The sequence below is a fragment of the Rattus norvegicus genome, chromosome 19 (genome assembly GCF_036323735.1).
Source record: "Rattus norvegicus strain BN/NHsdMcwi chromosome 19, GRCr8, whole genome shotgun sequence".
Taxonomy (NCBI): Eukaryota; Metazoa; Chordata; class Mammalia; order Rodentia; family Muridae; genus Rattus; species Rattus norvegicus.
In genome coordinates this window covers 27781445-27853533 of record NC_086037.1, presented here as the reverse complement: position 1 = coordinate 27853533, position 72089 = coordinate 27781445, and the positions used below count along the sequence as shown (strand labels likewise).

Here is a 72089-nt window from a genome sequence, read left to right as displayed (position 1 = left end):
TAAAGACTGGTTGTTCCCATTTCTCCTAACCTTAGCCCTGGACAATGGCTGTATAGATTTCATTTCTGCGTGGCTGCCTTTCAGATGGCCTTGGTGTGCACAATTATTCTATTATATCTGACTTTCCTGCTTCCTTCTCCTTCTGCTCTGGTGAATTCTGTGAAACTAGATGTTGCTTGATGTTATGATTCTTAAACAATTGGAAATTGAGACATAGGAGCACAGCACAGCACAGCCCCGATGGCCCAGGTGCATGCTATGTGTTCTTGTTTTGGAAACAATGTAATAACTGCACAATAGATTCCAGATTAATGCTTGACTTGCAAAGAAACTTTAAGGTAATTATCAGAAAATGAATTAGAGCCAGCATTAGGACCCTAAGAAAGGAACAAGTTATTGCATTAGGAATTAAGTTTTATATAACATTTGAGAGTGGTTCTTGGATAAGAAAGTATAGAATATATAAAATTATATACTAGTCAGAATACGGGGACTCATACAAGAGTCTTTGTGTGCAAGGAAGAGAAAGCTAGCGGAACCACTGAGTTAAGGGTTAACTTGATACTTTCTGGTCACCGCCTGGCATCTTTGCTTATGTCATTTGTCATTAGAGCTTCCCAGGAAAATGCAAGTAGCTGATCTCAGAGCTTTGAGCTCTGAAGTATAATAAGTTAAAAGTTAAAGTTTAAATAATAATAAGTTTACAATTATTATTATTTTGGCCACAGGCCTGGGAATAGGGGAAGCTTGAAACTTTGGGCAACAATTGTAATTCTTAGTTCTTTGTGGGATGTGGTTATTCTTTTGAATTTGATTTGGCAATGATTATACAATGTCTTTTTTCTACCTACTTTTGGATTATTAATAAAAGACTGAAGCAAGAGAAAGGCTGGAGAGCATGAGGAGAGAGAATGTGAAGAGTGAGTGAAGAGAGAATGTGAGGTGTGTATGAAGACTGTGTGTGTGAGTGAAAGGAGAGTGCGTGTGGTGTGTGTGAGATATGTGTCAGGTGTGTATGAAGACTGTGTGTGTGACTGAAAGGAGAGTGCATGTGGTGTGTGTGAGATATGTGTGAGGTGTGTATGAAGAGTGTGTGTGAGAATGAAAGGGTAATAAAACAAAGTATACATGAGTGTGGGAGTTCGAGAAAAGAAAACCACAATAGAAAAAGCAGAGTGCACAAGAGAATGCAGTCTGTGCAGCCCCAAGCTGAGAGAGAGAGAGAGAGAGAGAGAGAGAGAGAGAGAGAGAGAGAGAGTTCAAGCCTTGAAATTGCCTGTCAGTTTGTACCCAAAGAGTAGTCTGTATATTTATTAAGCACCTTCCAGATATCCCTGCCTTCAGTTGAGAACCCGGATCCTGTGTCAAGGCTAGACCCCGGCAGTAAGTTGCGCCCAACTCGTGGGACTCAGAATTGGAAGAATTGTGTAAGCCCCAAACCCCTTTCCTGATGTTTTCGATCTGGAAAGGACCATATGTGGGAGCCACGGTCCCCTCGGCCAAAGAGGAGTGTTGAGAAAGAATAGGTATGAAGTGATAGTGTGATAGTTTTATAGTTTTATTATGGGCAAACTGAATCCAGTGAGAGATCTATGTATGAAAAGATTCTTCATAAGGTATTGCTTAAAAAGAGAATTCACTTTGAAAAACAGTAGCTCTCTGATTGTCTCCTCTTCATTTGTTCTGTGAGCTTTTGGTTACCTGATAAAGGGACCTTGGATGAGGCAGCATGGGAAAGCATAGGAAAGGATATAAAAACCTGGATTCTGGAAGATAAGGATGAGGAAGACGAAGGACAGGTTCCAGAGAAAGCGCTTATGTTCTGATTTGTGGTGATACAGGCACTTTCCCAGACTGAGATAACAGACCTGCCCAGCTCATCAGCAGGGTCTGTTTGTAGTACAAACAGTGCTGTGAAGGAAGGAGTGCCTCTACTGTCCAAACAAACCGATAAGAAACAAACTGCTAAGTCATCAAAACCACCGCCTTCACAGTGTATTGTAGATTTAGTAGAGACTTCCTCAGACCCTGAGGAGGAAGAGGAGGGAGAGCCTTTAGATCCTGGAGATGAATCTGAGAGAGGATGAGGCAGCTAAATATCATAATCCTGACTGGGCCCTCTTATGCCTAAGAAAAGGAGTAAGAAAAGAAGCCCCCCTCAGTCCCGTATTCTGCAAGCAGTGTAAAAGGCCAGGGAACAAGGAGAACATTTGATGCTATTTCTAACAGTAAGCATGGAGATCCAGAAATGGGAACTCATCTCCTTCAAACTTGTTAAGGAATGAAAAGAAAATACTTCTAAATATGGCCCTACTTCACCTTATGTCCTCTCCCTTGTGGAAAATCTGGTAGGCATTTGGCTCACTCCTGCAGACTGATTTATCCTGGCCAGGTCCTGTCTCACAGAGGGACAATTTCTCTTATTTAAAGCTAATTATGAGGATGAGGTTAGACTTCTTTTAGGTGGAAAAGTATCTCTGGGGTAATTGACTTAACTGGGGATAAGACAGTCTGGGCCACTGATCAAAGTGTCTAGGTGGATCTGTAGTCCCTTTGTCAAGAAAAGATCCAGGCAGCTACTCAGCTTGTACAAGAATAATTGGATAACGGTCATATTTAACCCTCCACCAGGCCTTGGAATACACCTATCTTTGTGATTAAGAAAAAATCTGGCAAATGGAGATTGTTACAGGATGTAAGGAAGGGGAATGCAAACATGGAGGCTGAGGGGCTCTGCAACCAGGACTGCCCTCTCCCACAGAGATTCCCGAAGGATGCTCTGCGTGTGTTATAGATTGCAAGATGTTTCTTTACTATCCCTTTGCATCCAGATGACAGGAAGCCTTTGCCTTTAGTTTACCCTCAACAAATTTACAAAGGCCTTACCAGAGGTTTCAATGGAAAGTGCTCCCACAGGGAAGGAAAAATAGTCCCACTTTGTGTCAAACATTTGTGGATATGGCTTTGTCTCCCACTCGTCAACAGTTTCCTGAGTTGTTGATTTTTCATTCTATGCATGATATTTTGATTGCTCATTCTTCCCTGACTTTGCTGAATCAAGCTTTGGATAACCTTATACAAAGTGTGCGTAAGTATGGGTTAATAGTGGCTCCTGAAAAATTTCAAAAGGATCCCCCATACAATTATTTGGGGAGAATTCTTTATTCTGATCCTATTTCACATGCAGTCTTAAGATGTAGGATGGATAAGTTGAAAACCTTAAATGATTTCCAAAAGCTGCTAGGAGAAATCAACTGGATTAGACCTTACGTAAAAATTTCCATTGGCCAATTAAAGCCACTTTTTGATATTTTAAAGAGAGATCATTGTCCCAAATCTCTCTGAGTGTTAACTCAAGAGGGACAAAAGGCTCTGCAGGTGTTTGAGGAGGCCATCCAGGCACAACTCACTGTCAGAATTGATTTATATGAGGCCTGTGAATGTGTTATCCTGCATACTTCCCTAACACCCACCGGGGTTATCTGGCAAGAACAAGGACCTTTAGAATGGATCCATTTGCCTGCTCCCTCCCCACGTTTTGATTCCTTATTATGATTTAGTAGCTCAGCTCATTATGGAGGGTAGAGAAGGATTAGGGGATATTGGGTAAAGATTTTGAATTGATTAGAATACCCTGCACCAACACTCAGGTTGAGTGGTTGCTAAATTTTTCTGGTTCCTTTGCATTAGCTTTTGTCTCCTTTAAGGGGCAAGTGTCATATCATCTTCCAAAAAATCCTCTGTTACATTTTCTGAATTGACAACAAGTTATATTTCCTTCTGCCTTCTCTATGGAGCCTTTAGATCAAGGAAAAATATTCTTTACCAATGGTTCTTCAAATGGAAAAGCCATTCGTTATTGTTTCTGAAACTGACACCAGGACCTCCTTTACCTCAGCTCAAAAGTCAGAGTTATATGCAGTTATTGACGTTTTTTCTCATTATTCCTCGATTCATTTTAACCTCTATCCTGACTCTCAAAATGTGTATAGACTCTTCCCTGTTATTGAGATAGCTGTGATCAACACAGACAAAACAACAATTAATACCTTATTACAAAAATTATAACAATTGGTGCGTCAACGCTTGATTCCTTATTTTGTGGGACATACTCGGGCTCACAACAGTCTTCCTGGACCTTTAGTCACAGGAAACTCATATGCAAATTTATTGACTCAGGGTTCGCTTTTAGATGATGTTAGTAGAGCAATCGCCTCCCATGGTATTCACCACCAAAATGCTCAGGCACTGAGATATCAATTTTCTTTGACTAGAGAGGCAGCTCGTCAGATTGTAAAACATTGTTCTGCTTGTCCTACAACACTTCCAGCTTCTCTGCCTGGAGTTGACCCTCAAGGACTCAAGCCTGGAATCCTACGGCAGATGGATGTAATTCATGTTTCATGTTTTGGAAATTTTTCCTTTGTTCAAGTTACTGTTGATACCTTTCTGGAGTTATTTTGGCCACAGCCAGGACGGGAGAAGCATTCAAGGATGTACAGCAGCATTTGTTTGCTTCTTTTGCATTTCTTGCCATCCTGCTGCATCTGAAAACTGATAATGGTCCTGCTTATCAATCTAAAGCCTTTGCAAACTTTTGTAATAAATTTGTTATCAGACACACTACAGGCATTCCATATGATCCTCAAGGGCAGGCAATTATTGAGAGATCTAACCAAATTTTAAAGACACAAATGGCTAAGGTACAGGGAGGAGAATTCAAATATGTCTCCCCCACTCACTTATTATCATGTTCTTTTTGTAAGTAATTATTTGAATAACCAGATGTACATCTCTCCTGAGAGACACAGCCAGAATACAGCAAATACACAGGCGAATGCCAGCAGCAAACCACTGACCTGAGAATGGGACCCCGTTTGAAGGAATCAGTGAAAGGACCGAAAGAGCTGGAGGGGCTTGGGACCCCATATGAACAACAATGTCAACCAACCAGAGCTTCCAGGGACTAAGCCACTACCCAAAGACTATACATGGACTGACCCTGGGCTCCAACCGCATAGGTAGCAATGAATAGCCTAGTAAGAGCACCAGTGGGAGGGAAGCCCTTGGTCCTGTCAAGGTTGGAGCGCCAGTGAACTGGATTCCTCGGGGGAGGGCGGTAGTGGGAGGAGGATGGGGAGGGGAACACCCATATAGAAGGGTAGGGGCAGGGGTTAGGGGAATGTTGGCCTGGAAATGAGAATGGGAATAACCTTTGAAATGTAAATGAGAAATACCCAGTTTAATTTAGATGGAAGAAAAAGAAGAAAAGGGAAAAAAAGATTCTCAAGGTAGATCTGCAACAGCGCCATTGGGATCCTAGGGAACATCACCATCCGTTAGATTTGCAGAAAGCTGTTTCATCTACCTTTAAGGGACCAGATGTTCTTCTCTCCTCCGCAAGGGGGCATGCATGTGTCTTTCCACAGGATGCCGAGTCACCAGTCTGGATTCCGGACCGCCTCATCAGATCATACAATCCCAGGGCAGAAAAGCAGAAAGTCTCCCCTCAACAACCGACAGCGAAAGATGAGAGCGGAGCGTGCCTCATTCCTGATGACGCCAGACAGCTCTGAGCAGCGCCTCACTTCTGCTTTCACCAGGCTTCAGCTGCATGGTCGCTCATCTACCACGCTGTTGCCAACTTGGGATCAGCTTCAAGAACTGGTCTCTGCTGCAAGAGATAGTGTGCTTCCTCTCCGCCTCCCAGTTACTCCCTCCAATCTTCTCCTGCTATGCTTTCACTTCTCTTCACCCAGGTAATTATTTTTCTCTATGCTGCTGCCCAAGACTCCTACTGGGCTTATTTACCTGATCCTCCCTTGTTTCATGTGGCCCCTTGGGAATTTGGCCTTGTCAAGGTGAGGAGAAAGTAGTTCTTATTTCAAAGAACGAACTTTGACTTGCTACAACTATTCTGGAATCGCTGACTCCCTTCCCACATGCTTTACTGTTAAAAATGACATTAAAGGGTGTTTCTCTTTAGAGGAGAGAGAGTTAATTTCAGAGTCTCCAACTCCTCGAAAATATGCTTGTAGTGACGATTCCACCAGTCAGCGAGACATTCAGTTTCTAAAATTATTTTTACCTTTTAAAGGAGGCTTTCATTATTCTCCTCCATCTTCTTCAGGTCCTTTGCCTTCCCTTTTGTTTGCTTGTCAGAATGGCGAGGAGCTGATCTCTGTTTGGGAGAATATTGCTATTAATGGCTACCCTAAATGGTGGTCTTGCGGTTTTCTCTCCAAAGCTGCGTACTTTACTCCCTTTAGCCCTACAGCTCAAACTTTTAAACGTTTAGATTGGTCTGTTAGTAGTCCAGAACATGATTATCTATGCAATTGAAACAGTATAGGTTTACCAAAGGAGATGCTTCCTTACCGACCTCCCCTGCTAATGCCTGGTTTGCCCCTGGATGGGCTTCCCCTACCTTTCCCCCAATTTTTAATTCCCACTTGCTTCCTGTTCAGCCTGATCTATAGCGTCTTTGGCTGCTCCTCATAAAGTAACCCTTATTAGACCTCGTTCTGAGGTTAAGAGAGTTTCTGCTTCCGTTTTAGCCTGTGTGGCTGCTCCTTTCTCCTTTCTTTCCTCTGAAGAGCATGGCGATTTTTCCCTTGTCAGGATGGTCATGGTGTTTATCATGTTACTTGCATAAATTGTCAATTATCTAATTGTCTTAGTGTTACAAGGAAAAATGTTTTTGTCATAGTACGACAACCTCCTTATGTACTTTTGCCTGTCTATGTTAATGGGACATGGTTTTTTGATCCTGGCATAGAGGCCATTCATCATGCCTCCTCTGTACTTCGTAGAGGTAGGCGTTTTGTGGTTGCCTTAATTCTGGGTCTTACTGCTCTGATTGGTGTAATGTCTCCTTTTGCCTTATCTACTACTTCTTTGGTTAGAGAGGTCCACACTGCTCATCTAAGTTATCTAAGAATGTTAGTATTGCTTTATTGATTCAAGGAAAGATACATGGAGGGTTTGAAGACAGGGCGAATGCTCTAGAAGAGGCAGTTCTTTATATGGGACAAGAAATTCAAAATATTAAGGTTAGATTATTAGTACAGTCATTCTTTGTTTAGAAGGAAGGTGTTACTCCCCTGCCTTATAATGAGCCAGTCCCGCATGCCCATAGCTTATACACTGTCTGCTGGAGTGCGGAACACCCTGCCCTGCCCTGCCCTGCCCTGCCCTGCCCTGCCCTGCCCTGCCCGCCCCGCCCCACCTTGCCCCGCCCCACCTCGACCCGCCCTGCCCTGCCCAAAGAGCAAGGGTTAGCCCTGCTCCTGCCAGTCCCGGGAGCCCATAGCTTATACACTGTCTGCTGGAGTGCGGCTTTGCTCTGCCCTGCCCTGCCCCGCCCCGCTCCGCCCCGCCCCGCCCCGCCCTGCCCAAAGAGCAAGGGTTAGCCCTGCTCCTGCCAGTCCTGCGAGGCCATAGCTTATACACTGTCTGCTGGAGTGCGGCTTTGCTCTGCCCTGCCCTGCCGTGGTTTGCATTGCCCTGTGGGCTCTCACTTCTTTGGCCAAAGACTTTTGAGATCTGGGCTGACCAAGCCCTGCACTAGGCAACACCTAGAAGCCAGAGCCAAATGAACAGATGCCAGGCTTGGCCCTGGGGACTGGTGTCTCCCCCTCCCCTGAAGTGTTTTCCCCAGTTCACCACTCCAGGTTTACTTTGCAGGGACCCCAGTAGGTGGCAGGCTTGGCTGATCCTCACCTGTGAGCCTGGGATAGTGGTGGGATGTAGGGTTGCTGGAAGACTTTCAGGGAGATGCAGGCCTTTCATAAACTCCTCAACCATCCTGTGCCCTCCCTGGTTCGCTCGCCCCGTGGAAGTTGGGAAGCCACTTTTCCCTGTCCTGTGTGACTTTCCTTGCATAGTGAGCTCTCCTGCAGGAGATACTTTCACATGCTTCTTTAAAAGCACCTGTTCCTCAGATCTAGATCAGCTGTGAAAACAGGCTTCTTCAAGTCAGGGTGAGAGCTACCCCTCCCAGCTCAGAGCTGCAACACCAGAGGATCCTCCACTCCCAGTGCTGTGTGGGTCCCATGGAGAAGTCAGAGCAAAGTGCCCCTTCTGCGAAGTGACTCAGAACAGAAGGCTCAGAAGTGACAGTCAACCCCCAAGTGCTTCTTCCAGGAGAAAGCAACCAGCTCTCCCTTTTAAACAGTTGTTGCCTCACATATGACCCAGCTGTATGACTGGAGAAGATTTCCTGGAGTTTAGTTGCCCAGAGTGTAAGCATTTCATGATTCTAAGACAGCCTCAAATTAAAACCGAAGACTCTTATTTTAAAACTTTTAAAAAATGAATCAAGTATAAAATACCAATATGAAATAATCATAATCAGAATTGAGCTAATTCCTGTGAAGTCATTTAGTTTTTCATTTTCTGCTTCTATTTTCAAGGCATCTAGAGTAGCACTATCTGAGATCCTAAGGCCTTCTATTATGGTGCTACCCATTCATTCCTGTCTCCTTGAGGACTTCTCAGGTGACTTAAGAAAACCTGATTTCTTTTCAGATTGTCCCCAGCTGGTGTGATCTCTCTGTCGATGGCCCTTGCCAAAAGCTGCAAAGGCAATGCATTGTTTTACAACACAAAATTCCAGACATTAATTTACCAATAAAGTCTCAGGAGTCAGATGCTGTATTTAAGTAAAGCTCCCAACTCTCCTTCCTAATTCACTGTTCCCCCAGAAGAAGAGCACTGTTGCTCTCTCTGCACACTTTCTTAAAAATCCTACAACTGAAAGACTTTCCATTGCCCTACTTATCTTCATTTCCTATCAAGTTGTGCCTTGATCTGCTCTAGACCTAAGTGCCCTTTAGCTTTGCAGTAAAGGTGTGAGGTAGGTGAGCTAAACAGTAATAAAGTCCATGTTCACAGTAAACAAAGAGCTCTTGCATTAAATGTCTGTGCCCTGGCGATGCTATACCACACAATAGTTTTTCATTAAATAATACATTCATGAAGATCACAGTGTGATCAAAAATTTTGCTAGTTAGAAGAAATCAGAGAAGGTCTAAAAACATAAGGTTATTGCCTGGAGCACAATTCTCCCCCTTTTCCTACTGTCAGATATACACTGTATTTAAAGAAGCAATGATAGTGAAGTACATTGCTGCCCTGTCTAAAATCAGAAAAGGTGGACCCTCCATGACTCCTGATGGTGTTTTTATATCAATGTAACATAACAAATGCACTGTAAAAGTAAAGACCAGAAGTTCACAGTATAATAGCATTTGCCTTACAATATCCTCCCAGTGGGGATGGAGAATCTAATGTTCTGAAATCTTGACTTTAAGGAATTGTGATATTCCTGGAAATTCAATTCCTTTTCAGATGCTCCAGTTGTTGTGGCCCATTGCTAGAATGGTCAGCATAAGCCTCCAGCCCCCCTGACAGGAAGCTCAATATATACTGCTCAGAGCTTACTCGACATTCCCCAGAAGTGCTGTCTTTGTCCATCATTACTTTGAGACGAGAGGCCAGACTCCTTCACTCTCGTCTCTCCACAATCGACGTTCCTCCTCCCAAAACGCTTGCGAAGACGGGAAAACATGTCTTAGCTTGTAACTGCCAGACTCAGACTGAGAGAAACTAGGGCCCTGGTTGTCACTACAACACTGGTGACATCACAGAGGATGCCAGAACTCTCTAGGAGACAATAGAGTGTCATAGAAGGGACGGCTGATGTCATGGGGAGCAGACTTTGCCTCCTGCTAATGTTCTCCCTGTACTGAGCATAAGCAGAGGTGCCCTTTCCAGGAGACTTTCCTGGGGCAGAGCCACTGAGCATCTCCTGCTTCCAAAGCCAAATTTTCCTCAAGGCTTGATTATAAAAACCTTAGTAATTCCTATGCATGTAAATGAATGTTTCCTTCCATATCTTGCACAAAAATGTCTCATCCTAACTCAAATTGTCCTCATTCACCAATGTTAGCCATTAAAACTTCCTGAGATTTCACACCAGCTTGAATATGCAGTCAAAAGTTCTCCTGTCTCATTATGTACAGGTGCTTTATATCACATCAAGAAATAGTCTGCATGGTAGGTTACAACATGGGTGTGTGTTAGGGGAACACTCATGAAGTCATGTGCTTAGCAATCGACAATTGCCAGAAAATTCCTTAGGAGAAAGAGTTGACGTCTTTAAGGTGCTAGGAAAAGTGTGGAGACCAGTTGGCAGAGGAACGTGCAATATTGGAGCCACCAGTGAAGGGAACATCATGCTAATCAGAACTGACTGCCATATAACACTTCCTACAATCTTCATATGAGAAGCTTGAGATTTGTGACTGACTTTTTCTTTTTCTTTCTTATGTTTTGCTATATAAGTTGAGAGAAAGAGATAGGGCTCATGCTGCTTGTGGGGTTCTTGTCTCTGCACCAATGTCGCCAAAGGAGCACTGCTCACTGGCCTGAGTAAGATATACCATGAGCTTCTATCAGAAAAATAAAATAGTCAAGAGATATAGGGGGTGCACATAAACGTCTAAAATGAGGCTATAAACATGATTAAGTGGATAGAGCAAGGTCCCTGCACCTGTACACTGGGAAATGGCCACCCCACCAAACACAAAAGCATCTATCATAGTAAAAAATGAATACTTTATAGAATGCACACACTAACACTGATTGATCTCCTCCTTAGTTCAAATTTTGGGGGCAAATTCATGGCCCTAACTATCTTTCTCTCAACTTATATAGCAAAAAATAATTAAGAAAGAGAAAAGAAAAAGTCAAAACAAAAAGCTCAAGCTTCTCTCTCATATGAAGATTGCAGGAAGTGTTATATGGTAGTCAGTTCTGATTAGGCCATTTTAGATAGAACAGTGCATAGTGACCCTTAATGTGATGGGCCCTATATAAAGCTTTTTGCAATATTGGAATTTTAACAAACCTCATCCAGAACATACAGAAGAGGCAAGGATGTGATCACCATGTTCTTGCTCTCTATCAGGGTATTTTTCTGCGTCCTTGATTGTCAGGCATCTAACAGCAACAATCTGAAATAGCTGGTAGACATGGGAAAACGTGGCTAAAACTATAGTTGTGGGTTACACACCTCAACTGTCAAAGGCTAATACTGTCCTCACAGTCCTTGGAGGCCACTCTTGTAAGCCTATGTATTGGAAAGTGGAAAGAGGTTTATCTGAGCTTAAAGTGCATCTGGCCAGCTAGGTAGAGGGCAACTTGTGATACTTGAGACCCGTCTAAAACCAGCACAGAAACCCACACTTCTTTCCAAGCATCATCTACGAATTCTCGATTATTTACCATTCTCTCCCTATCAATTTTTCAGTTTTGAATGGTAGAAAAAAACTGGAACTGATCTTTCTATTCTAAGGACATTGATCTCTATTTCCTTAGGTCCACATTAAGAGTGCATACAAATGGATATCACCATCTGAACATCTTAGTATTATCTACTCTGTATATGTAGCATAATACTGTGCCTATGACAGTCTCAAGATTCCTTGAGTGTTGTTGCCCCATCAAGAAGTGTGAAGAACTGAGGCCAATCCTCAGGGATCCTTTCGAGGGATTAGAAGAAAGCCATCAGAGATACTCCACTTCTTTGTCCTTAGATTAAATCAAGTTGACACAATGTGAACCTGGTGGGCTATTTAACCATGCATCTTTCTCCCAATCCCTCTTTTCTGAGTTTAGTCCATGGCAGAATTCGTTCCCCACCATCCTAGATATTTCTTGGTATATTTCCACTAGAGCCAGGTTTCTTTTTTTTTTTTAATTGGAATTAGTTGTAGTCAATCAACTGCTGCCGCATGTAAGAAATGATTAGTATCTATTGTAACTTACCACACTGTATTTGTGTATACAAGTACGTTATTGGCAATCCACCATTATTGAGGAATTGGAAACCAGCACTGTGGCCTTGCCTTTCTGTGCCTAGTCCTGGCTCACAGGCAGCAGGGGGCAGACCTTGAGTTCCTCTTCAGGGACAGAGTGATGTTGAAAGGGCTCTGAGCAGGCAGAGAAACACAGCTGAGGCAGCTCCTTTCAGTTGTCAAACACATCATCTCCTTCCCATCTTAAGGGCTACTGCTGAGGTCTTGCCCCCATAGCTACCTTAACAGCAGCGAATTTGTTACACAGCAGCCAGCTCTTTCCTATTGTGCTGTAATATGCCTCCACATCATGGATGCCAAGAAAAAAACTAACAAAAGAAAAACAAAAAAAAACCTGACACTGAACTGTGTGGTGCTTGTCACATACCCTGTTTTGTTCTCTATGTTATGAGGTTTGTTATTATTAACAAATTCCCCAACTATAAGCTTCACATAGGACCCATGAGATTCAAGGAAAATAGGAACAATTATGAGGAAAATGGCCTGAGTCAGGGACATAGACAGCAGCATCCAGCACTTGGAGCCCACGTGGATCTTGCAATGAGCTGGCCCTCAATGTCCAGGACACAGTTGTGAGCTGTTGTTATGGTTGAACTGTATTGGTGTGTGCATTCAATGAACTACACCTATTTAAATGAATTCAGTGTTGGTGTGGTTTGAATCCAGACCCCTTGACACCAAATCTTCCCTTCGGCAGCCTTTAGGAGAAGAAGCTAAGGTCAGGAGAGGTGACACCTTGCCATAAGTTATGTGACAAGAGGGATGGTGAAATGATCCCTTGTGATAAGAAACAAGGTTTCCTCTGTGGTACTTAGGTCTATACTGGCCCTGTGCAACAGCTTCAAGAACCCATTTCTGATTTCCCTTGGGATTCCCTTGATGATGCACTCAGACAGGATTGGAAACAACCAAAATGGTAGTCAGAGTTGATTTAAAAAGTGTAGGGAACACTGCAAACTCATGTTTCAGGATATTTGATTACATTGTAAGCCCCAAGATTTGTTATTTACTTAAAAGAAAATGTACGTCTGGTGGTGTAGGTCAGCACTAACACAGACATTTACCTCTAGAGCTTGGTGGTTTTTATTGATAGAGAAATTGCATGGAATCGCCATAGGGACCTGTGTCTTAGGTCTGTTTCCCTAGTATATCCTCTATATCTATCATGATGGTAATCCTGTTTCTGGCTAAATAATGTCTGTTCACTGGGGAATTGAGTTTAGTGACGTGCAAATATTATTTAAACCTATGTATTAAATGTTGTCATTTTGTTAATTTTTGTGGTTTTTATTGGATTCTTTTGATTGACTGTTGTAGTTTTATTAAATCATTTCCTGTTTTCTCTAATAGTTTATGCTTCCCTTCAAGCTAAAGTATTCCTTTTAGGATCCTCTACAGAGCTGTCTTACTGGTTATACATATTGTGTTAAATTTATTTTTAGTGTGCATTAGTCAGCACAGTAGCTGGGCAGCTGCTGCCCTCCATGGTATCAGATCTACTTTCCAAACAATAATGCTCAACTCTTACTGACTGTGTAGCATCTTGGCTGCTCTCTGTTCCCCTTGGACAGCCCTCAGGACCAGGCTCTCCTCTCCCTTAACCATGGCTGCCGTCCTCTTCCTCTCTCCTCTCCATCACACATGTTCTTCCTTTATTCTCTGGCAGCTTCTTCCTCCTTCTTCCCTCCTCATGATCCTCTCTAGCAAAGCCCTCAAAGCTCACCTCCCCCATCTCTCTGCTGTGCAGCTGTGCAGCTGTTGGCTGTTGGCTTCTTTATGATCACAGTTAACTGGGAGCAGGGTCAGCTTCTTTGGGGTTAACCAGTCTTGAGTTCCACAAATTAGCATTAAATACAAGCAGAATTAGACTAATACACTACAGGGATTTCTTTACTTTTGTTTTGGTGTAAGTTTTCTTTTACCTTTTCACTTTCTATTTTATTTTCGGCTATTTTTTTTATTAATTGGTTATTTTATTTATTTATATTTCAAATGTTTTCCTGCTTTCCAGACTCCCCTCATCAAATCTTACATCCCATTTCTGCTCAGCTTTGCCTATATGACAGTGTTCCCCCACCCACACATACTCATTCCCACCTCACACCTCTAGGATCTCCTTTTGGTGGGGCAACAGGCCTCAGGGTAGTCAATGGCCTCCCACCACATGGATGCCAGTTAAGTCAGTCCTCTTCTACACAGTGACCTAGAACCATAGACCCATCCTTGTATATCCTTTGGCTGGCAGTTTTGTCCCTAGGAGCTGGGGGTTGGTGACAGAGGGTCTGGTTAGATATTAAAGACCAATGGTTGCTGCTTTCTCCTCTTTTTCTGGTTGTAGGTGAAATTATGTTTGTGTGCTTCTCTCTCTTTTTTTAAAAATTATTGTGAGGTGATTAATTTCTTGGTTTTTTTTTTCTTGGGTATAGTTTAGCTCATTGTCTTGGAGTTTTCCTCCTATTGTCCTCGGCTATGCTTTCTTAGAGAAAAAATATTGTTTAAATTTGGATTTGTCATAAAATGTCTTGGTTTCTCCATTCGTGGTGATTGCGAATTATGCTGGGTATAAGAACCTGGGTCTGCATTACATCTGTCCAGGATTTTTGGCTTTTTGAGTCTCCGTTGAGCAGTCTGGTGTAATTCAGATAGGTTTGAATTCATTTGTTACGGGATATTTATACCTTACCCCGTATAATATTCTTTCTTTTATCTGTGCATTTAGTGTTTTAATTATTATGTGAATGGAGGAAATTTTTCTGGTTAAATTAATTTGCGTTCTGTAGGCTTGCTGTACCTTTATGGCCTTTTATTTCTTTACCTTATGGAAGTTTTCTGTTATGATTTGTTGAAGATGTTTACTGGACCTATGAACTGGAAATCTCAATTCTCTTCTATGTCTCTTATCCTTATGTTTGGACTTTTAATTGTGTCCTGAAATCCATGGATGTTTGAATTCAATAAAGCATATATATTTATCTGAGATGGGTGTTTTGTGCTTTGTTGGTGACCTCCTTGACTCCAACTCTTCCATTTAGTAGCACGTTGGATAATGAGACATGGTCAGCAATGGTGACTTCTTGCCATAATCTATATGAAAATAGGGAGGTGACTTTATGTGTGTCAAGTATCAGCAGTCTCCTGGGTGGTTTTGGTCCCCGGTTGGCTGTATGCAACAGTTTCAAAAGCCCAGGATTAATGTTCCTTGGGATTCCCATGGTGATGAACACAGACATGACAGGAAAAGACCAGAATACACAGGATAGTACTTGACTTATGTAATAGAGAGAACATTACAAAGTTATGTTACAAAATATTTGATCACACTGTGATCTCACTGAATGTATTATTTAATGAAAAACTATTGTGTGGTATAGCATCGACAGGGCACAGACATTTAATGCAAGAGCTCTTTGTTTACTGTGAACATGGACTTTATTACTGTTCAGCTCACCTACCTCACACCTTTACTGCAAAGCTAAAGGGCACTTAGGTCTAGAGCAGATCAAGGCACAACTTGATAGGAAATGAAGATAACTAGGGCAATGGGAAGTCTTTGAGTTGAAGGATTTTTAAGAAAGCGTGCAGAGGGAGCTACAATGCTCTTCTTCTGGGGGAACAGTGAATTAGGAAGGACAGTTGTGAGCTTTACTTGAATTCAGGATCTGATTCCTGAGACTTCATTGGTAAAATTGATGTCTGGAAATTTTGTGTTGTAAAACAACACATTGGCTCTGCAGCTTTTGGCAAGGCCCATGGACAGAGAGATCACAGCAGCTGGGGACAATCTGAAAGGAAATCAGGTTTTCTTAAGTCACCTGAGAAGTCCTCAAGGAGAGAGGAAAGAATGGGTAGCACCATAAGAGAAGGCTTTATGATCTCGTACAGTGCTACTCTAGATGCCTTGAAAATAGAAGCAGAAAATGTAAAACTAAATGACTTCCAGGAATTAGCTCATTTCTGTTTATGATTATTTCATATTGGCACTTTATACTTGATTTTTTTTTAATTTAAAACAAGATCCTTGGTTTTAATTCAAGGCTCTCTTGGAATCACAAAACCCTTACAACCCCTGTATGTCGCCTGACATCTAACACTATGGGGCTCGAGATTCTACTTTTAAATGCATCACCATCGAGAGCTTCCATTTAACCAGCAGGGTCCATGCCAGGCAGACACTGAGCAGGTTGTATGTTCTGTTAATCTCCACAACAACCCAATTCAGCAGAAACACGTCCATTTTACAGGTGAAGAAACCACAGCTCAAAGCAAATGAGTATCAGGGTCCCCTCAGTCTCTCGGGCTGTCACTTAGACCCACATCCTTCTCTGTAAAGGGATGCCATGGGCCTGATGTGGATGTGCAAGCTGACTGTGCTGAGATGATCAATGCTATTCTTGACCCTGGAAGAATTTAAGACAAGGTGACCCACAGACTCCTGGGATAGATTCTGCCTCTGGGTCCTAAGGTAGGACACAGTATCCCTTGCCATGGGTCTCTACTCACATGAGGAGTCTGCTCCCATGTGTCAGCTTCTATGGCAGTGGTTCAAATCCCTCCTAATGATGCAACCCTATAATACAGCTCTTCATGCTGTGGTGACCCCCACCACAAAATTATTCCATTACTACTTCATAACTAATATTGCTACTCTTATAAGTTATAATATCTGATATAAATTTGTGAGTGGTTGCACCCCACAGGTTGAGAAACATTGCTTTTTTTTTTTTTTTTGAGAAGCCTTCATCTGAGGAGGACCTGATGCAGGTGTGAGAGCAGAGACACCCTGACATAGTGACAAGTTTAGGAGGCCCAAGGCTAATTGACTTAATGGCAACAGAGATTCCTGGCTGAAGGCACAATCTGAAATCACTGTCCCCAGGACATTTCTTACCTCAGTTTTCCCCCATTACACGGTGTGTCTGCTTGGACATGTCTGTCCAGGAAGCCAGTCCCCGTCGTCTCTGATACAGACAGAATGCTAAAGGTGAGAATGCTTTCCCTCTGTTCGCCCCAGTCACTTCTATAGAAGTGAGTTCAAATCCCCTGTGGGTAAATGTGTGTCTCACATAGTGTATGAGACTTGAAATTCATCCATTTGAGTTGACAAAAACCAACTCTCACTTCAGATTTACAGCTGACCAACACTTAGTTTCAGGAGAATGAAGAAGCTGGCCAGGCCTGCAGAGTCAGATCCCCTCCCTGCCTGGGACAATCCCACCCACAGCAGACTTCATCTTCACCAGCAGCTGTTATCAGAAAATCTGACCTTAAGGTTCTGAAGTCCACATATGCACAAACCATAACGTTGTTAGATGGCGGATATGGGGTTTTTCTCCCATTTAAAATCATTCTGGCCTCTTCTCTCCCCTGAGATGCACTCTGTTCTCTCAGGTCTGTTGGTCCTGGAAGGACCTCGGTTCAACTGAAGGCCTGGGAGGGAGGGGGAGGACCTTTTGTTGTAGGAATGAGCATGGATCAAGAATGTAGCCCCACTGTGACTGGGCAACTAAGCTCCAGAAAATCTTTCCCAGTCACAGACCTGGGTCATGTGGGAGCCTACACTGTTTCATAAGAAGAGCTGGTTGCTTTCTCCTGGAAGAAGCACTTGGGGGTTGACTGTCACTTCTGAACCTTCTGTTCTAAGTCACTTCTCAGAAGGGGCACTTTGCTCTGACTTCTCCATGGGACCCACACAGCACTGGGAGTGGAGGATCCTATGGAGTTGCAGCTCTGAGCTGGGAGGGGTAGCTCTCCAACTATCTTGAAGAAGCCTGTTTTCACAGTTGATCTGGATCTGAGGAACAGGTGCTTTTAAAGAAGCATGTGAAAGCATCTCCTGCAGGGGAGCTCACAATGCAGGGAAAGTCACACAGGACAGGGAAAAGTGGCTTCCCAACTTCCCCAGGGCACTCAAACCAGGGAGGATTGTTGAATTTGTTGGTTGTCTATTGTTATATCCCCCTTTTATTTCTAATTTTGTCAGTTTAGGTATTGTCTCTCTGGTGTATAGTTTGTTTGAGGAAGAGGTTGTCTCTCTGGTGGATCTTCTCAACAAAAAAAAAAAAAGAAAAGGAAGCAAGCAAACAAACAAACAAACAAAAAACCAACACACAGCTCGTGGTTCCCTTGACTCTTTGTATTTTTCTCTTTGTTTGTAATTGATTGATTTGATTTGAGCCTTGAATTACTTTCCTGCTGTCAAATGCTACCAGACACTCTATAAGATGAGGCTTTGCCTCACCTTGGTAAAAGTAGCATGTAATAAATGAAGCTTTTGCTGCTCTCTCTAGTGGGGATGACATCACAATCTCACTGCAAAACATGCACAGCCCGGTTTAGGCTGTATTAAAGTAGCCACCATTTCAGTGCTCCCTGCAAGTTCCCATGAGACAGTAGTAACATGAGTCTGCCTGCACCTCGACAGTTTTCACTAGTGAATGCCCCCTCATGTGCGCGCACGTGCACACACACACACACACACACACTATTTACTGACATGGTGCACATTCTTTGCACACCAAGAATTTAGTGAGCTGTTATGAAACACATCAATAATGGAATCAATGGAGGGAGCTGTGGGGAAGCTGGGGCTTAGAGTTACTTAAAGGCCCTATGCAGGCTCTCCTTTTGTTGGGGGAGAAATTTCAAGTGCAATGTCGTTCTTTCTTTTTTTTTTTTTTTCTCTAAACCACAGAGGGCTAGGGTAGATCATAGGGCTTTGAGAATGTTCGGCAAGTACAGTCACACTGAATTAAATCCTAGGGCAGGAACCTATTAATCTTCTACAGAATTACAGAGCAGCCTGGATGAAGACTCTCAGCTGACAATGTGGACATCTCAAGACAGGCACTGGACAATGGCTGACAGACTTGACTGAAGACTGGAAATGTTTTGCTATCTCACAGGAAAAGAAGGCCCCTCATACCACATTGTACTCTAAGGACAGTTTATTCAGGTTAGGCATGACATGAACTATTGTATCAGGTCACAGATGTCAGCACAAAGTATCCAAGGTATTGTATGCCAATGGTAGCATCAACGGAACAAAGCACACAGTGTCATGAAGACATAAATCATGAGTTTGTGTAGCAGGACCCAGGCCTCTTCCCGGTTCTTAGATAGTAACTGAGAACCTCAAATACAGTAGTGATGTGATAGTGTGGGGTGAATCTAGTTACAACTAGCTTCTATATTGACACAGATGATTCTTTTTGTGTCATGTCCAGCTTATAATGAATGACTAGACCTAAGCATGAGAATAACCAAATACTACATTGCTTCTCTAGCTGCCGAGCTTTTAAAGCCCTGGGGTGACAGCAAGTTTTTGTGGACATTCTGGATTGCTCCTTCTGTACTTTAACTCTCTGAGTCACCTCCACTCTCAGTAAGTTAGTTCAATTCCATAAATTGGAAATCAGTCACCTGGAAAAAATACATTCTCAATATGATCCCAGTTTGGCCATGGAAAAAGGGTACCTTGAACTGCCCAACCTAGGTTCTAGGCCTGCACAGGCCTGCTCTCCAAAAGAAATCTGTGTTCAATGCTATAGGCAGCATTCACTATGTATGCTCTTGAGGTTTCTCCCTAAACTGCTTAGATTAAGATTCGTTCCTTGCTATCAAAAGAACTCATTATGCCAAGCTGGCTTACAGGAATCTAGTTTCTATTCTGTATTTTATCAGATGTGCATAATACATATGGTCATCATTGATAACAGGTGAAAGATCTGCTCTAATATGAAAACTAAGTGATGCTGGAGGATGATCCTGACCCACAATGAGGAGTGGGAACACCAGAGCTCTGTAGGGATGCCTGGCAACCTAACACGTTGAGCAGGCAAGCTCAGTAAGTTCCCTGTGAACACACATCTCCTGAGATCTCTCTATTTAATCATAGGTGATCTTGTCCACCTAATACAGCACCTCATGTGGAATAACAAAAGCCACCTGCAGGAGCTGTGGTGATGACTCACAGGTTAGAGCATCTGCTGCTCTCTCAGAAGAACCACATGGACCCTAACAATTGGGTAAAGTATGTCAGTGATTACTTCATAAAGTGTGTGTCCCAGAAACAGCCACATTATCCTCACAAAAGACACTGTCACACTGGGTACCCCTTAGTGAGTTTGAATTCACTAATTAGCCCAGGATCCATGGAACATGCAGAGATCCATCTCCAGCTCTCAGTTCTAAGTCCACAGGAGGGGACAGAACCCTTGAGTAAGAATGATGGTCTTAAGAGTCAAGAGATAGAATTCAATTTTTATTCATAACAAACACATTTTTACAACAAACAGGATTAAAATGAATAAAAATATTTAAAAATATTTGAAAGTTAAAAATAGTAACAAGAACATATAAATATGAAACAACAAAAAGAAAACTTCAATTAAAATCATAACAAAAATGTTTCTAAACAGCACATTCTTAACGAACATGTAGGAGCACAGACATATTGCTTTTTCTCCTCTAGTACACATAATGAAAGGTGGTCCTCCAAGCTGTCTCTCAAGTTGAGTTTTCTGAAGAAGAAAGTGAGTAAGTGAAGAAGAAAGGCTTAATGTTATATAAATTTAGGGTCTCTAAGAAATGACAAATTAACTCTGAGGAAGAATACTCAGCCAAAAAATGTTGTTACCATTCAGGATGTTAGTCATCAGGGACTCCTGAGAAAGCAACTTCTTCTTCAGGAAGCTCTCTTACTGGGGTGTGTCCAATTCCAGCTCTCTTGCACTTTCTGAGACCTGGGAGAGGAAGGCAGTTTTTAAGACACTGATTTGGTGGGGAAAAGCTAGACAGCTGTCAGAAGGCTGCCTTCTACCACCTCAGTTCTATTGGACAGTCGACATGGACCTTTTAACTGATATCATTGTTGCTAACTCTGCGGGCAGGGCAAAATCTCCAGAGAACCTCACAGTAATGTGGGCTGCCAATCTGGGACCCAGACTTATACCAGTGCAAACCAAGAACAGGGCAATGGGAAGAGACCTCATTGGGTTGCCGGAAGAAAGGAGATGTCCATATGTCACCAAGGTTAAAGCCAATGACAAGTACTAATTTGACATTTGCACTTGGTTCTTATCCCAGAAAGGTGCTTCCTACACAAGAAGTCACATTAACACAGAGTGTCATTTGTCAAAGAACCACGAACTTGTTCAAAGCTCTGCATAGGATCCAATCTATCACATGGATATGCAATAATGAGGTATGTTATTCATCTGTCATCATTTCTAGACTGCAGCTTCAAAAAGATCAGCAAAATATACTTGCAATATAATTCCATTTCTGAAAAGTGATTAACTTCCCAGAATACTTGTGCCTAGGCAGAGCAATGAACAATGCCATTGCATGAGGTGGTTGGCTGGTTGTGAGTGTAAATTAGAAAGGAGGTAGGAGGAAGCAAAGATGTATCAAATTGGCAAATTTTATCAGATATTGTTAAGCTAACACAGCTGCTCGTCCCTACCTGATGATGGTTGGTCTGGACGTTGCTGGTCTTTATCTTTCTTGTTGAAGTCAACCAAATATTTCTGGTTCAGTGCACACTCAAGATGTCCCTCCTTGCTCCCCTGCTTCCGTGGGACCAACTTCTTCCTGCATGTGTTCTCCATCAGGAGCTGGTTGAGCAGGTTTCTGGAAATACAGTCTGCATAGTAAGATCATGCTTCCCCTTTCTCCCATTCCTTCTCCCAAGTACCACTAACTCTACCAGGTCCCAGATACCGATGCAGACTTAATAAAATACATCTCGATACACATAATGCTGCTGCACAAACCACGAAGAGTTAATTCGGGGAAGAAAAAATTGTTTGCTTGGCCCGAGCACCAATTAGTGCCACATCTCTCAAAAAGAACACGGATCTACATCTATCCATGAAAGCCCAATGCATGGGGCCAACATCAATTAGCAGTGGGCCAACACCCTCAAAGGAGGTCAGTAGCACCAAGAGAAGGTCATGCTAACCATGTGGTCCACACACTGATTGTTGTAAAACCTGTTGTGACCCCAGAGGTCCAGGTCAGCCTAATAACCTTCTGCTGACTTCAATCAGTGCTGTTCTATCTAGAGCCTTCTGCAGATGCCTAGACAATCCTGGGATGAGTAACAGTCTTTTGTGGAACTGAAAACTGAGTCCTAATGACCCTGGCACACTGATGTGTAAACAGCACAAGAGATAGAACCAGAGCTGAAGACCATCCAATCCAGAACAAAGAAATCAGAAATGGCCATTCCACAAGTGATAGCCTTTCTGACCAGGACTTACCTAGAGAAGGTAATCTCCTTCTTCAGCTTATGGCTATTCTCATGGATCTCAGTGTTCTCCATCTCTAAGTTGTGGAGAATTGACATGACCGCCTCCTCCATTCTCTCCAGGTCTTCATACTATGGATTTGGCCTGAAATTTTGCCTGGCCCCAAATGATAGAATACAATGAACATCAGCATTTAGGAATATATGACCTCAGGGTGGGTCCTGTACTACCCCAGCCCTGGAAGGACACCTTCTGAATTCTACATTTTGGGATCTTCTTCAGCTTCAGAAACGTGTTTTTGTTCATCCAGCACACCAGAATCTCAGCATCCAGATGGAGGGCTCCCTGGCTCCCTTTGTTCAATCAGGAGGAAATCTGCAGTCAAGCCAGTTAAGCTATCAAGAGCCTAGGCCGCACCTCTCCATGCTCCCCCACCCCAACACACCCAGAAACCTGTGATTTCTTTTCTCCTGTTTTGATAACAGACCTTATATCAACACAAAATTATAATCTGCACAAAGAATAAAAATAAACAGACAAACGTGGTCACATAGGCAAAGAACTGTGTTGTTGACAATGGGGCTCCCAGAACAAAGCATTCACATCACCATGAAGGTGTTACAGGTAAATACTCAGGCCAAGACATAGACCCCTAGATTCCAAGTGTGGAGCGAAATATAAACATATAAAAGTTGTCCATATGCATTTGGATGTATGCACACACAGACTCACAGACTGAGATATACCCACAAAAAAGAGAAATGTAAACAGAGTCAGAGAAAGAGAAAGAGAAATATGGAAACAGAGAGCACTGTGAGAACCAGGAGAAATGCATGCACCATTGCTGTCTCAGAGGGCAAGACACACAGACAATAACAAACAGGCCTGAGCCTGAGACCTTCTAGTCAAGCATTGAGATGAACAGTTTGGGACCAGGCCCCTCAGGCTACTGCCTGGATCTTCCAACACTCAGTCCCCTGCCTAGCAAGTACAGAGACTCACCATAAACTCACTGCAATTACAATCTTGCAAAGCCACCAGCTGTCTAGGGCTTTGCAAATGCACACTGGGCACTCACTCTCCCTTACTTTATCCCCGAATTCTTCATTCAGACCACAAGTTCTGCTTTTCAATAAATGGAAGCAGATGAGTCCATTTTCCATCTCACTCCTCAGGAAGGGTCAAGGTTCTGAATCTCCTCTATATGGGAGGTGAGGTTTAGCACAGGGTGGTTAGGGAGGCACAGCTTTCTAGAACCCAAAACCTTAATAGGATAAGATGAAGGTGACCTTGCAGACCCAGGAATGAAACAAGAGCATTTGGAGTGATTCATACCTGTTGTTCTTGGATCTCTCTGTCAGAAACCTCAGGCGATCTCTCAGGTCATTTCTCTCCTCGGTAATGAGCTGCAGCTCTTTAATCAGCCTCTCCTTTTCCTTCTTGGCCTGATTCTTGATTAGGTCAGTGCCAGGGGATGATGTTTCTCTCCCAGCATCTGTAGGTAGAAGAACACAAGTGAACCTGCATGGGGAGAATGCATAGAGTGTACATAGACCACAGTGAGGCCTAAACAGGAGAACAAGCCTGAAACCCAGTGTCACTGCTAGGCGATTGGTCTATGCTTAAGAGGCCTCCTCAGGGGATCTCAGTTCTTGCACTACTCTACAGAGACCAAGAGATATAAGCAGCCAGGTGTGCCCTATGCCGGACATCACGTGCTTACATGGACCACAGAGATGGCTTCTCCAGGATTATTATCAGCTGAACAGGGTACAGCTTGGTTTCCTCACCCCTGTGGTTTCAGAACTCAGATGATAAATTCACCATCCACAAGACTTGAGTGATTGGAGACACTCAGATGTCCTACCCTGATACTCTAGGCCAACAACTTTGGATTTAAAACGCATTTCCAGGGAGGACATGGTCAACAGACTTATCAATTCCCCTATTTGAAATACCTAATGCCCCAGAGAAGTACCCATAGGTTACAGGCTGAATCTTGGTCTACACATTCCAAATAGTTTTGGTATTGTAGAAACATGTTTGTAACACACATCTCTAATATATAAAGCTAACGATGACCCTGCAATTCGAAGAAATCAGAGAAGGTCTAAGAACATAAGGTTATTGCCTGGAGCACAATTCTCACCCTGTTCCTACTGTCAGATATCCAGTGTATTTAAAGAAGCAATGATAGTGAAATACATTGCTGCCCTGTCTAAACTCAGAAAAGGTGGACCCTCCATGACTCCTGATGGTGTTTTTATATCAATGTAACATAACAAATGAACTGAAAAGTAAAGGCCAGAAGTTCACAGTATAATATCATTGGCCTTACCATATCCTCCCAGTGGGGATAGAGAATCTAAAGTTCTGAAATCCTTGACTGTAAGGAATTGTGATATTCATGGAAATTCAATTCCTTTTCAGATGCTCCAGTTGTTGTGGCCCATTGCTAGAAATGTCAGCTTAAGCCTGCAGCCCCCCCTGACAGGAAGCTCAAAATATACTGCCCAGAACTTACTAAACAATCCCCAGAGGTGCTGTCTTTGTCCATCATTACTTTGAGACGAAAGGCCAGACTCCTTCACTGTAGTATCTCCACAATCGACGTTCCCCCTCCCAAAACGCTTGCAAACACGGGAAAACATGTCTTAGCTTGTAACCGCCAGACTCAGACTGAGAGAAACTAGGGCACTGGTTGTCACTACAACATTGGTGACATCACAGAGGATGCCAGAACTCTCTAGGAGACAATAGAATGTCCAAGAAGGGACAGCAGATGTCATGGGGAGCAGACTTTCCCTCCCTGCTAATGTTCTCCCTGTACTGAGCATGAGCAGAGGTGCCCTTTCCAGGAGACTTTCCTGGGGCAGAGTCACTGAGCATCTCCTGCTTCCAAAGCCAAATTTTCCTCAAGGCTTGATTATAAAAAACCTTAGTAATTCCTATGCATCTAAATGAATGTTTCCTTCCATATCTTGCCCCAAAATGTCTCATCCTAACTCAAATTGTCCTCATTCACCAATGTAAGCCATTAAAACTTCCTGAGATTTCACACCAGCTTGAATATGCAGTCAAAAGTTCTCCTGTCTCATTATGTACAGGTGCTTTAAATCACATCAAGAAATAGTCTGCATGGTAGGTGACAACATGGGTGTGTGTTAGGGGAACACTCATGAAGTCATGTGCTTAGCAATTGACAATTGCCAAGAAATTCCTTAGGAGAAAGAGTTGAAGTCTTTAAGGTGCTAGGCAAAGTGTGGAGACCAGTTGGCAGAGGAAAGTGCAATATTGGAGCCATCAGTGAAGGGAACCTCATGCTGCTTGTGGGGTTCTCCTCTCTGCACCAATGTCGCCAAAGGAGCACTGCTCACAAGCCTGAGTAAGATATACCATGAGCTTCTGTCAGAAAAATAAAATAGTCAAGAGTTATAGGGGATGCACATAAACGTCTAAAATGAAGCTATAAACATCATTAAGTGGATAGAGCAATGTCCCAGCACCTGTACACTGGGAAATGGCCACCACACCAAACACAAAAGCATCTATCATATTAAAAAATGAATACTGTATAGAATTCATACATTAACACTGATTGATCACATCCATAGTTCAAATTTTGGGTGCAAATTCATGGCCCTAACTATCTTTCTCTCAACTTCTATAGCAAAAAATAAGAAAGAAAGAGAAAAGAAAAAGTCAAAACAAAAAGCTCAAGCTTCTTTCTCATATGAAGATTGCAGGAAGTGTTATATGGGAGTCAATTCTGATTAGGCCATTTTAGATAGAACAGTGCATAGTGACCCTTGATGTGATGGGCCGTATATAAAGCTTTTTGCAATATTGGAATTTTAACAAACCTCAACAGAACATACAGAAGAGGAAAGGATGTGATCACCATGTCCTTGCTCTCTATCAGGGTATTTTTCTGTGTCCTTGATTGTCAGGCATAGAACAGCAACACTCTGAAATAGCTGGTAGACATGGAAAAAGGTGGCTAAAAGTATAGTTGTGGGTTACACACCTCAACTGTCAAAGGCTAATGCTGTCCTCACAGTCCTTGGAGGCTACTCTTGTAAGCCTATTTATTGGAAAGTGGAAGGAGGTTCATCTGAGCTCAAAGTGAACCTGGCCAGCCAGGGAGAGGGCAACCTGTGATACTTGAGACCCTCTCTAAAACCAGCACCGAAACCCACACTTCATTCAAAGCATCATCTGTGAATTCTTGATTATTTACCATTCTCTCCCTACCAGTCTTTCAGTCTGGAATGATAGAAAAGAACTGGAAATGATCTTCCTTTTCTCAGGACATTAATCTCTCTTTCCTTAGGTGCACATTAAGAACCCATGCAAACAGGTATGACCATCTGAACAACTTAGTATCATCTACTCAGTATATCTAGCCTAATACTGTGCCTATGGCAATCTCAAGCTTCCCTGAGTGTTGCTGACCCAGCAAGAAGTATGAAGTACTGAGGTCAAACCCCAGTGATCCTTTCAAGGGTTTAGAAGAAAGCCATCAGAGAAACTCCACTTCTTTGTCCTTAGATTAAATCACATTGACACAGTGTTAACCTGGTGGACTATTTAACCAGACATCTTTCTCGTAACCTCAGCTTTCTGAGTTCAGTCCATGTGAACCTGCATGGGGAGAATGCATTGAGTGTACATAGACCACAGTGAGGCCTAAACAGGAGAACAAGCCTGGAATCCAGTGTCACTGCAAGGAGTTTGGTCATTGCTTAAGAGACCTCCTCAGGGGGTTGGGGATTTAGCACTTGCCTAGGAAGGGAAAGGCCCTGGGCAAGGCCCTGGGTTCGGTCCCCACCCCCAGAAAAAAAAAGAACCAAAAGAGAGAGAGAGAGAGAGAGAGAGAGAGAGAGAGAGAGAGAGAAACCTCCTCAGTGGGTCTCAGTTCTCCCACTACTCTATAGAGACCAAGAGATGTAAGCAGCCAGGTGTTCCCTATGCCTGCCAACACAGGCAATAAATGCAGTAAATTTTAATTTCTGTTCAATTGTTCAGTAACTTACTTACACTTGCATATTGCTTTGGAAGTGGTGGGGTTTCATGATCAGCATTGCATTTAATAATACATAACCAATCATCCCTCCTAGAATGACTCTGTATATAGAGAAAGAAAATTTATTAGAATGGCTTATAGGCTGTGGTACAGCTAATTCAACAAGGAATGGAAGGCCTAAAACGCAGTAGTTATCCCTGTTGAAGCCAATCCCCCTAGCATAGCTGTAGCCATTTTGTTCCATGCCTGCCAGATAGTTCATATTCTTCCTGTAATATGTTGCCTATCATTGTTGTCTGAAAATAATTTAACTCACAGCAGGGTCAGGCATGATCACATAACTTGTGTATGTTTTTCTTATTGGTTATTTTGTTTATTTATATTTCAAATGTTAACCCCAGTTTCCCCTCCAAAAACCCTGCATTCCACCCCTTTCCCCAGCCCCCTCGAGGGTGCTCCCCCACCCACCCGTTCCCAAACCACTGGGAGCAAGTTCTTTATGTTGTGAGGTTTCTTAATCTTAAATTCCATAAGTATAAGCTTCATGTAGGACCAATAAAATTAAAGGTCAATATGAGGCCTGCAGAGATGGCTCCATGGTTAAGAGCACTGACTGCTCTTCCAGAGGTCCTGAGTTCAAATCCCAGCAACCACATGGTGGCTCACAACCATCTGTAATGAGACCTGATGCCCTCTTCTGGTGTGTCTGAAGACAGCTACAGTATACTTATATGTAAATAAATAAATCTTTAAACATAAAAAGGCAGTATGAACCTTTGTTGTCTAAAATGGCTTGAGTCAGGGCTGACAACCAGACAGCCCTTCCAGCACCTGCCTATGAGCTCACAGTTCTCGTCTTTATAAACTGACATAGAAAAATGTCCAGGGTCCTAGCCTGACAAATTCTCAGCTACGTCTCTGATGATCAGTCTTAGGGCGGGCATTCAAAAAACCATCCCTCTCTAAGTGAGGTCAGAGTTTGTGTGGTTTATGGGGCAACTCCTGAACCCCAACGGTTTTGTCCATAAGGCTGGATATTTCAGCTGCTCTTCAGTACATGCAGGAATCCTGAAGAAGTAGGCAAATTAATAAAACAAACTTCCTTCTTCCATGTCCTTGATGTAAGCTGCCAGCAGAAGGTGTGGTCCAAACAACAACCAACAGATTGGGTAAAGATCTTTACCAATCCTACAACAGATAGAGGGCTTATATCCAAAATATACACAGAACTCAAGAAGTTAGACCGCAGGGAGACAAATAACCCTATTAAAAAATGGGGTTCAGAGCTAAACAAAGAATTCACAGCTGAGGAATGCCGAATGGCTGAGAAACACCTAAAGAAACGTTCAACATCTTTAGTCATAAGGGAAATGCAAATCAAAACAACCCTTAGATTTCACCTCACACCAGTCAGAATGGCTAAGATCAAAAACTCAGGTGACAGCAAATGCTGGCGAGGATGTAGAGAAAGAGGAACACTCCTCCATTGTTGGTGGGATTGCAGACTGGTACAACCATTCTGGAAATCAGTCTAGAGATTCCTCAGAAAATTGGACATTGAACTGCCTGAGGACCCAGCTATACCTCTCTTGGGCATATACCCAAAAGATGCCCCAAAATATAACAAAGACACATGCTCCACTATGTTCATTGCAGCCTTATTTATAATAGCCAGAATCTGGAAAGAACCCAGATGCCCTTTAAAGAGTAATGGACACAGAAAATGTGGTACATCTACACAATGGAATATTAGTTATCAAAAACAATGACTTTATGAAATTCATAGGCAAATGGATGGAACTGGAAAATATCATCCTGAATGAGGTAACCCAATCACAGAAAAACACTCATGGTATGCACTCACTGATAAGTGGATATTAGCCCAAATGCTCGAATTACCCTAGATGCACAGAACACATGAAACTCAAGAAAGATGACCAAAATGCGAATGCTTCACTCCTTCTTTAAAAGGGGAACAAGAATACCTTTGGCAGGGAGTAGGGAGGCAAAGTTTAGAACAGAGGCAGAAGGAACACCCATTCGGAGCCTGCCCCACATGTGGCCCATATATATACAGCCACCAAACTAGATAAGATGGATGAAGCAAAGAAGTGCAGGCTGACAGGAACCAGATGTAGATCTCTCCTGAGAGACACAGCCAGAATACAGCAAATACAGAGGCGAATGTCATCATTAAACCACTGAACTGAGAACGGTACCCCTGTTGAAGGAATCTTAGAAAGGACTGAAAGAGCTCAAGGGAGTTAAGACCGCATATGAACAACAATTCCAACCAACCAGAGCTTCCAGGGACTAAGTCACTACCCAAAGCCTGACCCTGGGCTCCAAGTGCATACGTAGCAATGAATAGCCTAGCAAGAGCACCGGTGAAAGGGGAAGCCCTTGGTCCTGCCAAGACTGAACTCCTAGTGAATGTGATTGTTGCGGGGGAGGGCGGTAATGGCGGGAGGATGGGGAGGGGAACACCCATACAGAAGGAGAGGGAAAGGGGTTGGGTATGTTGGCCTGGAAATCGGGAAGGGGAATAACAATCGAAATGTAAATAGGAAATACTCAAATTAATAAAGATGAAAAAAATAAAAAAAAGGTGTGGCCCAGATTAGATGTGGGCCTTTCCATCTCAAAAGATCTGAATTAAAGATTTATCTCCTCATCTCAAATATTTGGATTAGAAGTAGGTCTTCTTGCTTCAAATAATTTAATTAAGAAAAAAAATCCAATGGTGCTCATGCCTTTAACCTCAGCATCCAGGAGGCAGAGGCAGGTGGATCTCTGAGTTCAAGGCCAGCCTGGACTACAAAATGAATTCCAGGACAGCCAGAGCTACACAGGGAAACCCTGTCTCAAAAAAAACAAAGAAGAGGAAGAGGACCAAGTGGAGGGTGTTGAAGAGAGGAAAACAGAAAGAAGGAAGGAGAGAGAGAGAGAGAGAGAGAGAGAGAGAGAGAGAGAGATCCCCCTCACAGGGCGTCAAGCCATTTGGCATTAGTTAATTCCAGGTACACTCAAGTTGACAGCCAAGAACAGCAATCACATTACCCGTGGTTGTGATCTCACCCTGGTAGGCTCCTGAGTAGGAGGCTGAAGCAGGAGAATTGCCATAAGTCTGATGCCAGCATGAACTACACACGTGTTCCAAGCCAAGCCAATCTCAGCTACAGTTTGAGATTCTGTCTGAAAAATATGAAAGAGAAAGAAAACATAATTTCCTAGAGCAGTGTTTCTCAACCTTCCTATGGCCTCAACCCTTTAGAACAGTTCCTCATGCTGTGGGGATCCCAACTACAAAATTATTTTGTCGCTACTTCACAACTGTAAATTTGCTACTGTAATGAATCTTTATTGTAGTGTAAACTATCTGATAGGAGACCCCGTGTGGGTCACGACCCCCAGGCTGAGGGCCTTTGCCCTAGAGGAGGTCTTGGCCTAGATTATATAGTTCATGTTATAATGGGCTCTCTCAGCGTTTGAAGGTCAAGTATATTCACTTGTAACATCAAAACTTAAAAATTCAGCTGAGCTGCTGGCTGGTACGGTCTGACATCCCCCAGAATAGCTTTGCCATTTTGTTCCATGCCTGCCAGCCATTTCATATTGTTGCTGTAACACGCCTGCTGTCACTGACCAGGAGAAGGGACTTGGCTCAAGGACATGCTGACCACACACCTTGTTTTCTTCTGAATGTTCTGTATGCGGTTTGGTAATCTAGAGAAATTCTACACCTGAAGGAGTGGTTCCCTGAAGTGGACACAGGTGAAAGGCTAAGGCAGATGTGTGAAGGAATGTTTCACTGAGGCAGACACAGGTAAAAGGATGTTCTGCTAAAGCACGCATGTGAAAGGACACATGGTGAAGGGTTCTGCACTAAGGACTCACATGCATTGGTCTGCCTTGCATTCTGTAGTTGAGCTGCATTTTTTGGGACTTCATAGAACCACAGCAAAAACCCTTCTGGTGGGCTGTGTAGTTTCTCGCTGTTTCCTTGGGCTCGGGCTGATGGGCAGAGTGATGTCAGGTGAGAAAGACACATGTGCTGACGCAGGACACACGCTGAGGCCAGGCCCATGGAGGACACGGGATATTGAGAGGGAGTTTGGATGGAGTTATGCTTGCGTAGCTTGTTGGTCTGGGGTCTCTGCTGATCTCTGCTCGCCTGAGAGCTGCTCTTACTGGCTGTGTAGCATCTTGGCTGGTCTTTGTTCCCCTTGGACAGCCCTCAGGACCAGGCTCTCCTCTCCCTTAACCATGGCTGCTGTCCTCTTCCTCTCTCCTCTCCATCACACACGTTCTTCCTTTATTCTCTGGCAGCTTCTTCTTCCTTCTTCCCTCCTCATGATCCTCTCTAGCAAAGCCCTCAAAGCTCCCCTCCCCCATCTCTCTGCTGTGCAGCTGTTGGCTGGTGGCTTCTTTATAATCACAGTTAACTGGGAGCAGGGTCAGGTTTTTTTGGATTAACCAGTTTTGAGTTCTCCAAATTAGCAGTAAAATACAAGCAGAATTAGGGCAATCCACCACAGGGACTTCTTTTGCTTTGTTTTGTTTTAATTTTTCTTTTACCCTTTACTTTATTTTATTTTTGGCTATTTTTTATCATTTGTTATTTTATTTATGTATATTTCAAACGTTGTCCCACTTTCCACACTCCCCTCATCATATCTTACATCCCATTTCTGCTCAGCTTTGCCTATGTGACAGTGCTCCCCCACCCACACATATCCATTCCCACCTCACACCTCTAGGACCTCCTTTTGGTGGACAACAGGCCTCAGGGTAGTCAATGGCCTCCCACCACATGATGCCACTTAAGTCAGTCCTCTTCTACACAGTTACCTAGAACCATAGAGCCATCCTTGCATATACTTTGGCTGGCAGTTTGGTCCCTAGGAGCTGCGGGACTGGTGACAGAGGATCTGGTTAGATATTAAAGACAAATGGTTGCTGCTTTCTCCTCTTTTTCTGGTTATAGGTGAAATCATGTTTGTTTGCTTCCCTTTTTTGAAATTATTGAGTTGATTAATTTCTTGGTTTTTCTTGTGTATAGTTTAGCTCATTTTCTTGGGATTTTCCTCGTATTTTCCTCTGTTGTGCTCTCTTAAAGAAAAATATTGTTTAAATTTGGTTTTGTTGTGAAATATCTTGGTTTCTCCATTTATGGTGATTGAGAATTATGCTGGGTATAGGAGCCTGGGTCTGCATTCCATCTGCCCAAATTGTTCTGGCTTTTGTAGTCTCTGTTGAGAAGTCTGGTGTAATTCAGATAGGTCTGAATTTATTTATTACTGGTTATTTATACCTTACCCCTTTTAAAGTTCTTTCTTTGATCTGCGTATTTAGTGTTTTAATTATTATGTGAATGGCAGAGTTTTTTCTGGTACAATTCATTTAGCCTTCTGTAGGCCTCTTGTACAGTTATGGCATTTTCTTCCTTACCTTATGGAAGTTTTCTGCTATGATTTGTTGAAGATGTTTACTGGACCTATGAACTGGAAATCTTAATTCTGTTCTATATCTATTATCCTTAGATTTGGACTTTTAATTGTGTCCTGAAATTCATGGATGTTTTGGATTCAATAAACCATACATGTTTATCTGAGATGGGTGTTTTGTGCTTTGTTGGTGACCTCCTTGACCCCAACTCTTCCATTTAGTAGAATGTTGGATAATGAGACATGGTTAGGAATGGTGACTTCTTGACATAAACTATATGAAAATAGGTAGGTTAATTTATGTGTGTTAAGTATCAGTAGTCTCCTGGGTGGTTTTGGTTCCCAGTTGGCCATGTGCAACCGTTTCAAAATCCCAGGTTTGATGTTCCTTGGGTTTCCTATGATGATGCACTCAGATATGACAAATATCAACAGAATCCTCGTCAAAGAACTTAATTTATATAATAGACCGAAAATTACTAATTATGTTACAAAATATTTGATCACACTGTGATCTCCAAGAATGTATTATTTACTGATAAACTATTGTGTGGTATAGCATCGCCATGGCACAGGCATTTAACACAAGGGTTGTTTGTTTGATGTAAACATGGACTTTACTTTGGTAAGGCTAACCTACCACACACCTTTATTGCAAAGTTAAAACTGCATTTAGGTTCAGAGATGGTCAAGGCACAACTTGAAAGGAAATGAAGATGACTAAACCAATGGAAAGTCTTTGAGTTGAAGGATTTTTAGAAAGTGTGCAGAGGGAAGAAGAATGCTCTTCTGGGAGGTCAGTGAATTAGGAAGGACAGTTGGGAGTTGACTTCTGTATCTGGCTCCTGAAACTTCATTGGTAAAAATTAATGTCTGGAATTTTGTGTTGTAAAACAACACATTGGCTCTGCAGCTTTTGGCAAGGGCCATGGACAGAGAGATCACAGCAGCTGGGGACAATCTGAAAGGAAATCAGGTTTTCTTAAGTCACCTGAGAAGTCCTCACGGACAGAGGAATGAATGGGTAGCACCATAATAGAAGGCCTTAGGATCGCGTACTGAGCTACTCTAGATGCCTTGAAAATAGAAGCCGAGAATGAAAAACTAAATGACGTCACAGGAAGTAGGTCAATTCTCACTGTGATCATTTCATGTTGTGATTTATACTGGATTCTTTTTTTAAAAAATTAAAAAAGAGTCTTCTGTTTTAATGTGAGGCTGTCTTAGAATCACAAAATGCTTACACCTGTATGGCGCCCGGCATCTAACACTATCCGGCTAGAGATTCTACTTTTAAATGCGTCACCATCGACAGCTTCCATTTAACCAGCAGGGTCCATGCCAGGCAGACACTGAGCAGGTTGTATGTTCTGTTAATCTCCACAACAACCCAATTCAGCAGAAACACCCCCATTTTACAGGTGAAGAAACCACAGCTCAAAGCAAATGAGTGTCAGGGTCCCCTCAGTCTCACTGGCTGTCACTCAGACCCACATCCTTCTCTGTACAGGGAAGCCATGGGCCTGATGTGGCTGTGCAAGCTGACTCTGCTGAGATGATCAATGCTATTCTTGACCCTGGGAGAATTTAAGACAAGGTGACCCACAGACTCCTAGGGTAGATTCTATCTCTGGGTTCTAGGGTGGGACACAGTATCACTTGCATGGGTCTCTACTCATCTGAGGAGTCTGTTCCCATCTGTCAGCTTCTATGGCAGTTGTTCAAATCCCTCCTAATGATGTAACCCTTTAATACAGATCTTCATGCTGTGGTGACCCACATCGCAAAATTATTTCATTGCTACTTCATAACTAATATTGCCACTTTTTTATGTCATAGCATGCTAAGTATCTGATATGCAATGTATCTGACATACACTCTCCTAGAAGGGGTCACAACACACAGGTTGAGCAACATTACTCAATAAACTTTTTCTTTTTCTTTTTTAAAGAGAGGCCTTCGTCTCAGAAGGACCTGGAGCAGTTATAAGAGCAGAGATGCCCTGTGGTAGTGACAAGTTTTAGCAGGCTCAAGGCTGCTTGCCTTAATGACAACAGATATTCCTGGCTAAAGGCACCACCACAAATCACTCTCCCCAGGATATTTCTTACCTCAGTTTTCCTCCATTACAATGTCTATCTCCTTGGACGTGTCTGTCCAGGCAGCCAGTCCCTGTAGTGTCTGATACAGACAGAATGCTAAGGGCAAGAATGCTTTCCCTCTGTTGGCACAGTCACTTCTACAGTAGTAAGTTCAAATCCTGGAGTGTAAATATGTGTCTCACATAGTGTGTGAGACTTGAAATGTCATCCGTTTGAGTTGACAAAAACCAACTCTCACTTCAGATTTACATCTGACCAACAATTATTTTCATGAGAACACAGAAGCTCGCCAGACCTACAGAGTCAGATCCCCTCCCTGCCTGGGATGATCCCACCCAGGTTAGACTTCAGCTTCACTTATCAGCTGTTATCAGAAAAGTGTTATCTTAAGATTCTGCAGTCCACGGTCTGGACAAAAGTTGTTAAATGGCTAGTATGGGAGTTTTCTCCAGTTTAAAATCATTCTGGTCTCTTCTCTCCCCTGGATTGCCCTCTGTTCTCTCAGGTCTGTTGGTCCTGGAAAGACCTGGGTTCACCTCAAGGCCTGGGTTGTGGAGGAAGACCTTTTGTTGTGGAAATGAGCATGGATCAAGGATGTAGCCCCACTCTGGACAATTAAGCTCCAGAATATCTTCCCCAATCACAGAACTGGGTCATGTGGGAGCCTTCACTGTTTAAAAGGGAGAGCTGGTTGCTTTCTCCTGGAAGAAGCACTTGGGGGTTGACTGTCACTTCTGAACCTTCTGTTCTAAGTCACTTCTCAGAAGGGGCACTTTGCTCTGACTTCTCCATGGGACTCACACAGCACTGGGGCCAGAGGATCCTCTGGTGTTGCAGCTCTGAGCTGGGAGGAGGAGCTAGCACACTGACATGGAGAAGCCTGTTTTCACAGCTGATCTAGATCTGAGGAACAGGTGATTTTAAAGAAGGATGTGAAAGCATCTCCTGCAGGAGGGCTCACTATGCAGGGAAAGTCACACAGGAGAGCGAAAAGTGGCTTCCCAACTTCTACTGGGCAAGAACCAGGGAGGGTATTGGATGGATGATCAGAGAGTTTGAGAAAGGCCTGCATCTCTCTGAATGTCCTCCCTCAATCATAAGTCCCCCCACTGCCCCAGGTGCACACCTGAGGGTCAGCAAAGCCTGCCACCTGCTGGGGTCCCTCAAACTAAGCAGTGAGTGTAGAACTGTGCAAAACACATCTGGGGATGGGGAGACACAAGTGTCAGCTGGGCCTGTCCTCACTGCCTTTAGATTCCAATGGCAGGGCAGGTGCAGGGAATGGCTACTCCAGATCTCAAATGTCTTGGGCTGAAGAAGTAGGAGATGTCAGGGTCAGGGTCAGGGTCAGGCAGAGTCAGGCATAACAAATTCAAGCCCCTGCCAGCAGGCTGATAGGCTATGGGAATGAAGAAGTGCTGTGGTAGAGAGTGCCCTTGTTCTCTCTGGTGGGGCAAGTAACCAAGGTGGGATGGGAAAAGTTGGGGAACTCACAGCTGCTTGTCCTCCAGCTGCAACTGCCAGTGCTTGGCTAGCAAGAAGCCAAAGAGACTCCAGGGATCTCCTGATTTCCGGATATCATATTCCTCACGGGTATCCAGGTTGAAGGCTGTGCTCAGCCTTGCCACAAGGCCACTGGACAAGTAGAGCAAGCACAACTGGCCTAAGACCTCCATGGACACATGTTGGGACCCAGGTCAAGTGGCCACAGAGGGGCACCAGGCAGCCTGGCTCCAGCCCCTAGCCCATGGGCACCCAGGCCACAGCAGTTCTGCTAGTCCCTCCTGCCATGAGCGACACCACCTGGCAGGCTTGCACTCTCTGTCAGGAGCTCTCTCACAAACACAGCTAGCAACCACTCAATGACCCTCTTTATTCTTGTTAACCATAATGGCTAGTTATGAAGTCTCATTGGGAAAGTGTATTGATAAGATGAAAGCCTTAGAAGAAAACTAGAAAGACTTATAAAAATAAGTAAGATGCTGGAGGATGATCCTGACCCACACTGAGCAGTGGGGACACCAGAGCCCTGTAGGGATGCCTGACAACCTAACACGTTGAGCACGCACAGCTCAGTAAGTTCCCTGTGAACACACATCTCCTGAGATCTCTCTATTTAATTGTATGTGATCCTGTCCATCTAACACAGCACCTCATGTGGAATAACAAAAGCCACCTGAAGAAGCTGTGGTGACGACTCACAGGGTAGAGCATCGGCTGTTCTCTCAGAGGAACCACGTGGTCCCTAACAATAATATACAACGGGGAATGGGATTCCTTCCTTTGGACTATGAGGGAAATTCACCCAGGACAGGCCACAGACATATAATAGAAAAAAAGACCCATTGACACAAATGATAAAACTAAGTCTAATCTACATCAATAAAAACACAGCATACTTCTGGTCAAGGACAAGAGCATCTGTCAAAACCTATTTCCCAACAAGACTTTGAAGGTCAGTATCTCTGGGGTTAATATTGATGCTGTATTGCAAGAAAAGCTGAAGCACATGGTTCTCCATTAGGATGACTTCTGTATTCCATTGTGAATGTTGTCAATTTTCTGCGGCAATTTTTCTGTATATTACTCAATATGTGGTGCATAGGGTCAATAATTGCTGGGGACAACATAGATGACAGGGACTCCCAGCAGCAGGCCAGGATGGAGACATCTCAGCAGCCCACAGCAGCTCTTTGTAAAGACTGGTTGTTCCCATTCTCCTAACCTTAGCCCTGGACAACGGCTGTATAGATTTCATTTCTGTGTGGCTGCCTTTCAGATGGCCTTGGTGTGCACAATTATTCTATTATATCTGACTTTCCTACTTCCTTCTCCTTCTGCTCTGGTGAATTCTGTGAAACTAGATGTTGCTTGATGTTATGATTCTTAAACAATTGGAAATTGAGACATAGGAGCACAGCACAGCACAGCCCCGATGGCCCAGGTGCATGCTGTGTGTTCTTGTTTTGGAAACAATGTAATAACTGCACAATAGATTCCAGATTAATGCTTGACTTGCAAAGAAACTTTAAAGTAATTATTAGAAAATGAATTAGAGCCAGCATTAGGACCCTAAGAAAGGAAAAAGTTATTGCATTAGGAATTAAGTTTTATATAACATATGAGAGTGGTTCCTGGATAAGAAAGTATAGAATATATAAAATTATATACTAGTCAAAATACTGGGATTCTCACGAGAGTCATTGTGTGCAAGGAACAGAAAGCTAACGGAACCATTGAGTTAAGGGTTAACTTGATACTTTCTGGTCACCGCCTGGCATCTTTGCTTATGTCATTTGTCATTAGAGCTTCCCAGGAAAATGCAAGTAGCTGACCTCGGAGCTTTGAGCTCTGAAGTATAATAAGTTAAAAGTTAAAGTTTAAATAATAATAAGTTTACAATCATCATTTTGGCCACAGGCCTGGCAATAGGGGAAGCTTGAAACTTTGGGCAACAATTGTAATTCTTAGTTCTTTGTGGGATGTGGTTATTCTTTTGAATTTGATTTGGCAATGATTATACAATGTCTTTTTTCTACCTACTTTTGGATTATTAATAAAAGACTGAAGCAAGAGAAAGGCTGGAGAGCATGAGGAGAGAGAATGTGAAGAGTGAGTGAAGAGAGAATGTGAGGTGTGTATGAAGACTGTGTGTATGAGTGAAAGGAGAGTGCATGTGGTGTGTGTGAGATATGTGTGAGGTGTGTATGAAGACTGTGTGTGTGAGTGAAAGGAGAGTGCGTGTGGTGTGTGAGATATGTGTGAGGTGTGTATGAAGAGTGTGTGTGAGAATGAAAGGGTAATAAAACAAAGGTGTACATGAGTGTGGGAGTTCGAGAAAAGAAAACCACAATAGAAAAAGCAGAGTGCACAAGAGAATGCAGTCTGTGCAGCCCCAAGCTGAGAGAGAGAGAGAGAGAGAGAGAGAGAGAGAGAGAGAGTTCAAGCCTTGAAATTGCCTGTCAGTTTGTACCCAAAGAGTAGTCTGTATATTTATTAAGCACCTTCCAGATATCCCTGCCTTCAGTTGAGAACCCGGATCCTGTGTCAAGGCTAGACCCCGGCAGTAAGTTGCGCCCAACTCGTGGGACTCAGAATTGGAAGAATTGTGTAAGCCCCAAACCCCTTTCCTGATGTTTTCGATCTGGAAAGGACGATATGTGGGAGCCACAGTCCCCTCGGCCAAAGAGGAGTGCTGAGAAAGAATAGGTATGAAGTGATAATGTGATAGTTTTATAGTTTTATTATGGGCAAACTGAATCCAGTGAGAGATCTATGTATGAAAAGATTCTTCATAAGGTATTGCTTAAAAAGAGAATTCACTTTGAAAAACAGTAGCTCTCTGATTGTCTCCTCTTCATTTGTTCTGTGAGCTTTTGGTTACCTGATAAAGGGACCTTGGATGAAGCAGCATGAGAAAGCATAGGAAAGGATATAAAAACCTGGATTCTGGAACATAAGGATGAGGAAGACGAAGGACAGGTTCCAGAGAAAGCGCTTATGTTCTGGTTTGTGGTGAAACAGGCACTTTCCCAGGCTGAGATAACAGACCTGCCCAGCTCATCAGCAGGGTCTGTTTGTAGTACAAACAGTGCTGTGAAGGAAGGAGTGCCTCTACTGCCCAAACAAACCGATAAGAAACAAACTGCTAAGTCATCAAAACCACCGCCTTCACAGTGTATTGTAGATTTACTAGAGACTTCCTCAGACCCTGAGGAGGACGAGGAGGGAGAGCCTTTAGATCCTGGAGATGAATCTGAGAGAGGATGAGGCAGCTAAATATCATAATCCTGACTGGGCCCTCTTACGCCTAAGAAAAGGAGTAAGAAAAGAAGCCCCCCTCAGTCCCGTATTCTGCAAGCAGTGTAGAAGGCCAGGGAACAAGGAGAACATTTGATGCTATTTCTAACAGTAAGCATGGAGATCCAGAAATGGGAACTCATCTCCTTTAAACTTGTTAAAGAATGAAAAGAAAATACTTCTAAATATGGCCCTACTTCACCTTATGTCCTCTCCCTTGTGGAAAATCTGGTAGGCATTTGGCTCACTCCTGCAGACTGATTTATCCTGGCCAGGTCCTGTCTCACAGAGGGACAATTTCTCTTATTTAAAGCTAATTATGAGGATGAGGTTAGACTTCTTTTAGGTGGAAAAGTATCTCTGGGGTAATTGACTTAACTGGGGATAAGACAGTCTGGGCCACTGATCAAAGTGTCTAGGTGGGTCTGTGGTCCCTTTGTCAAGAAAAGATCCAGGCAGCTACTCAGCTTGTACAAGAACAACTGGATAACGGTCATATTTAACCCTCCACCAGGCCTTGGAATACACCTATCTTTGTGATTAAGAAAAAATCTGGCAAATGGAGATTGTTACAGGATGTAAGGAAGGGGAATGCAGCCATGGAGGCTAAGGGGCTCTGCAACCAGGACTGCCCTCTCCCACAGAGATTCCCGAAGGATGCTCTGCGTGTGTTATAGATTGCAAGATGTTTCTTTACTATCCCTTTGCATCCAGATGACAGGAAGCCTTTGCCTTAAGTTTACCCTCAACAAATTTACAAAGGCCTTACCAGAGGTTTCAATGGAAAGTGCTCCCACAGGGAATGAAAAATAGTCCCACTTTGTGTCAAACATTTGTGGATATGGCTTTGTCTCCCACTAGTCAACAGTTTCCTGAGTTGTTGATTTTTCATTCTATGGATGATATTTTGATTGCTCATTCTTCCCTGACTTTGCTGAATCAAGCTTTGGATAACCTTATACAAAGTGTGCGTAAGTATGGGCTAATAGTGGCTCCTGAAAAATTTCAAAAGGATCCCCCATACAATTATTTGGGGAGAATTCTTTATTCTGATCCTATTTCACATGCAGTCTTAAGATTTAGGATGGATAAGTTGAAAACCTTAAATGATTTGCAAAAACTGCTAGGAGAAATCAACTGGATTAGACCTTATGTAAAAATTTCCATTGGCCAATTAAAGCCACTTTTTGATATTTTAAAGAGAGATCATTGTCCCAAATATCTCTGAGTGTTAACTCAAGAGGGACAAAAGGCTCTGCAGGTGTTTGAGGAGGCCATCCAGGCACAACTCACTGTCAGAATTGATTTATATGAGGCCTGTGAATTTGTTATCCTACATACTTCCCTAACTCCCACTGGGGTTATCTGGCAAGAACAAGGACCTTTAGAATGGATCCATTTGCCTGCTCCCTCCCCACGTTTTGATTCCTTATTATGATTTAGTAGCTCAGCTCATTATGGAGGGTAGAGAAGGATTAGGGGATATTGGGTAAAGATTTTGAATTGATTAGAATACCCTGCACCAACACTCAGGTTGAGTGGTTGCTAAATTTTTCTGGTTCGTTTGCATTAGCTTTTGTCTCCTTTAAGGGGCAAGTGTTATATCATCTTCCAAAAAATCCTCTGTTACATTTTCTGAATTGACAACAAGTTATATTTCCTTCTGCCTTCTCTATGGAGCCTGTAGATCAAGGAAAAATATTCTTTACCAATGGTTCTTCAAATGGAAAAGCCATTCGTTATTGTTTCTGAAACTGACACCAGGACCTCCTTTACCTCAGCTCAAAAGACAGAGTTATATGCAGTTATTGACGTTTTTTCTCATTATTCCTCGATTCATTTTAACCTCTATCCTGACTCTCAAAATGTGTATAGACTCTTCCCTGTTATTGAGATAGCTGTGATCAACACAGACAAAACAACAATTAATACCTTATTACAAAAATTATAACAATTGGTGCGTCAACGCTTGATTCCTTATTTTGTGGGACATACTCGGGCTCACAATAGTCTTCCTGGGCCTTTAGTCACAGGAAACTCATATGCAAATTTATTGCCTCAGGGTTCGCTTTTAGATGATGTTAGTAGAGCAATCGCCTCCCATGGTATTCACCACCAAAATGCTCAGGCACTGAGATATCAATTTTCTTTGACTAGAGAGGCAGCTCGTCAGATTGTAAAACATTGTTCTGCTTGTCCTACAACACTTCCAGCTTCTCTGCCTGGAGTTAACCCTCAAGGACTCAAGCCTGGAATCCTACGGCAGATGGATGTAATTCATGTTTCATGTTTTGGAAATTTTTCCTTTGTTCAAGTTACTGTTGATACCTTTCTGGAGTTATTTTGGCCACAGCCAGGACGGGAGAAGCATTCAAGGATGTACAGCAGCATTTGTTTGCTTCTTTTGCATTTATTGCCATCCTGCTGCATCTGAAAACTGATAATGGTCCTGCTTATCAATCTAAAGCCTTTGCAAACTTTTGTATTAAATTTGTTATTAGACACACTACAGGCATTCCATATGATCCTCAAGGGCAGGCAATTATTGAGAGATCTAACCAAATATTAAAGACACAAATGGCTAAGGTACAGGGAGGAGAATTAAAATATGTCTCCCCCACTCACTTATTATCATGCTCTTTTTGTAAGTAATTATTTGAATAACCAGATGTACATCTCTCCTGAGAGACACAGCCAGAATACAGCAAATACACAGGCGAATGCCAGCAGCAAACCACTGACCTGAGAATGGGACCCCGTTTGAAGGAATCAGAGAAAGGACCGAAAGAGTTGGAGGGGCTTGAGACCCCATATGAACAACAGTGTCAACCAACCAGAGCTTCCAGGGACTAAGCCACTACCCAAAGACTATACATGGACTGACCCTGGGCTCCAACCGCATAGGTAGCAATGAATAGCCTAGTAAGAGCACCAGTGGAAGGGAAGCCCTTGGTCCTGTCAAGGTTGGAGCGCCAGTGAACTGGATTCCTCGGGGGAGGGCAGTAATGGGGGGAGGGTGGGGAGGGGAACACCCATATAGAAGGGTAGGGGCAGGGGTTAGGGGAATGTTGGCCTGGAAAAGAGAATGGGAATAACCTTTGAAATGTAAATGAGAAATACCCAATTTAATTTAGATGGAAGAAAAAGAAGAAAAGGGAAAAAAAGATTCTCAAGGTAGATCTGCAACAGCGCCATTGCGATCCTAGGGAACATCACCATCCCTTAGATTTGCAGAAAGCTGTTTCATCTACGTGGAAGGGACCAGATGTTCTTCTCTCCTCCGCAAGGGGGCATGCATGTGTCTTTCCACAGGATGCCGAGTCACCAGTCTGGATTCCGGACCGCCTCATCAGATCATACAATCCCAGGGCAGAAAAGCAAAAAGTCTCCCCTCAACAACCGACAGCGAAAGATGAGAGCGGAGCGTGCCTCATTCCTGATGACGCCAGACAGCTCTGAGCAGCGCCTCACTTCTGCTTTCACCAGGCTTCAGCTGCATGGTCGCTCATCTACCACGCTGTTGCCAACTTGGGATCAGCTTCAAGAATTGGTCTCTGCTGCAAGAGATAGCGTGCTTCCTCTCCGACTCCCAGTTACTCCCTCCAATCTTCTCCTGCTATGCTTTCACTTCTCTTCACCCAGGTAATTATTTATCTCTATGCTGCTGCCCAAGACTCCTACTGGGCTTATTTACCTGATCCTCCCTTGTTTCATGTGGCCCCTTGGGAATTTGGCCTTGTCAAGGTGAGGAGAAAGTAGTTCTTATTTCAAAGAACGAACTTTGACTTGCTACAACTATTCTGGAATCGCTGACTCCCTTCCCACATGCTTTACTGTTAAAAATGACATTAAAGGGTGTTTCTCTTTAGAGGAGAGAGAGTTAATTTCAGAGTCTCCAACTCCTCGAAAATATGCTTGTAGTGACGATTCCACCAGTCAGCGAGACATTCAGTTTCTAAAATTATTTTTACCTTTTAAAGGAGGCTTTCATTATTTTCCTCCATCTTCTTCAGGTCCTTTTCCTTCCCTTTTGTTTGCTTGTCAGAATGGCGAGGAGCTGATCTCTGTTTGGGAGAATATTGCTATTAATGGCTACCCTAAATGGTGGTCTTGCGGTTTTCTCTCCAAAGCTGCGTACTTTACTCCCTTTAGCCCTACAGCTCAAACTTTTAAACGTTTAGATTGGTCTGTTAGTAGTCCAGAACATGATTATCTATGCAATTGAATCAGTATAGGTTTACCAAAGGAGATGCTTCCTTACCGACCTCCCCTGCTAATGCCTGGTTTGCCCCTGGATGGGCTTCCCCTACCTTTCCCCCAATTTTTAATTCCCACTTGCTTCCTGTTCAGCCTGATCTATAGCGTCTTTGGCTGCTCCTCATAAAGTAACCCTTATTAGACCTCGTTCTGAGGTTAAGAGAGTTTCTGCTTCCGTTTTAGCCTGTGTGGCTGCTCCTTTCTCCTTTCTTTCCTCTGAAGAGCATGGCGGTTTTTCCCTTGTCAGGATGGTCATGGTGTTTATCATGTTACTTGCATAAATTGTCAATTATCTAATTGTCTTAGTGTTACAAGGAAAAATGTTTTTGTCATAGTACGACAACCTCCTTATGTACTTTTGCCTGTCTATGTTAATGGGACATGGTTTTTTGATCCTGGCATAGAGGCCATTCATCATGCCTCCTCTGTACTTCGTAGAGGTAGGCGTTTTGTGGTTGCCTTAATTCTGGGTCTTACTGCTCTGATTGGTGTAATGTCTCCTTTTGCCTTATCTACTACTTCTTTGGTTAGAGAGGTCCACACTGCTCATCTAAGTTATCTAAGAATGTTAGTATTGCTTTATTGATTCAAGGAAAGATACATGGAGGGTTTGAAGACAGGGCGAATGCTCTAGAAGAGGCAGTTCTTTATATGGGACAAGAAATTCAAAATATTAAGGTTAGATTATTAGTACAGTCATTCTTTGTTTAGAAGGAGTGTGTTACTCCCCTGCCTTATAATGAGCCAGTCCCGCATGCCCATAGCTTATACACTGTCTGCTGGAGTGGGGAACACCCTGCCCTGCCCTGCCCTGCCCTGCCCTGCCCCGCCCCGCCCCGCCCCGCCCCGCCCTGCCCTGCCCAAAGAGCAAGGGTTAGCCCTGCTCCTGCCAGTCCCTCGAGCCCATAGCTTATACACTGTCTGCTGGAGTGCGGCTTTGCTCTGCCCTGCCCTGCTGTGGTTTGCATTGCCCTGTGGGCTCTCACTTCTTTGGCCAAAGACTTTTGAGATCTGGGCTCACCAAGCCCTGCACTAGGCAACACCTAGAAGCCAGAGCCAAATGAACAGATGCCAGGCTTGGCCCTGGGGACTGGTGTCTCCCCCTCCCCTGAAGAGTTCACCACTCTAGGTTTACTTTGCAGGAACCCCCGTAGGTGGCAGGCTTGGCTGATCCTCACCTGTGAGCCTGGGATAGTGGTGGGATGTAGGGTTGCTGGAAGACTTTCAGGGAGATGCAGGCCTTTCATAAACTCCTCAACCATCCTGTGCCCTCCCTGGTTCGCTCGCCCCGTAGAAGTTGGGAAGCCACTTTTCCCTGTCCTGTGTGACTTTCCCTGCATAGTGAGCTCTCCTGCAGGAGATACTTTCACATGCTTCTTTAAAAGCACCTGTTCCTCAGATCTAGATCAGCTGTGAAAACAGGCTTCTTCAAGTCAGGGTGAGAGCTACCCCTCCCAGCTCAGAGCTGCAACACCATAGGATCCTCCAGCCCCAGTGCTCGATGGGTCCCATGGAGGAGTTAGAGCAAAGTGCCCCTTCTGCGAAGTGACTCAGAACAGAAGGCTCAGAAGTGACAGTCAACCCCCAAGTGCTTCTTCCAGGAGAAAGCAACCAGCTCTCCCTTTTAAACAGTTGTTGCCTCACATATGACCCAGCTGTATGACTGGAGAAGATTTCCTGGAGTTTAGTTGCCCAGAGTGTAAGCATTTCATGATTCTAAGACAGCCTCAAATTAAAACCGAAGACTCTTATTTTAAAACTTTTAAAAAATGAATCAAGTATAAAATACCAATATGAAATAATCATAATCAGAATTGAGCTAATTCCTGTGAAGTCATTTAGTTTTTCATTTTCTGCTTCTATTTTCAAGGCATCTAGAGTAGCACTATCTGAGATCCTAAGGCCTTCTATTATGGTGCTACCCATTCATTCCTGTCTCCTTGAGGACTTCTCAGGTGACTTAAGAAAACCTGATTTCCTTTCAGATTGTCCCCAGCTGGTGTGATCTCTCTGTCGATGGCCCTTGCCAAAAGCTGCAAAGGCAATGTGTTGTTTTACAACGCAAAATTCCAGACATTAATTTACCAATAAAGTCTCAGGAGTCAGATGCTGTATTTAAGTGAAGCTCCCAACTGTCCTTCCTAATTCACTGTTCCCCCAGAAGAAGAGCACTGTAGCTCTCTCTGCACACTTTCTTAAAAATCCTACAACTGAAAGACTTTCCATTGCCCTACTTATCTTCATTTCCTATCAAGTTGTGCCTTGATCTGCTCTAGACCTAAGTGCCCTTTAGCTTTGCAGTAAAGGTGTTAGGTAGGTGAGCTGGACAGTAATAAAGTCCATGTTCACAGTAAACAAAGAGCTCTTGCATTAAATGTCTGTGCCCTGGCGATGCTATATCACACAATAGTTTTTCATTAAATAATACATTCATGGAGATCATAGTGTGATCAAATATTTTGTAACATAACTTAGTAATGTTCTCTCTATTACATAAGTCAAGTACTATCCTGTGTATTCTGGCCTTTTTCTGTCATGTCTGTGTGCATCACCATGGGAATCCCAAGGAACATCAATCCTGGGCTTTTGAAACTGTTGCATACAGCCAACCGGGGACCAAAACCACCCAGGAGACTACTGATACTTGACACACATAAAGTCACCTCCCTATTTTCATATAGTTTATGGCAAGAGGTCACCACTGCTGACCATGTCTCATTATCGAACGTGCTTCTAAATGGAAGAGTTGGGGTAAAGGAGGTCACCCCACAAAACACAAAACACCCATCTCAGATAAACATGTATGGTTTATTGAATCCAAACATACATGAATTTCAGGACACAATTAAAAGTCCTAACCTAAGGATAAGAGATATAGAAGAGAATTGAGATTTCCAGTTCATAGGTCCAGTAAACATCTTCAACAAATCATAGCAGAAAACTTCCATAAGGTAAAGAAATAAAAGGCCATAAAGGTACAACAAGCCTAGAGAACACAAAATTATTTTAACCAGAAAAATTTCCTCCATTCACATAATAATTAAAACACTAAATGCACAGATAAAAGAAAGAATATTAAATGGGTAAAGTATAAATATCCAGCAACAAATGAATTCAGACCTATCTGAATTACACCAGACTTCTCAACAGAGACTCCAAAAGCCAGAAAAAATTGGGCAGATGGAATGCAGACCAAGGCTACTATAACCAGCATAATTCGCAATCACCATAAATGGAGAAACCAAGATATTTCACAACAAAACCAAATTTAAACAATATTTTTCTTTAAGAGAGCACAACAGAGGATAATAGGAGGAAAACTTCAAGACAATGAGCTAAACTGTACCCAAGAAAAACCAAGAAACTAATCATCTCTCAATAATTTCAAAAAAGAGAAGCACACAAACATAATTTCACCAATAACTAGAAAAAGAAGAGAAAGCAGCAATCATTGGTCTTTAATATCTAACCAGACCTTCTGTCACCAATCCCCCAGCTCCTAGGGAACAAACTGCCAGCCAAAGGATATACAAGGATGGGTCTATGGTTCTAGGTAACTGTGTAGAAGAGGAGTGACTTAACTGGCATCCATGTGGTGGGAGGCCATTGACTATGCTGAGGCCTGTTGCCCCACCAAAAGGAGGTCCTAGAGGTGTGAGGTGGGAATGGATATGTGTGGGTGGGGGATACTGTCATATAGGCAAAGCTGAGCAGAAATGGGATGTAAGATTTGATGAGGGGAGTCTGGAAACTGGGACAACATTGGAAATATAAATAAATAAAATAACCAATTAATAAAATATAGCCACAAATAAAATAAAAAGCAAAAAGGTAAAAGAATAATTACACCAAAATAAAACAAAAGAAATCCCTGTAGTGGATTGGTCTAATTCTTCTTGTGTTTAATGCTAATTTGTGGAACTCAAGACTGGCAAATCCCCAAAAGCTGACCCTGCTCCCAGTTAACTGTGATTATAAAGAAGCCAACAGCCAACAGCTGCACAGCAGAGAGATGGGGGAGGTGAGCTTTGAGGGCTTTGCTAGAGAGGATCATGAGGAGGGAAGAAGGAAGAAGAAGCTGCCAAAGAATAAAGGAAGAATGTGTGATGGAGAGGAGAGAGGAAGAGGACAGCAGCCATGGTTAAGGGAGAGGAGCACCTGGTCCTGAGGGCTGTCCAAGGGGAACAAAGAGCAGCCAAGATGCTACACAGTCAGTAAGAGTTGAGCGTTATTGTTTGGAAAGTAGATCTGATACCATGGAGGGCAGGCAGCTGCCCAGCTACTGTGCTGACTAATGCACACTAAAAATAAATTTAACACAATATGTATAACCGGTAAGACAGCTCTGTAGAGGATCCTAAAAGGAATACTTTAGTTTGAAGGGAAGCATAAAATACTAGAGAAAACAGGAAATAATTTAATAAAACTACGACAGTCAATCAAAAGAAGCCAATAAAAACCACAAAAATTAACAAAATGACAAAATTTAATACATAGGTTTAAATAATATTTGCACGTCACTAAACTCAATTCCCCAGTAAACAGACATACATTTAGCCAGAAACAGGATCACCATCATGAGAGATGTAGAGGATATACTAGGGAAACAGACCTAAGACACAGGTCCCTATAGCAATTCTGTGCAGTTTCTCTGTCAATAAAAACCAGCAAGTTCTAGAGTTAAATGTCTGTGTTAGTGCTGACCTACACCACCAGACATATATTTTCTTTTAAGTAAATAACAAATCTTGGGTCTTACAATGTAATCAAATATCCTGAAACATGAGTTTGCAGTGTTCCCTACATTTTTTAAATCAAGTACTTTGACTACCATTTTGGTTCTTTCTAATCCTGTCTGAGTGCATCATCAAGGGATTCCCAAGGGAAATCAGAAATGGGTTCTTGAAGCTGTTGCACAGGGCCAGTATAGACCTAAGTACCACAGAAGAAACCTTGATTCTTATCACAAGGGATCATTCACCATCCCTCTTGTCACATAACTTATGGCAAGATGTCACCTCTCCTGACCTTAGCTTCTTCTCTTAATGCTGCTGAAGGGAAGATTTGGTGTCAAGGGGTCTGGATTCAAACCACACCAACACTGAATTCATTTAAATAGGTGTAGTTCATTGAATGCACACACCAATACAGTTCAACCAGAGCAATAGCTCACAACTGTGTACTGGACATTTCTATGGCCCAGCTCATTGCAAGATCCACATGGGCTCACGCACAAGGGCTGTAAATGTTGAGTCTATGGGCCCTGACTCAGGACATTTTACACATAATTGTTCCTATTTTCCTTGAATCTGATGGGTCCTATGGGAAGCTTATAGTTGGGGAACTTGTTAAGATTAACAAACCTCATAATATACAGAACATAACAGGGTATGTGACCAGCACCACACAGTTCAGTGTCAGATTATTTTGTTTTGTGTTAGCTTGTTTTCAGCATCCATGATGTGGAGGCGTATTACAGCACAATAGGAAAGAGCTGGCTGCTGTGTAACAAATTTGCCGCTGTTAAGGTAGGTGTGGGGGCAAGACCTCAGCAGGGAAGGAGATGATGTGTTTGATAACTGAAAGGAGCTGTCTCAGCTGTGTTTCTCTGCCTGCTCAGTGCCCATTCAACCTCACTTGGTCCCTGAAGAGGAACTCAAGGTCTGCCCCCCTGCTGCCTGTGAGCCAGGAGTAGGCACAGAAAGGCATGGCCACAGCGCTGGTTTCCAATTCCTCAGTAATGCTGGATTTCCACTAACGTACTTGGATACACAAATACAGTGTGGTAAGTTACAATACATACTAATCATTTCTTACATAGGGCAGCAGTTGATTGACTACAACTAATTCTATTTAAAAGAGAAAGAAACCTGGCTCTTGTGGAAATATACAAAGAAATATCTACGATGCTGGGGAATGAATTCTGCCATGGACTGAACTCAGAATGGGGGGGGGGGTTGGAAGAAAGATGCATGGTTAAATAGCCCACCAGGTTCACATTGTGTCAGCTTGATTTAATTTAAGGACAAAAAGGGGAGTATCTCTAATGGCTTTCTTTTTAACCCTTGAAAGGATCCCTGGGGACTGGCCTCAGTACTTCGTACTTCTTGCTGGGGCAACAATGCTCAAGGAAGCTTGAGACGGTCATAGGCACAGTATTATGCTAGATATACAGAGTAGATAATACTAAGATGTTCAGATGGTGATATCCATTTATATATACTCTTAATGTGGACCTAAGGAAAGAGAGATCAAGGTCCTTACAATAGAAAGATCAGTTCCATTTTTTTCTACCATTCCAAACTGAACGACTGGTAGGGAGAGAATGGTAGATAATTGAGAATTCATAGATGATGCTTTGAATGAAGAGTGGGTTTCTGCGCTGGTTTTAGACAGGGTCTCAAGTATCGCATGTTGCCCTCTACCTGGTTGGCCAGGTTCTCTTTGAGCTCAGATAAACCTCCTTCCACTTTCCAATACATAGGCTTACAAGAGTGGCCTCCAAGGACTGTGAGGACAGCATTAGCCTGTGACAGTTGAGGTGTGCAACCCACAACTATAGTTTTAGCCACGATTTTCCATGTCTACCAGCTATTTCAGATTGTTGCTGTTCTATGCCTGACAATCAAGGACGCAGAAAAATAACCTGATAGAGAACAAGGGCATGGTGATCACATCCTTGCCTCTTCTGTATGTTCTGGATGAGGTTTGTTAAAATTCCAATATTGCAAAAAGCTTTATATAGGGCCCATCACATTAAGGGTCTCTGTGCACTGTTCTATCTAAAATGGCCCAATCAGAACTGACCACCAGATAACACTTCCTGCAATCTTCATATGAGAGAGAAGCTTGAGCTTTTTGTTTTGATTTTTTCTTTTCTCTTTCTTATTTTTTGCTATATAAGTTGAGAGAAAGAGAGTTGGGGCCATGAATTTGCTCCCAAAATTTGAACTATGGATGTGATCAATCAGTGTTAGTGTGTGCATTCTATAAAGTATTCATTCTTTACTATGATAGATGCTTCTGTGTTTGGTGGGGTGGCCATTTCCCAGTGTACAGGTGCTGGGACCTTGCTCTATCCACTTAATGATGTTTATAGCCTCATTTTAGTTGTTTATGTGCACCCCCTATGTCTCTTGACTATTTTATTTTTCTGATAGAAGCTCATGGTACATCTTACTCAGGCTTGTGAGCAGTGCTCCTTTGGCGACATTGGTGCAGAGAGGAGAACCCCACAAGCAGCATGAGGTTCCGTTCACTGGTGGCTCCAATATTGCACTTTCCTCTGCCAACTGGTCTCCACACTTTTCCTAGCACCATAAAGACTTCAACTCTTTCTCCTAGGAATTTATTGGCAATTGTCAATTGCTAAGCACATGACTTCATGAGTGTTCCCCTAACACACACGCATGTTGTAACCTACCATGCAGACTATTTCTTGATGTGATATAAAGCACCTGTACATAATGAGACAGGAGAACTTTTGACTGCATATTCAAGCTGGTGTGAAATCTCAGGAAGTTTTAATGGCTAACATTGGTGAATGAGGACAATTTGAGTTAGTGAGACATTTTGGGGCAAGATATGGAAGGAAACATTCATTTAGATGCATAGGAATTACTAAGGTTTTTTTATACTCAAGCCTTGAGGAAAATTTGGCTTTAGAAGGAGGAGATTCCCAGTGCTCTGCCCCAGGAAAGTCTCCTGGAAAGGGCCCCTCAGCTTATGCTCAGTACAGGGAGATTATTATCAGGAAACAAAATCTGCTCCCCATGACATCAGCTGTCCCTTCTTGGACATTCTATTATCTCCTAGAGAGTTCTTGGCATCCTCTGTGATGTCACCAGTGTTGTAGTGACGACCAGTGCCCTAGTTTCTCTCATACTGAGTCTGGCGGTTACAACCTAAGACATGTTTTCCCGTCTTAGGAAGCGTTTTGGGAGGGGGATCGTCGATTCTGGAGAGACTAGAGTGAAGGAGTCTGGCCTTTCCTCTCAAAGTAATGATGGACAAAGACAGCACTTCTGGGGAATGTCAAGTAAGCCATGGGCAGTATATTTTGAGCTTCCTGTCAGGGGGGCTGGAGGCTTAAGCTGACCTTTCTAGCAATGGGCCACAACAACTGGAGCATCTGAAAAGGAATTGAATTTCCATGAATATCACAATTCTTAAAGTCAAGGATTTCAGACCTTTAGTTTCCCCATCCCCACTGTGAGGATAAGGTAAGGCCAATGCTATTATACTGTGAACTTCTGGCCTTTACTTTTCAGTTCATTTGTTCTGTTACATTGATATAATAACCTCATCAGGAGTCATGGAGGGTCCACTTTTTCTGAGTTTAGACAGGGCAGCAATGTACTTCACTATCATTGCTTCTTTAAATACAGTGGATATCTGACAGTAGGAACAGGGAGAGAATAGTGCTCCAGGCAATAACCTTATGTTCTTACACCTCCTCTGATTTCTTCTAACTGGCATGGTCATCGTTTGCTTTATATATTAGAGGTTGTATGTTACAAAAATTTTTCTACAATACCAAAACTATTTGGAACGTGTAGACCAAGATTCAGCCTGTAACCTATTCGCACTTCTGGGGCATTTGGTATTTCACATAGGGACACTGATAAGTCTGTTGAACATATCCTCCCTGGAAATGCGTTTTAAATCCAAAGTTGTTGGCTTAGAGTATCAGGGTAGGACATCTGAGTGTCTCCAATCACTCAAGTTTTGTGGATGGTGAATTTATCATCTGAGTTCTGAAGCCACAGGGGTGAGGGTCCTGAAACCAAGCTGTAACCTGTTCAGCTGATAATAATCCTGGAGAAGCCATCTCCGTGGTACATGTAAGCACGTGATGTCCGGCATAGGGAACACCTGGCTGCTTAACTCTCTTGGTCTCTATAGAGTAGTGGGAGAACTGAGATCCACTGAGGATAGACCAATCTTTTTGTTTTGATTTTCATTGAAGTTTTCTTTTTGTTGTTTCATATTTATATGTTCTTGTTACTATTTTTCACTTTTAAATATTTTTAAATATTTTTATTCATTTTAATCCTGTTTGTTGTAAAAATGTATTTGTTATGAATAAAAATTGAATTCTATCTCTTGACTCTTAAGACCATCATTCTTACTCAAGGGTTCTGTCCCCTCCTGTGGACCTAGAACTGACAGCTACAGATGGATCTCTGCATGTTCCATGGAGCCTGGCCTAATAAGTGAATTCAAAGTCACCAAGGGGTACCCAGTGTGACAGTGTCTTTTGTGTGGATAATGTGGCTGTTTCTCTGACACACACTTTATGATGTAATCACTGACACACTTTACCCAATTGTTAGGGTCCATGTGGTTCTTCTGAGAGAGCAGCAGATGCTCTACCCTGTGAGTCATCCCCACAGCTCCTGTAGGTGGCTTTTGTTATTCCACATGAGGTGCTGTATTAGGTGGACAGGATCACCTACAATTAAATAGAGAGATCTCAGGAGATGTGTGTTCACAGGGAACTTACTGAGCCGTGCGTGCTCAGTGTGTTAGGTTGTCAGGCATCCCTACAGGGCTCTGGTGTTCCCACTCCTCATTGTGGGTCAGGATCATCCTCCAGCACCTCTTAGTGTCCATATTAGAGCAGATCTTTCAACTGTTATCAATGATGACCATATGTATTATGCACATCTGATAAAATACAGAACAGAAACTAGCTTCCTCTAGGCCAGCTTGGCATAATCAGTTTTTTGATTGTTAACGAGAAAATTATTTTAATCTGAGCCATTTAGGGAGGAACCTCAAGAACATCCATAGTGAATGTAGCCTGCAGCTGTGAACACAGGTTTCTTTTGGAGAGCAGGCCTGTGCAAGCCCAACCTAGGTGGGACAGTTCAAGCTACCCTTTTTCCATGGCCAATCCGGTATCATATTGAGATGTATTTTTTCCAGGTGACTGATTTCCAATTTATGGAATTAATCTAACTTACTGAGAGTGGAGGTGAGTCAGAGAGTTAAAGTACAGAAGGAATAATCCAGAATGTCCACAAAAGCTTGCTGTCACCCCAGGGCTTTTAAAAGCTCAGCAGCTAGAGAAGCAATGTAGTATTTGGGTATTCTCATGCTTAGGTCTAGTCATTCATCATAAGCTGAACATGACACAAAAAGAGTCATCTGTGTCACAATAGAAACTAGTTGTAACTAGATTCACCCCACACTATCACATCACTACCGTATTTGAGGTTCTCAGTTACTATCTAAGACCCTGGAAGAGGCCTGGGTGTTGCTACACAAACTCATGATTTATGTCTTCATGACACTGTGTGCTTTGTTCTGTTAATGCTACCATTGGCATACAATACCTTGGATACTTTGTGCTGACATCTGTGACCTGAGACAATAGTTCATGTCATCCTAACCTGAATAAACTGTCCTTAGCGTACAGTGTTGTAGGAGGGGCCTTCTTTTCCTATGAGATAGCAAAACATTACCACTCTTCAGTCAAGTCTGTCAGCCATTGTCTAGTGCCTGTCTTGAGATGTCCACCTTTTCAGCTGACAGTCTTCATCCAGGCTGCTCTGTAATTTTGTAGAAGATTAATTGGTTCCAGCCTTAGGATTTAATTCTGTGTGACTGTACTTGCCAAACATGCTCAAAGCCCTATGTTTCAGCCTAGCCCTCTGTGCTTTAGAGAAAGAAAATAAAGAACCACATTGCACTTGAAGTTTCTCCTCCAACAAAAGGAGAGCCTGCACAGGGCCTTTAAGTAACTCTAAGCCCCAGCTTCCCCACAACTCCCTCCATCAATTCCATTATTGGTGTGTTTTCATTACTACTCACTTTCTTCTTTGTGTGCAAAGAATGTGCACCATGTCAGTAAAGTGTGTGTGTGTGTGTGTGTGTGTGTGTGTGTGTGTGTGTAGTCCCTAGTGAAAACTGTGGAGGTACATGCAGACTCATGCTACTGCTGTCCCATGGCACCTTGCAGGGAACACTGAAATGGTGGGCTACCTTACGACAGCCTAAACCAGGCTATGCATGGTTTTCAGTAAGATTTTGACGTCATCACCACTACAGAGAGCAGAAACAGCTCAGCAGTTACGTGTTGCTGTTAACAAGATGAGGCCAAACCTCATCCCATAGAATGTCAGGTACGATTTGATGGCAGGAAATTAATTCAGGGCTCAAATCAAATCAGTCAATTACAAATAAAGTGAAAAATACAAAGAGTCAAGAGAACCAAGTCCTGTGTGTTGGGTTTTTTGTTTGTTTTATTTTTTTTGTTTCTTTTTTTGTATTTTTGTTGAGAAGATCCACCAGAGAGGCAACCCCTTCCTCAAACAAACTGCACACCAGAGACAATACCTAAATTGACACAATTAGAAATAAATGGGGGAATCTAACATGAGGCAATGAACAAATTCAACAACCATTAGGTCTTACCTCAGAGGCCTTTACTCCAGAAAACTGAAAATCTATTTGATATTGGTATTTTCTAGACAGATAACAATTACCAACATAAACACAGATCTGGGAAGGTACATGGATAATTCTCAGAAGAAAATAGATACAGTCAGTATAGTTTGCCCTCCCAAAATTAAAAAGCAAAATTTCTGGACCCTATGGCTTTAACGCAGAATGCTATCAGACTTTTAATGAAGACCTAATAACAATAGTGCTTCAATTATTCCACTATATTGAAAGAGTAGGAACAATGTCAAACTCCTTCTCTGAGGCCATAATCAACCTGATGTCTCAACCACACAAGGAGCTCCCTACAGAGAGTGTAAGCAAGCCAGGGGGCCAGGGTGAGTGCTCATGGTGGGAGAGACTAGCAGAGGTGCTGTGTCCTTGGTGTGCACAGGCTTAGGGCTGGGGCAGGGTGCCTGGTGAGTGTCTGTGGCCACTTGAGCTGGGTCCCAGTGGGCGCCCAGGGAGGTCACAGGCCAGTTGTGCATCTTCTACCTGTCTGCGGGGCTTCTGGCCCAGCCAAGCACAGCCTTCATCCTGGACAGCCACAAGGACAATGAAATCAGGAAATGGGGGGATCCCCTGAGACTCTCTGGCTTCTTTCGCCCTGCACTTGCAGTTGCAGCCAGAGGAAAAGCAGCTGTGAGTTCCCCAACTCTTCCCAACCACTCAGGTCTCCATGCTTTCCCACTCCAGAGAGAAGGAGGGCAGGGCAAGCTCTGCTGCTGCCCGTTCCATGCACCCAAAGCCTAACTTTTGTCTGGAGGTCACTGCTTGCCCCTGACCCTGCCCCTGACCATAAACTTGCCCCTCCCCCTACTCCTGACACTGCCCCTGACCATGAACTTGCCCCTCCCCCTACTCCTGACCCTGCCCCTGCCCAAGGCACCTAGGGGAAGTGAGGAGAGCCTGAGGGACAGACCCCAGGTCAGGACCCCCAGAGGCTTGTGTCTCCCTTTTCCTAGAAGTGTTATCCTCAATTCTCCACACTGGGTTTCATTTGCAAGGAACTGGCAGTTGGAGGGCTTTGCTGAGCCTGGGGTAGTGGTGGGACTTACGATTGAGGGAACTCTTTCAGGGAGATGGAGGCCTTTCTCAAACGCTCTGAAATCAGGTACCCTTCCTGGTTTGAGAGCCCTGGGAAAGTTGGGAAGCCACTTTTCCCTGTCCTGTGTGACTTTCCCTGCAGGGTGGGCTCTCCTGCAGGAGACACTTTCACAGGCTTCTTTAAAAGCACCTTTTCCTCAGATCCAGATCAGCTGTGAAAACAGGCTTCTCCATGTCAGGGTGAGAGCTCCCCCTCCCAGCTCAGAGCTACAACTCCTTAGGATCCTCCAGTCACAATGCTGGGTGGGTCCCATGGAGGAGTTAGAGCAAAGTGCCCCTTCTGAGAGTTGACTTCTGAGAAGAACAGACCAGAGAGAACAGAGTGCATCCCAGGGGAGAAAAGAGGCCAGAATGATTTTAAATTGGAGAAAAACCCCATATCCACCATCTAACAACTTTAGGGTGTGTGCATGTGTGGACTTCAGAACCTTAAGGTCAGATTTTCTGATAACAGCTGCTAGGTGAAGCTGAAGTCTACTGTGGGTGGGATTGTCCCAGGCAGGGAGGGAATCTGACTCTGCAGGCCTGGCCAGCTTCTTCATTCTCCTGAAACTAAGTGTTGGTCAGCTGTAAATCCGAAGTGAGAGTGGTTTTTGTCAACTCAAATGGATGACATTTCAAGTCTCACACACTATGTGAGAGAGACACATTTAGCCACGGGTGATTTGAACTTACTTCTGTAGAAGTGACTGGGAGCCAACAGAGGGAAAACATTCTTGCCTTTAGCATTCTGTCTGTATTAGAGACTACAGGGACTGGCTTCCTGGACAGACATGGCCAAGCAGACACACCGTGTAATGGGGAAAACCTGAGGTAAGAAATGTCCTGGGGACAGTGATTTCAGATTGTGCCTTTACCCAGGAATCTCTGTTGCCATTAAGGCAAGCGGCCTTGGGCCTGCTAACTTGTCACTATGTCAGGGTGTCTCTGCTCTTACACCTGCATCAGGACCTTCTTAGATGAAGGCCTCTCTTTAAAAAAAAAATGTATATAATGCAATGTTTCTCAAACTCTGGGCTACGACCACTCACAAAGAATGTATATCAGATACCTTGCATATTATGACTTATAAGAGTAGCAATATTAGTTATGAAGTAGTACTGAAATAATTTTATGGTGGGAGTCATCACAGCATGAAGCACTGTATTACAGGTGTGCAGCACTAGGAGTGTTGAGAACCACTGCCATAGAATCTGACAGATGGGAGCAGACCAGAAAATATTCCTCCATTCACATAACAATTAAAACCCTAAATGCACAGATCAAAGAAAGAATATTAAAAGGGGTAAGGCATAAATATGCAGTAACAAATGAATTCAGACCTATCTGAATTACACCAGACTTCTCTCTCGTTTTTTTTTTTTTTTTTTTTTTTTTTTTTTTATTAACTTGAGTATTTCTTATATACATTTCGAGTGTTATTGCCTTTCCCGGTTTCCGGGCAAATATCCCCCTCCCCCTTCCCTTCTTTATGGGTGTTCCCCTCCCCATCCTCCCCCCTTGCCGCCCTCCCCCCAACAATCTAGTTCACTGGGGGTTCAGTCTTAGCAGGACCCAGGGCTTCCCCTTCCACAGGTGCTCTTACTAGGATATTCATTGCTACATATGAGGTCAGAGTACAGGGTCAGTCCATGTATAGTCTTTAGGTAGTGGCTTAGTCCCTGGAAGCTCTGGTTGCTTGGCATTGTTGTTCATAAGGGGTCTCGAGCCCCTTCAAGCTCTTCCAGTTCTTTCTCTGATTCCTTCAACGGGGGTCCTATTCTCAATTCAGTGGTTTGCTGCTGGCATACGCCTCTGTGTTTCCTGTATTCTGGCTGTGTCTCTCGGGAGAGATCTACATCCGGCTCCTGTCAGCCTGCACTTCTTTGCTTCATCCATCTTGTCTAATTGGATAGCTGTATATGTATGGGCCACATGTGGGGCAGGCTCTGAATGGGTGTTCCTTCTGTCTCTGTTTTAATCTTTGCCTCTCTATTCCCTGCCAAGGGTATTCTTGTTCCCCTTTTAAAGAAGGAGTGAAGCATTCACATTTTGATCATCTGTCTTGAGTTTCATTTGTTCTAGGCATCTAGGGTAATTCAAGCATTTGGGCTAATAGCCACTTATCAATGAGTGCATACCATGTGTGTTTTTCTGTGATTGGGTTACCTCACTCAGGATGATATTTTCCAGTTCCAACCATTTGCCTATGAATTTCATAAAGTCATTGTTTTTGAAAGCTGAGTAATATTCCATTGTGTAGATGTACCACATTTTCTGTATCCATTCCTCTGTTGAAGAGCATCTGGGTTCTTTCCAACTTCTGGCTATTATAAATAAGGCTGCGATGAACATAGTGGAGCACATGTCTTTTTTATATGTTGGGGCATCTTTTGGGTATATGCCCAAGAGAGGTATAGCTGGATCCTCAGGTAGTTCAATGTCCAATTTTCTGAGGAACCGCCACACTGATTTCCAGAATGGTTGTACCAGTCTGCAATCCCACCAACAATGGAGGAGTGTTCCTCTTTCTCCGAATCCTCGCCAGCATCTGCTGTCACCTGAGTTTTTGATTTTAGCCATTCTCACTGGTGTGAGGTGAAATCTCAGGGTTGTTTTGATTTGCATTTCCCTTATGACTAAAGATGTTGAACATTTCTTTAGGTGTTTCTCAGCCATTCAGCATTCCTCAGCTGTGAATTCTTTGTTTAGCTCTGAACCCCATTTTTAATAGGGTTATTTGTCTCCCTGCGGTCTAACTTCTTGAGTTCTTTGTATATTTTGGATATAAGGCCTCTATCTGTTGTAGGATTGGTAAAGATCTTTTCCCAATCTGTTGGTTGCCGTTTTTTCCTAACCACAGTGTCCTTTACCTTACAGAAGCTTTGCAGTTTTATGAGATCCCATTTGTCGATTATTGATCTTAGAGCATAAGCCATTGGTGTTTTGTTCAGGGAATTTTTTCCAGTGCCCATGTGTTCCAGATGCTTCCCTAGTTTTTCTTCTATTAGTTTCAGTGTATCTGGTTTGATGTGGAGGTCCTTGATCCACTTGGACTTAAGCTTTGTACAGGGTGATAAGCATGGATCGATCTGCATTCTTCTACTTGTTGACCTCGAGTTGAACCACCACCATTTGCTAAAAATGCTATCTTTTTTCCATTTGATGGTTTTGGCTCCTTTATCAAACATCAAGTGCCCATAAGTGTGTGGGTTCATTTCTGGGTCTTCAATTCTGTTCCATTGGTCTATCTGTCTGTCTCTGTATCAATACCATGCAGTTTTTATCACTATTGCTCTGTAATACGGCTTGAGTTCAGGGATAGTGATTCCCCCTGAAGTCCTTTTATTGTTGAGGATAGTTTTAACTATCCTGGGTTTTTTGCTATTCCAGATGAATTTGCAAATTGTTCTGTCTAACTCTTTGAAGAATTGGATTGGTATTTTGATGGGGATTGCATTGAATCTGTAGATCGCTTTTGGTAAAATGGCCATTTTTACTATATTAATCCTGCCAATCCATGTGCATGGGAGATCTTTCCATCTTCTGAGGATTTCTTCAATTTCTTTCTTCAGAGTCTTGAAGTTCTTATTGTACAAATCTTTTACTTGCTTGGTTAAAGTCACACTGAGGTACTTTATATTATTTGGGTCTATTATGAAGGGTGTCATTTCCCTAATTTCTTTCTCGGCTTGTTTCTCTTTTGTGTAGAGGAAGGCTACTGATTTATTTGAGTTAATTTTATACCCAGCCACTTTGCTGAAGTTGTTTATCAGCTTTAGTAGTTCTCTGGTGGAACTTTTGGGATCACATAAATATACTATCATATCATCTGCAAATAGTGATATTTTGACTTCTTCTTTTCCGATCTGTATCCCCTTGACCTCCTTTTGTTGTCTGATTGCTCTGGCTAGAACTTCAAGAACTATATTGAATAAGTAGGGAGAGAGTGGGAAGCCTTGTCTAGTCCCTGATTTTAGTGGGATTGCTTCAAGTTTCTCTCCATTTAGTTTAATGTTAGCAACTGGTTTGCTGTATATAGCTTTTACTATGTTTAGGTATGGGCCTTGAATTCCTATTCTTTCCAGGACTTTTATCATGAAGGGGTGTTGAATTTTGTCAAATGCTTTCTCAGCATCTAGTGAAATGATCATGTGGTTTTGTTCTTTCAGTTTGTTTATATAATGGATCATGTTGATGGTTTTCCGTATATTAAACCATCCCTGCATGCCTGGGATGAAGCCTACTTGATCATGGTGGATGATTGTTTTGATGTGCTCTTGGATTCAGTTTTCCAGAATTTTATTGAGTATTTTAGCGTCGATATTCATAAGGGAAATTGGTCTGAAGTTCTCTTTCTTTGTTGGGTCTTTGTGTTGTTTAGGTATAAGAGTAATTGTGGCTTCATAGAAGGAATTCGGTAGTGATCCATCTGTTTCAATTTTGTGGAATAGTTTGGATAATATTGGTACGAGGTCTTCTATGAAGGTCTGATAGAATTCTGCACTAAACCCGTCTGGACCTGGGCTCTTTTTGGTTGGGAGACCTTTAATGACTGGTTCTATTTCCTTAGGAGTTATGGGGTTGTTTAACTGGTTTATCTGTTCCTGATTTAACTTCAGTACCTGGTATCTGTCTAGGAAATTTCCTGCAGATTTTCAAGTTTTGTTGAATATAGGCTTTTATACTAAGATCTGATGATTTTTTGAATTTCCTCTGAATCTGTAGTTATGTCTCCCTTTTCATTTCTGATTTTGTTAATTTGGACACACTCTCTGTGTCCTCTCGTTAGTCTGGCTAAGGGTTTATCTATCTTGTTGATTTTCTCAAAGAACCAACTTTTGGTTCTCTTGATTCTTTCCATGGTCCTTTTTGTTTCTACTTGGTTGATTTCAGCCCTGAGTTTGATTATTTCCTGCCTTCTACTCCTCCTGGGTGTATTTGCTTCTTTTTGTTTTAGAGCCTTTAGGTGTGCTGTCAAGCTGCTGACATATGCTCTTTCCTGTTTCTTTCTGCAGGCACCCAGCGCTATGAGTTTTCCTGTTAGCACAGCTTTCATTGTGTCCCATAAGTTTGGGTATGTTGTACCTTCATTTTCATTAAATTCTAAGAAGTCTTTAATTTCTTTCTTTATTTCTTCCTTGACCAGGTTATCGTTGAGTAGAACATTGTTCAATTTCCACGTATATGTGGGCATTCTTCCCTTATTGTTATTGAAGACCAGTTTTAGGCCATGGTGGTCTGATAGCACACATGGGATTATTTCTATCTTTCTGTACCTGTTGAGGCCCATTTTTTGACCAACTATATGGTCAATTTTGGAGAAAGTACCATGAGGAGCTGAGAAGAAGGTATATCCTTTTGCTTTAGGATAGAATGTTCTATAAATATCTGTTAAGTCCATTTGGCTCATGACTTCTCTTAGTCTGTCTATGTCTCTGTTTAATTTCTGTTTCCATGATCTGTCCATTGATGAGAGTGGGGTGTTGAAATCTCCCACTATTATTGTATGAGGTGCAATGTGTGTTTTGAGCTTTAGTAAGGTTTCTTTTACATATGTAGGTGCCCTTTTATTTGGGGCATAGATATTTAGCATTGAGAGTTCATCTTGGTGGATTGTTCCTTTGATGAACATGAAGTGTCCTTCCTTATCTTTTTTGATGACTTTTAATTGAAAATTGATTTTATTTGATATTAGAATGGCTACTCCAGCTTGCTTCTTCTGACCATTTGCTTGGAAAGTTGTTTTCCAGCCTTTCACTTTGAGGTAGTGTCTGTCTTTGTCTCTGAGGTGTGTTTCCTGTAGGCAGCAGAATGCAGGGTCCTTGTTGCGTATCCAGTTTGTTAATCTATGTCTTTTTATTGGGGAGTTGAGGCCATTGATGTTGAGAGATATTAAGGAATAGTGATTATTGCTTCCTGTTATATTCATATTTGGATGTGAGGTTATGTTTGTGTTTTTTTCTTCTCTTTGTTTTGTTGCCAAGACGATTAGTTTCTTGCTTCTTCTAGGGTATAGCTTGCCTCCTTATGTTGGGCTTTACCATTTATTATCCTTTGTAGTGCTGGATTTTTAGAAAGATATTGTGTAAATTTGGTTTTGTCATGGAATATCTTGGTTTCTCCATCTATGTTAATTGAGAGTTTTGCAGGATACAGTAACCTGGGCTGGCATTTGTGTTCTCTTAGGGTCTGTATGACATCTGTCCAGGATCTTCTGGCCTTCATAGTTTCTGGTGAAAAGTCTGGTGTGATTCTGATAGGTCTGCCTTTATATGTTACTTGACCTTTTTCCCTTACTGCTTTTAATATTCTTTCTTTATTTTGTGCGTTTGGTGTTTTGACTATTATGTGACAGGATGTGTTTCTTTTCTGGTCCAATCTATTTGGAGTTCTGTAGGCTTCTTGTATGGCTATGGGTATCTCTTTTTTTAGGTTAGTGAAGTTTTCTTCTATGATTTTGTTGAAGATATTTATTGGTCCTTTGAGATATGCACCGCCCTTTCCGGGAGCTTCCGTGCACTATGGTTCCAGATGGCCTTTGGTGTTTTCCTCTGGCGTCTGAGATGTGTGTGCAGAGTGCAGTCTCTTCTGGTTTCCCAGGCGTGTCTCCCTCTCTGAAGGTTTAGCTCTCCCTCCCACGGGATTTGGGTGCAGAGAACTGTTTATCCAGTCTGTTTCCTTCAGGTTCCCACGGTGTCTCAGGCGCAGGGGTCCTGCCGCTCCTGGGCCTTCCCTTGTGGTTCCGAGGCTCAAGTTTGCTCGGGGGTACTGCCTAAGTCCTCTCCACGGCGGCAGCAACCGGGAAGATCTGCGCTGCTCTTTCCGGGAGCCTCCGTGCACCAGGGTTCCAGATGGCCTTTGGTGTTTTCCTCTGGCATCTGGATGTGAGCAGAGTGCAGTCTCTTATGGTTTCCCAGGCGTGTCTGCCTCTCTGTAGGTTTAGCTCTCCCTCCCATGGGATTTGGGTGCAGAGAACTGTTTATCCAGTCTGTTTCCTTCAGGTTCCCTCGTTGTCTCAGGTGCAGGGGTCCTGCCGCTCCTGGGCCCTCCCCTACGGGAACCCAGAGGCCTTATACAGTTTCCTCTTGGGCCAGGGATGTGGGCAGGGGTGGGCAGTGTTGGTGGTCTCCTCCGCTCTGCAGCCTCGGGAGTGCCCACCTGACCAGACGGTGAGGTCTCTCTCCCACGGGGTTTGGGAGCAGAGAGCTGCTGCGGGCCGGGATCCGCCAACAAAATATTTCTAAACATCATATTCTTAACGAACATTTAGAAGCACAGATGTATTGCTGTTTCTCCTCTAGCACACATAATGAAAGGCGATCCCCCAAGCTGTCTCTTAAGTGGTGAATTCTAAAGAAGGAAGTGAGTAAGACCTCAATCAGTCAGGCTGGCTTAGTGATATATAAATTTAGGGTCTCTAAGCAATGACAAATTAACTATGAGGAAGAATATTCATCCAAAAAATGTTGTTAATAGTCAGGATGTTTGTCAGCAGGGGACTCCTGAGAAAGCAACTTATTCTTCAGGAGTCCTCTTCCTGGTCTGTGTCCAATTCCAGCTCTCTTGCACTTTCTGAGACCTGGGAGAGGAAGGCAGTTTTTCAGACACTGATTTGGTGGGGAAATGCAAGCCAGCTGTCAGAATGCTGCCTTCTACCACCTCAGTTCTATTGGACGGTCGACATGGACCTTTTAACTAATATCATTGTTGCTAACTCTGCGGGCAGGGCAAAATCTCCAGCAAGCCTGACAGTAATGTGGGCTGCCAATCTGGGACCCAGACTTATACCAGTGCAAACCAAGAACAGGGCAATGGGAAGAGACCTCATTGGGTTGCAGAAAGAAAGGAGATGTCCATATGTCACCAAGATAAAAGTCAATGACAAGGATGAATTCGACATTTGCAATTGGTTCTTATCCCACAAAGGTGCTTCCTACCTAGGAGGTCACATGACCACAAAATGTCATTTGTCACAGGACCAAGACCTTGTTCAAAACTCTACATAGCATATCACACAGTCATGCCATAATATGATATGTTATTCATCTGTCACCATTTCTGGACTGCAGCTTCAATAACAGAAGCAAAATATACTTGCCAATAGTTCAGTTTCTGAAAAGTGGTTAACTTCCCAGAATACGTGTACATAGACAGAGCAATGAACAATTCCATTACAGGCCATGGTTGGCTCGTTGGGAGTGTAAATTAGAAAGCTTGTAGGGGAAAGCAAAGATGTATGAAATTGGAAAATGGTATCAGATATTGTTAAGCTCACACAGCTGCTTATTCCTACCAGATATTGCTGGGGTCTGGCGGTTTCTGGTCGTCTCCTATTCATATTTATGGTTCTTGTTCAATTCAATCAAATATTTCTGAATCAGTGCACAATCAATCTGTACCACCTTGCTCTCCTGCATAGATGTGACAAAGTTCTTCATACATGTGTTCTCCATCAGGAGCGGCTGAGCAGGTTACTGGAAATACATTCTGCATAGTAAGATCTTGCTGCCCCTTTCTCCCATTCCTACTTCCAAGTTCCACTAACAACCCTAGAACCCATATACCCATGAAGACGTGGAATACATCTTGATACATATAAGGCTGCTGCAGAAACAGGAAAGAGCCTATTCAGGGAAGAAGAAATTTTTTTGATGGCCCAAGCATCAAATAGGGTCCAAATCTCTCAATTGTTCAAGAACCAAGAACTTGTTCAAAACTCTACATAGGATCTAATCTAATCTATCACATGGATATGCAATAATGAGGTATGTTATTCATCTGTCACCATTTCTAGACTGCAGCTTCAAAAAGAGCAGCAATATATACTTGCAAAATAATTCTGAAAAGTGGTTGACTTCCCAGAATACTTGTGCATAGGCAGAGCAATGAACAATTCCATTACATGAGGTGGTTGGCTGGTTGTGAGTGTAAATTAGAAAGGTGGTAAGAGAAGCACAGATGTATCAAATTGGCAAATTTTATCAGATATTGTTAAGCTAACAGCTGCTCGTCCCTAACTGATGATGCTGGGTCTGGACGTTGCTGGTCTTTATCTTTCTTGTTGAAGTCAACCAAATATTTCTGGTTCCGTGCACACTCAGGATGAACCTCCTTGCTCCCCTGTTCAGTGGGACCAACTTCTTCCTGCATGTGTTCTCCATCAGGAGCTGGCTGAGCAGGTTTTTGGAAATACAGCCTACATAGTAAGATCATGCTGGCCCTTTCTCCCATGCCTACTCCCAAGTCCCACTAACTCTACCAGGTCCCAGATACCCATGCAGACTTAATAAAATACATCTCGATACACATAATGCTGCTGCACAAACCACAAAGAATAAATTCCGGGAAGAATAACTTGTTTGTTTGGACTGAGCACCAATTAGTGTCCACATCTCTCAAAAAGAACACAGATCTACATCTATCCATGAAAGCCCAATGCATGGGGGCACCATCAATTAGTAGTGGGCCAACACCCTCAAAGGAGGTCATTCTAACCATGTGGTCCACGCACTGAGTTTTGTAAAACCTAGTATGACACCAGAGGCCCAGGTCAGCCTAATAACCTTCTGCTGACTTCAATCAGTGCTGTTCTATCTAGAGCCTTCTGAAGATGCCTAGACAATCCTGGGATGAGTAACAGTCTTTTGTGGAACTGAAAACTGAGTCCTAATGACCCTGGCACACTGATGTGTAAACAGCACAAGAGATAGAATCATAGCTGAAGACCGTCCAATCCAGAACAAAGAAACCAGAAATGGCCATTCCACAGGTGATAGGCTTTCTGACCAGGACTTACCTAGAGAAGGTAATCTCCTTCTTCAACTTATGGTTGTTCTCATGGATCTCAGTGTTCTCCATCTCTAAGTTGTGCAGAATTGACATGACCGCCTCGTCCATTCTCTCCAGGTCTTCATAATATGGATTTGGCCTGAAGTAGGGCCTGACCACAAATGATAGAATACAGCGTACATCAGCATTTAGGAATATATGAACTTAGGGTGGGTCCTGTACTACCCCAGCCCTGGAAGGACACCTTCTGAATTGTACATATTGGGATCTTCTTCAGCTTCAGAAACTTGTTATTCTGGGGCCAGGACACCGGAAGCTCAGCATCCAGATGGAGGGGTCCCTGGCTCCCTTTGTTCAATACAGAAGACTGGACCTGGAGTCAAGACAGTTATGTTATCAAAAGCCTCAGCCACCGCTCTTCCGGGCACTCCCCTACACACCCAGAAAATGTGATTTGATTTTTCCTGTTTTGAAAACAGGAATTATTCATTCTGAATAACTAATAGTGTAGAGACAGGCATTACACATAATTATGGAGTAGAGATCACATCTGGCCACAAAATAATAAACTGCCCAATGGATACAACTGTACAGACAAATATGACCACACAGTCAAAGAACTGTGCTGTTGACAGTGGGGCTCCCAGAACAAACCATTCACATCTCCATGAATGTGTTACAGGTAAATACTCAGGCCAAGACATAGACCCCTAGATTCCAAGTGTGGAGGGAAATATAAACATATAAATGTTGTACATATGCATTTGGATGTGTGCACATGCACATACACAGACTGAGACACAGCCACAAAAAAAGAGAAATGTAAACAGAGTCAGAGAAAGAGAAAGAGAAATATGGAAACAGAGAGCACTGTGAGAACCAGGAGAAATGCATGCACCATTGCTGTCTCAGAGGGCAAGACACACAGACAAGAACAAACAGGCCTGAGCCTGAGACCTTCTAGTCAAGCATTGATATGAACAGTTTGGGACCAGGCCCCTCAGGCTGCTGCCTGGATCTTCCAGCACTCAGTCCCCTGCCTAGCAAGTACAGAGTCTCACCATAAACTCACTGCAATTACAATCTTGCAAAGCCACCAGCTGTCAAGGGCTTTGCAAATGCACACTGGGCACTCACTCTCCCTGACTTTATCCCCGAATTCTTCATTCAGACCACAAGTTCTGCTTTTCAATAAATGGAAGCAGATGAGTCCATTTTCCATCTTGCTCCTCAGGAAGGGTCAGGTTCTGAATCTCCTCTATATGGGAGGTGAGGTTTAAAAAAGGGTCGTTACAGAGACACAGCTTTCTAGAACCCAAAACCTTAAAAGGATAAGATGCAGGTGACATTGAACACCCAGGAATGGAACAAGAGCGTTTGGAGCGATTCATACCTGTTCTTCATGGATCACCCTGTCACAAACATCAGGCAACCTCTCAGGTCGTTTTGCTCCTCTGTGATGAGCTGCAGCTCTTAAATCCACCTCTTATTTTCCTTCTTGGCCTGCTTCTTGCTTAGCTCAGTTCCAGTGGATGATGTTTCTCTCCCAGCATCTGTAGGTAGAAGGACACAAGTGAACCTGCATTGGGAGAATGCATAGAGTGTACATAGACCACAGTGAGGCCTAAACAGGAGAACAAGCCTGGAACCCAGTGTCATTGCTAGGCGATTGGTCTATGCTTAAGAGGCCTCCTCAGTGGATCTCAGTTCTCCCACTACTCTATAGAGACCAAGAGAGGTAAGCAGCCAGGTGTTCCCTATGCCGGACTTCACGTGCCTACATGTACCACGGAGATGGCTTCTCCAGGATTATTATCAGCTGAACAGGGTACAGCTTGGTTTCAGGACCCTCACCCCTGTGGCTTCAGAACTCAGATGATAAATTCACCATCCACAAGACTTGAGTGACTGGAGACACTCAGATATCCTACCCTGATATTCTAGGCCAATATCTTTGGATTTAAAACGCATTTCCAGGGAGGACATGGTCAACAGACTTATCAATTCCCCTATTTGAAATACCAAACCCCTGAAGTGCCAATGGGTTACAGTCTGAATCTTGGTCTACACGTTCCAAATAGTTTTGGTATTTTAGAAAAATGTTTGTAACACACAACCTCTAATATATAAAGCTAACGATGACCCTGCAATTAGAAGAAATCAGAGAAGGTCTAAGAACATAAGGTTATTGCCTGGAGCACAATTCTCCCCCTGTTCCTACTGTCAGATATCCACTGTATTTAAAGAAGCAAAGATAGTGAAGTACATTGCTGCCCTGTCTAAACTCAGAAAAAGTGGACCCTCCATGACTCCTGATGGTGTTATTATATCAATGTAATATAACAAATGCACTGAAAAGTAAAGGCCAGAAGTTCACAGTATAATAGCATTGGCCTTACCATATCCTCCCAGTGGGGATGGGGAAACTAAAATTCTGAAATCCTTGATTTTAAGAAATTGTAATATTCATGGAAATTCAATTCCTTTTCAGATGCTCCTGTTGTTGTGGCCCATGGCTAGAAATGTCAGCTTAAGCCTGCAGCCCCCCTGACAGGAAGCTCAAAATATACTGCCCAGAACTTACTAAACAATCCCCAGAAGTGCTGTCTTTGTCCATCATTACTTTGAGACGAAAGGCCAGATTCCTTCACTCTAGTCTCTCCACAATCGACGTTCCCCCTCCCAAAACGCTTGCGAAGACGGGAAAACATGTCTTAGGGTGTAACCACCAGACTCAGACTGAGAGAAACTAGGGCCCTGGTTGTCACTACAACACTGCTGACATCACAGAGGATGCCAGAACTCTCTAGGAGACAATAGAGTGTCATAGAAGGGACAGCAGATGTCATGGGGAGCAGACTTTGCCCCCCTGCTAATGTTCTCCCTGTACTGAGCATAAGCTGAGGTGCCCTTTCCAGGAGACTTTCCTGGGGCAGAGCCACTGAGCATCTCCTGCTTCCAAAGCCAAATTTTCCTCAAGTCTTGATTATAAAAACCTTAGTAATTCTTATGCATCTAAATGAATGTTTCCTTCCATATCTTGCCCCAAGTTGTCTCATCCTAACTCAAATTGTCCTCATTCACCAATGTTAGCCATTAAAACTTCCTGAGATTTCACACCAGCTTGAATATGCAGTCAAAAGTTCTCTTGTCTCATTCTGTACAGGTGCTTTATATCACATCAAGAAATAGTCTGCATGGTAGGTTACAACATGGGTGTGTGTTAGGGGAACACTCATGTAGTCATGTGCTTAGCAATTGACAATTGCCAGAAAATTCCTTAGTTGAAAGAGTTGAAGTCTTTATGGTGCTAGGAACAGTGTGGAGACCAGTTGGCAGACAAAAGTGCAATATTGGAGCCACCAATGAAGGGAACCTCATGCTGCTTGTGGGGTTCTCATCTCTGCGCCAATGTCGCCAAAGGAGCACTGCTCACAGGCCTTCTATCAGAAGCTGAGCTTCTATCAGAAAAATAAAATAGTCAAGAGATATAGGGGGTGCACATAAAGGTGTAGGACGAGGCTATACACATCACTACGTGGATAGAGCAAGGACCCAGCACTTATGCTCTGGGTCATGGGCTTCCCCACAAACACAAAAGCATCTGTCACAGTAAAAAATGGATACTGTATTGAGTGCACACACTAACACTGATTGATCAGATCCATACCCCAGATTTTGGGGGCAGATCCATGGCCCCAAATATCTTCCTCTCAACTTATACAGCAAAAAATAAGAAAGAAAGAAAAAAGTCAAAACAAAAAGCTCAAGCTTCTCATATGAGGATTGAAGGAAGTGTGATCTGGTGGTCAGTTCTGATTAGGCCATTTTAGATAGAACAGTGCACAGTGATGCGTAATGTGATGGGTCCTATATAAAGCTTTATGCAATATTGGAATTTTAACAAGCCTCATCCAGAACATACAGAACAGGAAAGGATGTGATCACCATGTCCTTGCTCTCTATCAGGTTATTTTTCTGTGTCCGTGATTGTCAGGCATAGACAGCAACAATCTGAAATAGCTGGTAGACATGGAACAAAGTGGCTAAAACTATAGTTGTGGGTTAAACACCTCAACTGTCAAAGGCTAATGCTGTTCTCACAGTCCCTGGAGGCCACTCTTGTAAGACTGTCTACTGGAAAGTAGAAGCAGGTTTATCTGAGCTCAAAATGAACCTGGCCAGGTAGGAAGAGGGCAACATGGGATACTTGAGACCCTGTCTATACCAGCACAGAAACCCACACTTCCTTCAAAGCATCATCTATGAATTCTTGATTATCTACCATTCTCTCCCTACCAGTCTTTCAGACTGGAATTGTAGAAAAGAACTGGAAATGATCTTCCTATTCTGAAGACCTTGATCTCTCTTTCCTTAGGTGCACATTAAGAACTCATGCAAATGGGTATGACCATCTGAACATCTTAGTATCATCTACTCAGTATATCTAGCCTAATACAGTGCCTATGGCAATCTCAAACTTCCCTGAGTGTTGCTGACCCAGCAAGAAGTATGAAGTACTGAGGTCAAACCCCAGTGATCCTTTCAAGGGGTTAGAAGAAAGCCATCAGAGAAACTCCACTTCTTTGTCCTTAGATTAAATCACATTGACACAATGTGAACCTGGTGGGCTATTTAAACATGCATCTTTCTGCCAACCCCAGCTTTCTGAGTTCAGTCCATGTGAACCTGCATGGGGAGAATGCATAGAGTGTACATAGACCACAGTGAGGCCTAAACAACAAGCCTGGAATCCAGTGTCACTGCAAGGAGTTTGGTCTTCGCTTAAGAGACCTCCTCAGTGGGTCTCAGTTCACCCACTACTCTATAGAGACCAAGAGATGTACGCAGCCAGGTGTTCCCTATGCCTTCTGACACATGCAATAAATGCAGTAAATTTTAATTTCTGTTCAATTGTTCATTAACTTACTTACACTTGCATATTGCTGTGAAAGTGATGGGGTTTCGTGATCAGTATTGCATTTAACAATGCATAACCAATCATCCCTCCTAGAATGACTATATAGAGAAAGAAAATTTATTAGAATGGTTTATAGGCTGTGGTACAGCTAATTCAACAAGGAATGGAAGGTCTAAAACGCAGTAGTTGCCCCTGTTGAAGCCAATCCCCCTAGCATAGCTGTAGCCATTTTGTTCCATGCCTGCCAGATAGTTCATATTCTTGCTGTAATATGTCTGCCTGTCATGGTTGTCTGAAAATAATTTAACTCAGAGCACGGGCACGAATGATCACATAACTTGTGTATGTTTTTTTTATTGGTTATTTTGTTTATTTGGATTTAAAATGTTAACCCCCTTTCCAGTTTCCCCTACAATAACCCTGCATTCCACCCCCTTCCCCAGCCTCCTCGAGGGTGCTCCCCCACCCACCCATTCCGGAACCACTGGAAGGAAGTTCTTTATGTTGTGAGGTTTCTTAATATTAAATTTCATAATTATAAGCTTCATGTAGGACCAATAAAATTAAAGGTCAATATGAGGGCTGCAGAGATGGCTCCATGGTTAAGAGCACTGACTGCTCTTCCGGAGGTCCTGAGTTCAAATCCCAGCAACAACGTGGTGGCTCACAACCATCTGTAATGAGACCTGATGCCCTCTTCTGGTGTGTCTGCAGACAGCTACAGTATACTTATATATAAATAAATAAATCTTTAAACAGATAAAAAGTCAGTATGAACCTTTGTTGTCTAAAATGGCTTGAGTCAGGGCTGACAACCAGACAGCCCTTCCAGCACCTGCCTATGAGCTCACATTTTAGTCTTTATAAACTGACATAGAAAAATATCCAGGGTCCTAGCGTGACAAATTCTCAGCTACGTCTCTGATGATCAGTCTTAGGGTGGGCATTCAATAAACCATCCCTGTCTAAGTGAGGTCAGAGTTTGTGTGGTTTATGGGGCAACTCCAGGACCTCAACGGTTTTGTCCATAAGGCTGGATATTTCAGCTGGTCTTCAGTACATGCAGGAATCCTGAAGA

General features: G+C 43.0%; 1 long non-coding RNA gene across 1 annotated transcript; it reads left to right on the top strand.

Moving 5' to 3' along the window:
• Positions 1 to 42602: 42602 nt before the first annotated feature.
• LOC134483561 (uncharacterized) lies at positions 42603 to 56780 on the top strand. Its single transcript, XR_010060375.1, has 3 exons — positions 42603 to 43149; positions 49206 to 49292; positions 49385 to 56780. It is a non-coding gene; the product is annotated as an uncharacterized LOC134483561 (long non-coding RNA).
• The last annotated feature ends 15309 nt before the right edge of the window (positions 56781 to 72089 follow it).